The sequence below is a fragment of the Talpa europaea genome (genome assembly GCF_964194135.1).
Source record: "Talpa europaea genome assembly, chromosome: 6".
Classification (NCBI taxonomy): Eukaryota; Metazoa; Chordata; class Mammalia; order Eulipotyphla; family Talpidae; genus Talpa; species Talpa europaea.
In genome coordinates, this window is record NC_140072.1 from 6,608,509 (window position 1) to 6,679,643 (window position 71,135).

Sequence of the window (71,135 nt, forward strand, 5' to 3'; positions counted from 1 at the left end):
CTCCGGAGGTGCTGCTTTGTGTTGACTTAGGGGGGAAATGCTGTTTATCCAACCTTGAAATGAAATTTTTTGGAAAAAAAAATCTTTCTTGTTCTTTGAAGGAGTTTTCCATGAGACACAAAAAGAAGAGAATGAATTTTTTTAAATAAAAAATATATGTGTAAAGAATCACGTTCGCCCCTTCTAATCAATTAGGTATTTGAACTTGAAATTATAAAGAGCTGGTGTTTGGGGTGGGGGGGGGCAGCGAGGGCTGTGGGAGGGAGCCCTCCAGGAAAGTTCACCAGAGACCCTTCTGTTTTTGGAGTCTTGGGTTGGGGGGGCCTGAATGTACCCACAAGACCGGTTCAGCCACATTCTCAAAAACCTCTTATACTAACCATCCATTCCAGCAGGTTCTCCGGGCTTCTGGCTAGTAGCAACAAGAGTTTGTGAACTGGAAAGGGGCTTAGAAATCATCTGAGCCTTCATTTATAAATGAGAACACAAAGGCTCAGAAAAGAGAGGGGAGCGGAGTAGCTGGACTGGACCCTGCGCCCACTCCAGGTGGAGAGCTCTGCCCCGTGTGAAGTGGACTGTGGCTGAGGGGCTGGGAAGGTGTCTGGCCAGTGGCGGGTTCCAGGGTCTCCTACTGGGACAGCGGCTCTGCTTCTCAGCTGTGTGCATGCAGCTTCAGGTCACAGAGAGCCCAGGCACTTGGTGTCCCTGCTGTGAGGAGACAAAGGCTTCTGGGGTGCAGCAGGGGATGCAGCAGGCCAGAGGGACCAGGAGGAGAGAGCCAGGGTGGGCAGGGTTGGGTGGGCCAGGACAAGGTGAAGGCAGAGCAAGGGAGAGCTGGGGGGTGTCAGCGCTTCCTCCTTCACACTTCGAGCTGGGGTTTGGCTTCAGAGGGTGCTGGGGCAAAATGGCCGGTGACTTTCTTCTCCAGACTTCTGTGGGTTCCTGGAGATTCTCTCCTAACTCTGGGGGGCACGATGTCTTAGCACCAGATGCTTTGTGACTTTAGCCTTATCAACCTGCAGATGTCATTAGCCTGATGTCTTCTCTTTAAAAAAACCCCAGTTTCTAGATGGAAAACCTGAGAGCCAGAGAGGAGAAGCAGTTTGCCCAAGACTGATGGCTGGTTGGTGCAGAGTGAGGGCCAGGCCTCCACCTTCTACCCAACTCCGGCGACCTCACTGTCTGGCCTTGAGCACCTTGACCTTGCCTGGGCGGGGGAGCATCAACACCCCGAGCATGTGGTGGGAGAGCGCCCTGTCCACTCAGCTTCCTCACGGTACACGGTTGCTCCACAGGCCTTCTGGACACGAGGACAAGGCTGTGACAGAATCTGCACAGAAGCCAGTGACTGGTCCCGAGGGCCTTTGTGGGCCCAGGTCTGGCTGGTCCTTCTGAGCATTCAAGGCCCCAGGACTCAGAGCGTGATCTTAGACCTCAGGGCCTCCAGTCTAAGGGACCGAGTACATCTTGGCAGGCAGAGGCAATGACAGGAGGGGATTTGGGGGCCTGGGGGAGGTACTTCACTTGGGTGACACTCAGTTCTCCTCTGAGACATGGAGAGGAAGGTCTCCCTGGGACCTGTTGTTGAAAGGTTGTATTAGAATAATGAGTATAAACAGTGCACACAGGCCAGGCACAGGTGAGAAACACCCGTGAGGGGCTCCTCCTGGTGACCCCACTCCCCCACTGCGTGACCCTGGCTTCCCCCCCTCCCCTGACTCAGGTGCCACGTGACCCACGGAGGCCACGGTCCAGCTCAGATGCCCTCCTGATGCTGTCCTCTCTCAGGCCTTCCCCACTGCCAGGCGTCCACGCGGGCAGCTTGTTTGGTGCAAAGGAAATGGCTATCGTTTCGAACGCTGGCTGTTTGATGTAGGAAGTCCGTCGCGGACCACTTCCTCCAACACCTCTGTGCCTCAGTCTCCACATTCATAAATCTGTGCTAAGTACATATTCCTCATCTCTATAATGACAGCAGCAACCACACCCCAAGGCTGTTATGGAAAACAGCAAACAGTCGGCGTGGAGGCCAGTGTCCGGCTTGGGGCGTCAGCTGCGTGAGCTGGGTGGTCAGTGCGTGCAGGCCAGGCCTGGGCTGTGCTCGGCCTCTCTTCGCCTCGTGGCCTTGGCGTGGAGTTAGCGCTCAGCACAGTGAACGGAACTGAGAGCCAACAGAGGCTTGGAGCGAGCCAGGTGCTGAGTCAGCCCAGCGTCAGTGCCCCCCACTCCCCCACCGCGCCATCTCGGGCCACCCAGTCCTCCGCCATCTGTGCAGCCATGAATGGAGATGCTCACGTCAGCTGACCCTACAAGTGAGGCTGGATCCTGTGGTGGGTCCGGGGACGGCCACTGGATGGCGATGGCCAGGGCACTCTGTGAGGCTTCTGCTGGGGGTGATCCTGAGCCCAGGCAGGGGAGGGCAGAGTGGCCCTGACATGGGGGGACAGGTGAGCACCCACGGGGCTCCTGGGCTGGGCTCGGCTCCTTGGGGTTCCTGAACATGTGGCAGGAGGGACACTGAACACTTGTCTGTGCACAGCTGGAAGCAACAATGTCCCATTGTCCTTCCTGCAGCGCCCCTCCCCGCCACCATGTGACAGGTGGCCCCGCACAGCAGCAGGGATGCTGGGGGGCAGAACAAGCCCTGTTTGCCTGGGCTCAGGGCTGGAGAAGGGACAGAAACTAATGGAAGAGAAGGTGACAGGAAAGGTGACCTTTTTCATATCAAAACCCAATGGCTAGGAATTGGGGGTCGCCTGGCAGAGGAACCTGGGCAGATCTGTCTCCCCCTGTGCCACGGTTTTCCCGTCTCTTCGACTTAGGGATTAGTCCGGCTCAAGGCGGAAGGCCTCTCAGTTCCACCATGCTAAGACTTGAAGACAGATGCCTTCCGCACCCGCCAGTTGGCTTATTAAGACCTTGGCCCAGGCTCTTTTGCTAATAGCATTTCAAATGCCCGTGTTCATCTGACCATGTCGCTCCCCATTGTAGCGCCTGTGGCTCCCCCTATGTATGGTGCAACCTCCATGCCCACAGCCTGGCCTTGCCGACCTCCATGCTTCCCACCTGGCTCCCTTCAGCCCGGCCCGCCCTTCCTCTGTGTGCCAGAGCTCCACCTCTGTGCCCGCTCAGGCTCCTGCTGTTCCCGGTACCTAAAATGCCCTTCCATACTGTGTTCTTCGCCAGGCTCAGTTCAGGAGTTGACACCCCAGGACTGTCCAGACATGTCTTTCCCTTCCTAGGGCAGGTGTCCCCCACCCCACCAGGCCCCTGTGATTCCCCAGCCCCTGTATCACACTGACATGAAATGAAGGACTTTAAGGCCCGCCTTTCCTGTTGTCTTGGTGCTTCTCAAGGCCCCTGTCACTAGCACTTCATTGTCACAGAAGCAAGAAGAAAGTGAGAGGACGTGAGAGTCTGAGGGTGGTAGAAGAACGGCTGGGGCATTGCAGGAGGGAGCTGGACACAGCCCAGGGCAAGGATGGAAGAGAGGAGAGAGGCAGGGAAGAGACTGAGAAGGACCCCAGGAGGTTGCTTGTCACTCCCCAGGCCCAGTCACATCTGTAAAATAGGTATCAAGTCCTTCCTGCCTAACAGCTGCATCAGATCAGAGTCACGTGACAGCACTGGGCCACCTGATGATGACGTTGGCCAGAGGGAATGTAGCTGCACGGCCGCCTCCTGTCTGCCCTCGCAGGAGCTCAGTGAGTAGGATTCCGTTCTCGTAATACTTAGTGCTATCGGGTAAACGCACGTCTATTGGGAAAATCTGACTCAGTTTCTCAAATGCTAACGTTTCTGCAGACCTTGGGTGCCTGCCCTGCGTGTGGGCCTGTGGATGCGGCTCAGAGGATGCCACCGCCCCCTCAGGGAGTGTGCCCCCAGCGGAGTCAGAGCCAGGGCTGCAGGGCTGGGGCCCTCAGGTCGGGGGACCCCAGGGTTTCCTTTTCTGGGTGGAGGAAGCTGAGACCCAGCAGCGCAGGGCCGGGGTCGCACCCCCACCTCCAGGGCAGAGCCAGAGTCCGGTGAAGGTCGGTCTGTCCAAACGTGAGGGAAGCAGCAAGGAGCAGCCGTCAGGAGAGGCGGCCGGGCTGACGTCTGCGCATGAGGGACCCATGGGGACGAGCGTCCTGCCCTCATTTCCCCTTTAAGTCGTTTCTCAGCTGCTTTTTGGGATCAGGCACATGATTCCGTTTGGCCCTCACGGTGCTTCGCGTTTGCCGTCAACAATGGAGCGACTTGTGCAAATGAACAGAATGTGACTAAGGTCATAACGAGCTCTAGCACTCGCCTGGAAACCATTCCGTGGCCTAATGCAGCGTCATTACTCATAATAGGTTCAGAATGCACTCCTTGGAACCCCCGCTTGAAATACCCAGAGATCAATTTTCAATAGACTGGCAAATAGACGACATTAAACATTATTCATAGGAGCAGTGTTTATTTAATCTTTAATGCTACCTAATGCATTTCGGTCAAAGTCGTCAGTTCATGTTCAGGCTTTATTGCGTGGAAAATGGATGTGCTATTAATAAGTCAATACAAATACAAATATGGTTTCAATTGGAAATCATTAGGTTGCATTAAATGGCAAATGAAATCCATAGGAAGGATTTGTTTTATTTTGTTTGCAAGGAGGAAAGGAGCCCTTAGAGGCATTTCTTCACTCGGTAATGAGGAGGAATGATTGGTTTCTCCCGAGTGGTGGATTACGGGCGAGGCCTTTTGCTTGTTCTCATTAGGATGGGGCTGGGGCGTGCCTGGCCTGGGAGCAGCTGCTGCTGCCGCGGGCCCAGCTGAAGGTGGCTGCTGACTTCCGGAGGCGGCCAGGGCCTCCGGCCGGAGGAGGGGGAGCTGCTCTGAGTCCCCAGCTTGTCTCCTCTGCGAGCCGAGCCGGCGGTCCTGGTGGGCATCTGCTACCTCTGTGCCGTGGTTTGTAAGGGCACCGGGGAGAGCGGGGAGAGCATGGGGATCTTTATGTGGCTGGATGCTCTGTCTGAGGAAAACCAGCCTGGTGGTCCCAAGGGGGTCCTGATTAAGAAGGTGAATGCAGAGGTGTGTGTCCCCTCTAGATCTTTTCTAGAAATGAGGGTGGAATTTTTTTTTTTTTAAGATTCATTTATTTATGCATACAAGAGCTGGGGTACAGGGCAGAGGTGTGGGGGTGAGAGGATTCCCTGGAGACAGAGTGGGGAGCAGAACAGGTGAATCAACTGAAACACACTGCTGAGGGGAGCAGCGGGGCAGTCAGGAGAGGTCTGCTGCGCCATGTGGGTTGCTCCCTGGCTGGCTGGCTGGGAATCGAACTCGTGCTGCAATGGCTGCGGATTGCTTCACAGGTTGCGTCTTAACCCTTGCGCCACCAGGGAGGCCCTGAGGGTGGAATTTTAAGCTGAGCAATCTAGAGTTGAAATTCTGGGGTCCCTCCATCTATCATCTGTGTGACTTGAGAGAATGATCCAGGGGGTCTGAATCTAGACCCTCAAGGCCACCCCGGCGCCTCCGTGAGATGAGGTGTGCACGCTGCCCTGCCAGGCACCGGCCTCCGCCTTCCCGTCCTGGGAATCGCTGATTCTGTGCTTGAAGTTCTACCCCAGTCTTGTGCTCTGCCCACTCAGGTGCAAGGGGTATAGAGGAGTAAGGAAATGCGTCCAGCTTTATTGCTCACAGAGTGGTTTTTTTTTTTTTTTAAAAAGATTTATTTATTTATTTATACAAGCACTGGGTACAGTCAGAAGCGCGGGAGGGTGAGAGTATTCACCAGAGCCAGAGCGGGGAGCAGAACAGGCAGACAGACTGACGAAGTACACTGCTGAGGGGAGCAGTGGGTGTGGCAGGGAGAGGTCTGCACGCCATGTGGGACCCTCGCCTGTGGCCGGGGATCGAACCGGTGCTGCAGAGGCTGCGGGCAGCTTCACAGCCCAGCACTCAACCACTATGCCACCAGGGAGGCCCACACTGAGTACTTTTTGATGAAAGACTTCATCTACTTTTTCTCTCTCTCTCTGGGGTGGTGATGTTGCCCCTTAACTGGTCTGTCTCTCAGCTTGGCACAAAGCGGGTAAGGTCTTACAGGCCTTCTTGCCACTAGGGGCCTCTTGATTGAGAATGCAGGGGTTGCCTTTTCTCTTCAGTAAGGGGCTCAGTGGGGTCAGCCCCCTCTGCACTGCCTGCCAGTGGCTTGTCTGACGGCCCTTCAGACTTCTAGGACTTCTAGCTGCAGCGAGTTTGGGGCCACAACTTTGCTAAGAGAGTTCCCCCAGTCTGCAGAGCGCCCTTTTGCTGCCATGTCCAGCAGAGATGGCCAAATGGAAGGTCAGCCCTGTGGCTGACAAACTGGGGCCCCTGAACCTCTCTCGCCGCCCTCTCTATCGTCCCTTGCCAGCAGGTTAATCCTCCAGTTAAAAATAAACTGTACTACGCTTGTATAATGCCTACCGCCCCTCGGCCAAGGATCTAAATGCTTTCACTCAGTTCCTTTTACAACTACCTATTTCACAAATGAAAACATTGAGGCACAGAGAGGTTAAGTAACTTACGGAAGGTCACACAGCAGGGAGTGCGGGACCCAGGGTCCAAACACAGTCTTGCTCCAGAGTCTCCTAGAACAGTATTCCTCTTCTGGTGCAAACATTCACTTCTGCTCAGGGAGGTAGTTCACGCCTCATTTCTGGTGGGTTTAGAGGTAGGAACTCTGCAGTGCTGGGCTGTGTGGGTCCTGGTCAAGTCACTTGGCCTCTTTGTGCCAAGTGTGCTCGTTGGAACTACCTCTCGGGACCGAGTGAGGACTGGAAAGCAGGAGTGCTGGGGCCCTGTGTCCACCTCGTCACCCAGCGTATTGCAGACACACAGCCCCTGCCTGGTTGCTATGATGATGACTAAAATGAAAACAGAAAGCATCTGAGTGCTGTGACTCTTGGGTGTGAAGGGTTTCTCAAGGTGAGGGGTCCTTAGCCCTATACTGCTGGAGCCTGTGTTCTGCATCACCATGGATTTCCCACATCCCCCCACATGGGGCCACAGGACCTGCGGAGCCACTCCTCCTACCCCAGAGCTTGGAGTGTGTGGGAGCTGGGTTCTGAGCTGGACCCCCTTCCTTCCGTGCACGGGACCTCAGACCCTGGTGAGCCTCTGCCTCTGCAGCTGGGGAAAGGGGCTTATCACCTGCGCCTTGCTGGGTCCTTGTGAGGACCGAAGGAGCTGCACCCCTGGGCCATCGGTCCTTCCTCCCTGTGGGAGCTCAGTGGCTGCGTTCTCCATCTACCCAGAGAGTGCAGTTCGCGCTGACAGCTTCTCAGTGCCTTCTACCCTCTGCTTGTCCCCTCAGGCCACACAGCCAAAGACCTGTCCCTCTCCCCCAAGATAGGCCTCTGCCAGCAGCGCAGTTCTCATGCCACCCGGAATGTTCTCTTAGCAGAGACGCCCAGGTTGTCAGTGATTTTTCCCTTTGCGAGATTTTGGCCATGGTGCCACGTGGTGGTCCCTCTCGGTGATATTGCCCATTCGGTGCCGATGGCTCCATGGCCACATGTGGACACTTTGAATAATCCAGTTCCCGGGCAGGGAGCTGAGTGTGCCTGTTGCAGGGCGGCCGCTGGAAGCAGGCACAAGATAGAGCTAAATGACAAGAGCTGCTCTGGGTTGACCTCTGGGGAGCCAGAGAGTAATTTAGGGCTTGAAAGGCGGGATGCAAATAAGTACCTGCCTACTCGCTGGCTTCAGGAAAATGGCTTTCATTTTCCGAGGTGATTACAGTAAATTATACCTGGAAGAGAGAACCCAGAATGATGCCTCAAAGTGCCATGAATTAATCGGAGAGTACTCGACGTGCGTACATGTGTCTTGTAAGTGGCGGGGAAAGATGGAGACGAGCAAAGAGAGTATTTAATAGATTAATTAGGAACAGAAAATAGCTGAGTTCCCCCTTTATTGTGACAGCTTCTGAGTGCCTATGTCTTAAGTACAGAATAATATGGATCATCATTAGCACCCGCTTTACCTGGGGTTTTTAGAATGGAATATATTATCCTAATATAATTTTCATAGATACTTAATAGCGGCGACAGCTGCTTCTATGTCTTAGAACAGATCAGGACTAGGAACGCCAAATTAAGCAAAAGAACTGGGTGATCGTCGCTGTTCTCAGAGAGGGTCTGGTTGGTATGCGCCTGACTTTCCAGCTTGAAATGGAGAGATGTTATAAGACCCCGGCTGAGGGGAAGCTTTTTTTTTCATTTTTCATCCAAAAACGAGCCAGGAAACTGATACAAGGCCAGCAACACGGGTCAGAGGAGGAAAGGCTGATGAATGAGGATCAACTAACCCAAAGGAGGCGGCTCAAGGCGACGGGTCCGGGCCTGGAGACATGAATGGGGGTCATTCAGAGAAGGGCTGTGCTTTGTCTTGGAGGGCGGAGGACAGATTAGGCAGGAAAGGAATGAAATGGCAATGCCAGGCACGCAGGTGAGCCGACAGGGAGAAGGTTCCAGGAGCAAGGCTGGTTGGTCACCTGCAACAGGTTATTTAGGGAAGCAGAAAATGGCCTTCGCGAGAATACTTCTCACTTTAGATGGCGTTGACTGGAATCGGGCTGGAAAGTGAATTAGGGGTCTTCGGCCTGCTTCTCGGTGGGATTTTCCTGCCATCCCCTGACAGGGGATGTTTCCTAGCAATCAGATCCAGTGGCATCTGGGGGGCTTCCTCAGGAAGGGGGCCAGTTCCTCTGATGAGGACTGGTAAGCCTAGGTGGGTCAGGCAAGGCTCTGTCCTGGGGTATCCCATATTGGGGGACTTTAGAAGCATCAGGCCGGCCTAGGCGGCTTTAACTTCCAAGCTGGCTCGATGCTGCTCAGCTTCAAGGAGGAGATGGGTCTTTGGATTTAGTCGTCTTAATTTGTTTAATTGAAAATTCACAAAGAAAAGAGAAACTAGCTTTGTAAATGATTTAAAATGACCCAAGGAAGCTTGCTCTTGACAGGAAAGGCCATATGTTTTATATTAATATATACGATATATAAATGTACACACATATAAGCACACAAACATGCATGTATATGTGTGTACTTATATGAGCGCATGCATGCATGTAGATATATTTATATAATTTATTATACACATTCTATATACAGATATAATATACTCATGTTTATATGTGCAACACACATATAGATCATACATGGATATATGTACAGGTACACAAGCAACATGTATATGTATGTCTATGTTACAAACATGTTTGTGCATGTTTGCATGTGTGTAAATCTATAAATGTGGATGGGGTCATAAGTGGATGTATGTTATATACAGGTAGGTGTGTATTTACATATCTGTGCATATGAACATCTCTGTAGAAAGGACTTATTTGCCATAGTTTTGTTCTGAGTCTCAGCAAATGCTGACTCCTCGGTCCTGGGGGAATACACAGTCAGGGTCCTGTGAGCTTCTGATCACATTTTTGTCACTCGACCAACACAAAGCCTGTTCCGTCTGCGCTGCGGTCTAAAGTCGCCTTCGCTGTCTGTTGCTGGTTCAGAGACACTGAGCTCAAGGCCAACAGCACCGTAACTCCTGCCTGCAGGAAGCTTGCTCAGCTGTGTTTTCTCCACGAGCCACAGCGGCACCTTCCTCCACTAGGAACACTAGACAGCATTGCAGCACTGCACGTGGGGCCCACTCTAAACACTAAATCCCCCCCAAAACACACAAATGTGGCACTAAACAGTCCACATAAGGACATTTGTTCACAGCCCCAGAGGTGAGGCCAGAAGGCGGAGCGTGGCTATGTTCACCCTTAGGGGGTCATGCGCCTCGATGGGGTGACCAGCTCGGCCTCTCTGCCCGTGTCCAGGGGTGACCGTGGAAGCACAGTGTGTATTGATTCCAGGGGGACAAATCAAACACTCACAGTGAACAGCGGCATTCACAGACATGGACTCCTGAACCGTGAGGGTTGACTGTTCACACGGCTGTCACTGTGAATGGGGTGGCGACTGCGGCAGGTTGAGAATGGGTGCTCTGGGGAGCCGGGGAGCAGGCAGCTCCAGGGTCCATGTGCGTGGAGGCCAGGCTGATGGTCGGCAAGCTCTGGAGGCGGAGAGGGAGGCACCACTCCATAGCAACATGACTAGCTGTCCACTCTTTGAATCACAGTTCCCTCTGCAGACCCTCCCCTCTAGGCTCTGTCAAGCCACCTCCTGGCACCAGGGAGCTAGAGTGGAAGTTGCCTGCCCACGCCTGCCGTGGGGTCGGTACCTTCCAGGGAGAGCCAGGGCTGCCTGGTGAACAGCAACTTGAGTGGCGTTCGGGAACAGCCTGTCTTCACGCTGACCTGTGACCCTGGGGTACAAAGCCCTTCTTCACCATACCTTGCGACCTAGCGTGGGCTCAGCAAGTTCTTGGTGAGCTAGTGGGGAAACTGAGGCTGGCGGAAGAAAAGCGACTCGTGTTGCATTTGTCCCTGGCATGCTACAGCTCTGGTGGTTTCTGGTTTACCTGTCGGGCTCTCGGAAGAGCACACCTGGTCCGAGGCTCTGCGTGTAGGCTTTCGTTTCCAGATGCCCTCTCTCCTCTCCACGCATCTGGCACATGCCTCCACCACCTTTCAGTTCAGCAGGCGGTGGCACCTCATCACTGATGGAGAAACAGCCACCTGCCATAATGGGTTCCCTGGGGAAGAGAGAAGCTGCTCTGTCAGGTGTTTATAGAAATCAGTCTTTGCTTTTAAAGACTATTCCCTTCCCTGGGGGGTTGGGACATGAATGGGCAGTGCGTTCCTACTGGTGGACATTGAATGGGCACCCAGAGGAAAGATGTTTCTGGCTAGGAATGTGGGGCTGGCTCTAAAGGGCAACGGAGTGAGTCCAGCGTGGGGTCTAAGAGAGGGGCAGGTGGTGGAAGGCCAGGGCTGGTGCTGCGTTCTGAGTTCACCACTCCCCAGTGACGGGGCCTCATGAAAGTGGTATTGGAAACTTGGTCACTTCATGCAAAGAAAGACAGCAGTGCCTACCTACCTCTCAGGGCTGGTGGCACTAAATTAGGTGATGTTCTTGAAGTAATACCTGGGGCTCGTATGTGCTCTAAACTGGTTTCCTTTCCTTTTTCTCTTTCATTCCCTTTTGGTTTTTGGGAAACTGGCCCTCCACATGTGACAGATAGAGCCAACTCTCACAGGGGATGTTGGGAAGAGTTCACAGCTCAGCCATGATTGAGAGATGGGACAGATGACTAAGTCCATGAATCATTTTGCTCTGATTAGATATGTCAATGCCTGCGTGTTCTGCATATACGCCATAGAGACACAGAAACCTGTTGCATGCCACCTCTTGTCTCTTTCTTTTTTCTTTCTTTTTTTAAAAAAATTATTTATTTATATTAGCACTGGGGTACAGGCCAGAGGCGCAGGAGGATGAGAGAATTCACCAGAGGCAGAGCGGGAGCAGAACAGGCAGACAGACCGAAGACACTGCTGAGGGGAGCAGCGGGCGAGACAGGAGAGGTCTGCCGCGCCATGTGGGAATCTCCCTGGCTGGTCTGGAATGGAACCGGCGCCACAGAGGCTGTGGACAGCTTCACAGTGTGTTGCTCAACCCGCTGCACCACTGAGGAGGCCCCAGGTTTATTTTTTCTTGATATGACATTGCATTCTAACATTATATAAGTTTCAGGTGTACATCACTGAGCATCAACATGTGTATATTCTACATAAAGTTCACCATGAAGGGTCCAGTTCTATTCTTCACCATACCATTGTCCTTTTGCCCCTAATTTACCCCCGCCCCTTCCTTTTTCTCTTCTGGAAACCACTAATTAGTTGTAGGGTCCAAAAGTTTATATTTGTTCTTGCTTAGTTCATGTGTTTGTTTCCTCTGTTTACATGTGAATGAAATCTCACAGTGGTTTTTCAGGTCTGACTTTCCTTGGTATAACTCCTTCTAGGTTTTTCCGCATTGTTGCAAATGGCAGGATTTCCTCTCTCTCTCTCTCTCTCTCTCTCTCTCTCTCTCTCTCTCTCTCTGTCTCTCTATATATATACACACATGTAGGTGTGTATTTACATACATATATATATATATATATATATATATATATATATAGCTGATTAGTATTCTGTGGTGTACATGTCACATCTTCCTTGTCCATTCTTCAGTTGATGAGCACGTAGGTTGTCTCCAGCTCTTGGCCATAGTAAATAGTGCTGTAACGAACACCAAGGGGCATGAATCTCTTTGAGTCAGTGTTTTTGTATTTTGGGGGGGCAAATCCCAGAAGTTGGATAACTGCATGATATGGAGTTTCTATTTCAACTTTTTGAGGAAAGTTCCATGCTGCTTTCTACGATGTCTGTACCAACTCACACCCCCACAACAGCGTGACAGGGCCCCTCTGTCCGCATCCTCGCCAGCACTTGTTGTGTCTTGTCTTTTGGCTCATAGCCAGTCTCCCAGGTGTGAGGCGAGATTTCCAGGTTGTTTCAGTGTACATTTACTACTGAATAGAAGGAGATATTTGCACAGTATATGTCTGACAACGATCAGTACCCAAAATACCAAAGAATTCATAAAACTCAACAACAAAAAAACCAAACAACCCCACTAAAAAATGGGCAGAGGATCTGAATAGACGCCGCTCCAAAGACGCACAGATGGCGCTCAGGCACACGCAAAGATGTTCGCCACCTCTCAGTATTAGAGAAATGCAAATCAAAACAACAACGAGCTGTCACCTTTTGTATTTTTAGATGTGGCCCAGAGAAACTGACTTGGCCAAGGCAGCCAGGTTCGCTCCTGGCAGGCCTGACCCAGATCTTCTGGTTCCTGGTACCATTTTCTTCCAGTGCTTTCTGCACACACACACACACACACACACACACTCCTGCTTTCTATTTTTCAAAAACTGACATCTGCGTACCTCGGTCTTTTCCCTCTCCCTCCCGCGTCCTCCCTGCCCTCCAGCTGGGACGTGTTTGCTCTGTCACTCTGGCCTCTGGACTTTCTCAGAAGAAAGGAACAGCGAGTGGGTGGCTGGGCTCTCTGGCGACCGGGAGCAGAGACGTGTCCCGAGCCATCCACAGCCTCTCTCGTCTCCGAGCAACACAGCAGTGCTCTGAAACACACCCTGCCTGTAAGCAAGGGTCAGTTTGCTGGTGAAACCAGGGCCCCCTGGCTTTGGAGGAGGTGAGTGTGGCCTGCTAACATGGCCCACCTGGAGGCTGTTCCCAGGGCCGCTGCTGCCTCCTGTGTGGCCCCAGCTCACCCTGCATCTTCCTGGGGGACAGAAGCTGCCTCTCTTCTTCCTTGATCACAGGGTCTGCCGGCTAAGAAGTGCTTTGGGTGTTTGAGTGCTGACGAGCTCTGTGTTAGGCCCACATTATCTCACGTAATCCTCATAGCCATCCTCACAGGGCGGGAGTTTATCCTGCTTTTCAAGTCAGGAAACTGAGGCTCAGTGAGATTAAGAGATTTGCCCACAGACTTTAAACCCAGGTCCTGTGTCTCTGTGAAAATAACCCTCGTCTCTCGTTAACGCCCGGAATTGCAGCGTCTGGAGGAGTTGGGTGGGCTTCACAGCACATGTGTGTGACTTGAGCGTGTGACATGCGCATGTGACATGTGTCTGTGTGATACGTGTATGTGTGTATGTGTATCTCAGGGGAGTCCTGTGCCAGGAGAGCGACTGGGCCCAGTGATTTCTTTGGTGTCTAAGTTCCAACATTGAGTCAGGGGAATTTTCCAGAGAAAGTTATTTAGAACCAAAACCTAAACCAGAAAGTTGGTATCCACAGAATGAACACAAGGACTCCTCTAGAATAGTGGACAGAATGCCCTTCTCATTTACATTCGCTGTGGCATCCATTAGGGAAACCCAGTCTCGAAGCAGGATGCATCCTCAGGCCCTGGGGACAGTGCGCTGTGGCTTGGCTCAGAGCTGCAGCTCCTCCTTGGTGAGGCAGGAACCCTTTTGGGCCCCCAAAGGATCAGGGCTGTCCCAGAGCACTGCCGTCCCTGGGGTGGACAGAGCAGGAGAGGGGGTTCCTAGGGAGGCGTGAAGCCAGGACACCTAGGACGCCTGCATTTCCTGCCAGGAAACGGTGCCAAGAATCCCAGGGCCTTTTAAGGTCGCTTTGCCCAGGGATCACGCGTGGAGGCGATTCCCTTCCCTCCATGGTTCCTTTGGAGCGCCCCACCTGCTCCTCCCTAGGGAGCCCTGGGGACCCACTGCCCCGCCTCCCTCCCCCTGCAGAGGGGGAAATGCTGTGAGATGAAGTATGTGGACTCCAGCTGACAGTGGATAAAATAAAGTCATCATGAGAATTATGCATTCATCTGTATATATTCCTCTGAAGCCTAGCAGGCCATGTTTGCCCTGAGCCTTTTTGCAGACGCTGTCACTGAAAGAGACCATTGTCAGAGGAGAGGGACAAGGAGGACATAATTGAATGAGTAAGTGGCCGATGAGAAAGCCTGTCTCCACAGCAGCCTAAGAGAGGAAGATATAACTTTATTGCTGGGGGACTAGTAAAGGGAACCCATGAGGGTGGGGATCAGGACCAATGGAGATCCTGGAAGGCTTCTTGGAAGAGGTGGCATTTGAACAAGAGCTGAAGAATGGACTCAGCAACTGCCCATCTATCCCTTGCTCCCCCCTACCAGCCACCACCATCCATTTACCTGTCCACCTTCTATCTTTGCGTTCATCCCTTCACTCATCAGTTAGATATTGAGTTCCTACTATACGCACTGGCTGGCATGTTCACATATGTGTCTTGGTTAATGGCAACAGTTCAGTCAAGTAGGTGACAGCATCCCAAATGCACAGAGGAGCATGCTGGCTCGGGTGACACATCCTCCTTTTACCTCTTTCCAGTCTGCCTCATCTGACCTCAAAGAAGAAGCATCTGCTTATCTTTAAAAAGCCACTTCCCTTTTTTCCACATCCCCCTGCCTCTCCAAGTCTCTCCTCCAGCCCACTCAAGCCTGTGCTGCCAGAATTAACTCAGGCGGAGAGCTGAGCAGGTCGCTCTTCTTGTCCACAGCTCCAGGGGGTTTGCCATGAACCGCTGACCAGGGACCACGCGCCCCTCAGACTTCAAGGGTCTAGATGAAGCAGGGTCTACTTTGACTGACTCAGTCTTGGTGTTTTTTTCTCACTAAATTTTATTTTTGTTCAGTTTGGCAGCTTCCTGCTCCCTGAGCACCTCTGGATTTTTCCCATTTCTGTGTCTTCGTCCACCCCATTGAACATTGCTCATCCCGTTGCAGCTGGCCACCCTGCACAGCACTAATGTGCTATGTCGAAGTCCACTCCCAATGTGACCTAAATCCTCCTTCCTGCAGGAGGCCCTAGAAGGGCAGCTTTCCAAGTCTCCTGGCACCCCCAGGCATCCAGAATCCCAGCATGGGGGGCAGGGAGCTACTTCTGGATGGATTGTTGTGTAGACCAGAATCCTGTGCTGAGGGGTATCCCTGCTCCCCCTAATCTGCTCCCCCTAAGAGTTAAACGTCTGTGCCTGCAACAGCTAGCACACTGGACATCCTGACTCTGTGTGCTAAGATGCACAGATGCAGCTGGATATCAAGAGGGAGCAAGTGCACTGGGACCCCTGCCCCGCCCCGCCCCGCCCCACCCCAGTTTTTACTTCTTGGGCCTCGCTAGTGTTGACGTAGAGCTGCCTGGATGTCCTGCTGTCATTCACCAGCCTGGGGTGTCCTCCGATCTGGGGGGATGGAGCTGCAGGCACCCTAGCTGCTTTCAGGCGGGCACCTGCCTCTGAGCAGCTCTGTCTGTCAGTGTGGCCCCAGCACTCGGCTCCCAGGGGAGAAGATCAAGGCAAACACAACCAAGGCAGGGCTTGGAACCAAGGTACAGATGAGGAATGGAGTGAGGACCAGGGATGGGTGGATGGGTGGGGTGACAGGGCAGGTGAGAGGGGTGAAGAAGGCTCAGGGTGGAGCGACAGCACCAGGTGTATACATTATTTGAAAATAGAAGAGGATTTTTAGTCCCTTTTGAGCTGTTTCCCCTAAATACTCTGGCACTGAAATGGTCATGGAAGCAGCTGCTCCGGCAGGGCCAGAAGACCCAGGCTTGGCTCTGGGCCCCCCAGTTCACCCTAAGATCTGTCTGCACCAAACTAGACTGAATCAGCTTCCTCCTTGTCAAATGGAGGCCATGCCAGGCGCAGAATGGCTGGGGGAATTTGTGGGAAAGGTAAGATTTTGAAACAGTGCACCCTGTACCCCACCCTCCTGGGTCCTGGACTCTGTGCAGTGAGGTCTCGGGGAGAAAACTTGCTCCTGCTCCCCACTCTGGGGGCACATGGACAAGGAAGCAGCCCCCTTCTGTCTTATCTGCAGTTCTCGGTGAAGGCTGCTCTCAACGGTGGCTCAATACAGTACCCACTGGGGTGGGCACCCTCTGGTAGCAACAAGGCAGGCTCCAGGGTGGGCACTCAGATGTCACGGTGGGCAAGAAGAGCAGGAGCCCCAGGGCCAGAGCCAGGGAAAGTTTGCAGGAAAGAGAAAGCCTGGCCTGCAGCCCCCCGGGCCAGTGGTAAATGTGATAAATGTAGCAATTTTGAATGTCAGTAGCTCCTCCCCAGATTCTTTCTTTCCTCCTCTGGAAACACCCACACCGGTCCTTCCTTTGTGGGTTTCCTCCACACCCCATAGTCGAGGGGCACATAGTAGGCACTCAATAAATATTTGCCCAGCAGGGAATGAAGGGTCATCCAGCACTAATCCCCCTGTCAGCTCCCCATCCCCAGCAGAAAGCAAAGATGTCCGTTGGTGGCGCGGCCACATTCAGGCAAACTTCCATATTGCTGCCAAGTCCTGCCATCTGCCACCTCGGAGGTGCAGGTGCTGGGCCGCCCCGGCACCCACAAAGCGGGGCCGCAGGCACAAAGGCGCTGAGCTGAGCGCTGATAATTGCGGCCGCACAGCCTCGGCCCGGGGCGGAGGCCAGTTCCCGGGCTGCGGAGATTTGCATACAGATGGCCAGTCCTCCGGGCCCCGCAGCCCCTGCGGACCGGCCGCAGCCCCTTTAGAAGTGCGGCTTTGACGGCACCCCCCACCCCGCCCCAGAGGCTCATTCTGCCTGCCCTGAATAGTCATTCATTCAAGGGGTGCTTTGAAATTTGAAAAGAGAGAGACTGAGTTTGAGCGACTGAGACAGAGATTGAGAGACAGAGACAGACTGGGGAGACTGAGGGATGGGGAGAGACAGAGATTGGGAGGAAGAGAAACAGAGTCCCAAAGCCAGACGGAGGCTAAGACGTGAACTGAGAAAGAGACAGAGACAGAAAGGGATTGAGCCAGGGAAAGAGACAGAGAGATTGAGAGACTGAAGCAGGAGAGCCACGCACAGAGAGAAAGACAGAGTCACACAGACAGACAGACAGACAGACAGAGTGAGACTGAGTGAAGGCAAAGCCGCTCCGCTGTGGGGGGGCTGTGGGGGTCAGGGGTGTGTGGCGTGAGGCCCCGGCGGGCACGTGGGGAGCTCTCCGAGCTTGGCCTGGGCTAGGGCAGGTGCTCCTGGGCGGTGCCGGCAAGAGCCTTTCAAATCCCAGGGCGCAGAAGGTGCTGGACCCAGGAGGGAGAGCCCCAGGGAAACAGAGGCACGTCCAGCCCTTTGGAAGGTGAAGGGTAGGCGGCAGCTGTTTTGAAACAAACAAAAAACCCCCACACAGAAAAAATCTGAAAAAAAATCACTAATAAAAAATCAAACTCTAAAGCCTAAGCTGGTGCCTTGGCTCGTAGCAAGCCCTTGGATGCCTGGAAACCGCCCCGGGTGCAGGCTCCAGTTTTCCTCCATCTCACTAAGTTGGAAACAGTCGGGCAGGCCGGGTGGTGGTGGGGGGGGGGCGTGGGGGTGCATGCGGGGTTGTGAGCGCGGGGGCAGGTGCGCCCCTGGCCACTTGGCCGCTCTCTGGTGGACCAGCCCGGGCGGCGCTTGCTTCCCGGTGTCGCTGACGCCCCGCCTCGCCCTGGCAGCAGCGCCGCCCCCAGCGGCTGCAGAGAATGACCCGAGGGCCATAGAGAGAAAGGCAGCATTGAACTCCGGTTCCTTCTCTGACCCACACAAAAGGGAACCAGAAAAGCCCCAGAGAGGGCCTGTGTCTCACGTTCCTCTCTGCACCTTCTAAACCTGCTTCTTGCCCCACCAGCCCCCACCCGCAGTGAGCCCTGGCCTGAGCAGTTTGGAAATCAGCCTTGATTCCCCCTCTCACCTCCAGCACCCACGCAGGAACCCAGACCTGGAAGTCTGTCCTTGAAAGCGCTGCCTGCCCCCACCTGCTACTTTGGGGCTCCCTCGATTGCCTCTGCCCTTAGCTGCTCCTCCCCGCCTGCTCCCCCACCCCAGCCCCTCTTCCCCCACCTGACCAGAATTTCTAAACCGCAATTGCAAGGGTGTCTCTCTCTGCAAGCCCTGCCTGCCCACCGTTGCCATCTACAGATGAACAACAGCTGGCCCCTGCGCCAGCGGCTCCCAGTACCTACCTGCCTCTTGCTCTCCAAGCCCATCCCCACCAGCCCCTGCCTGTTGGCTCATCCCACTGGGCTCGTGCTGACTCTCCCGTCCTGTCCCTGGCAGGATGGAGGCGCCTTCCTGCCATCCCCCTGGGCACCCTCTCTTGCTTCTTCCATCTCGCCAACAACCATTGATGCCAACACCGCGGGCGACCTCAGGTGCTGAGGCTAGAGGCGTGGACGCAGGACGTCTGTCTTTCTTTGCCCCTTTCGGCACTGGGCACAGGCCCCTAGAGAGGTGACGCAGGGTCTGCTGGCCTGTCCCGCATGCTCCCTGGCCCTGCTGGAGACGCGCTCTGGCCGGCTGCTCCTAGACGCCCCGTGTCCCTCTCAGACAGGTGCTGACAGAGTCAAGACCCGCCAACCGCTGAACTCAAGAATCTTCCTCAATATCTTTATGCTGCTTTTTACCTCTAAAGCTGTGCCAGAAGCTGGGAAAGTCACTCAAGGAGCATCAAGTCTACCGGAGAGAAATCTCGGACCAAGGTGAGCCAGACACGAAGTCGTCCGGACCCTCTCTTTTTCCTCCCTCCGAGTAAACATTCAGAGCAAAATTCACCTTAGATGCTGCATGTCATTCTCTCAGCGAGTATTCATGTTGAATGAACGAGACCGTGAGGGAGGTATTGCGGTGATTTTTTGGGTGTTTTCATGAAATTATGAAATTATGAAAAATTCCAAAATGTTCATGTTTTCCTGCCCAGGGATGTACCTGCCTTCACCCGCCCCTGCCACCCCCACCCCCACAGGACTCACTGAAGGCCCCTTCCTGATCTTTTCATTCTCTGCAAGTCTTGCACTGGCTCTGGCAGAAAGCAAGCCCCTGGGGTCTAAGGAGAGCTGGAGAGCTGTGCTGTGGCTGAGTGAACATCCCTTCCCGGGAAGGACCCTCAGGCCGCCTGGTTTCTTAGTGGCTGATGCTGCGCGGTGGCTTTGGGCGATGACAGCCCATCTCGGGCTCCCGCCTCCCGCGTAACTTAGCAATAGGCCTGGTTATTTCAGGGGTGGCATGAGGGTGAGGCTGAGCAGAGCGGAATATCAGAACTATGAGAAAGTAACACAAACATTGTCGGCGATTTCAAAAATTCTCATTGACCAATTTGCATCATCATTAGAAAGACATGGTGGTAAAAAACAAGAAGGGAGACAAAGTCAGAAGCAGTGGGAACTAGGGGTATGACTTGGGGCCAGGCCCTTTGACTTGCTAAGCATCATTTTCATAGCTCTAAAGATAGTAACACCGACTTTCTAGACTTTTTGGGAGGATCAAGTGAATAAATGTATATCTAATGCAGTATCTGGCAAATAATAGGTACTAAGAGTCGTTATTATTACTGTTTACATTGATTATTGCTACAAAGGGAATAAAAATGGGGAAATAAACTTGTACTCATTGGCACTTTTTTTTTTAAAGGTTTATTTATTTATACAAGAACTGGGGTACAGGCCAGATGCGTGGGAGGGTGAGAGGATTCACCAGAGACAGAGCGGGGAACAGAACAGGCAGACTGACTGAAATACACTGCTGAGGGGAGCAGTGGGCAAGACAGGTGAGGTTTGCTGTGCCATGTGGGATTCTTGTAGGCCGGCCAGGATCGAACCAGTGCTGCGAGGCTGCAGACAGCTTCACAGTGCAGCGCCCAACTGCCTGCGCCACCAGGGAGGCCCTCCTTTGCACTTTTGTCCACAAGAAACTATAAAGTAGAAGCAAGTGATCGTGGTGCCCCCCTCAGGGGCCCGGTTAATAACTCTGCTTCCTTCTATGACATTTTTCTGCAGCCATTTCAGAAGCATAAAGTTGCACTAAGTTTATGTGGAGCATGTGATGGTGTGTTCCTATTTCCAAGTCACCTCAGGAGGCAATTAGCTACTGACATATAATCTATTATAAAAACATCGCTGAGTTGAATCCAATTTAATTCTATTTAGCAGATGCTTCTAGAACACAGCAGACATTTCTAGAATTGCAAGACACTATGATGTGGGGAAGGTAAAGATGAAGAGCGTAAGTGATGCATTTAAGAGATGTAAACAGATTCCAGAGGAACAGACTGAGAGGTGGACTCCGAACCCTCCCCTGCAACTTTCTGTTGGCCTCAGCAAGTGGTTGAGCTGCTTGAAGCTCCTCTTCCCTCAATTGTATGAGTGGCTGAGACAAGGACACCAGAGACAGGCAGGATGCCTACCACTGGGGGCACCACTGCCAGCTCTATGAAAGTGTGGAAGGATGTGCTAAGTGCCCTAATAATACAGAAAGCCCTGGCCCTGGTGACATCCACTGTCACAGCTGTGGTAAGGAATGGTAGCGGGTTCTCTTCCTAGGAAGCTCCCTGGTGCCTCTTTTCCCTGATCCAGGCCAGAGGCCACCAGAACTTGGGGTGTGACTTTTTTTTTTTAAGATTTATTTATTTATGCATACAAGAGCTGGGGTACAGGCCAGAGATGCAGAGAGTGAGAGGATTCACCAGAGACAGAGCGGGAAACAGAACAGGCAGATTGACTGAAATACACTGCTGAGGGGAGCAGCGGGTGAGTCAGGAGAGGTCTGCTGCGCCATGTGAGTCACTTCCCTGGCCAGGGATCGAACTCGTGCTGCAGTGGCTGCAGACAGCGTCATAGGTTGCGTCTTAACCCCTTGCGCCAGCAGGGAGGCCCATGGCTTTGGTAGACATAGGGTTGAGCCATCACTTCTTGCAGACGTGGCTACTTGGAATATAGTCACCTCGTCCAGCCTCACTCCCCTTGATAAAGAGGAAGGAAATGTCCCCCTTCAACTACTTCACGGGGTGGGTGGGAGAGAAATGAGAAGGGAACAGGGAAAGGCTGGGTAAAAACAGTAAGCTGCTTGCTATGCAAGAGATTTTTAACAGGTTCCTGAAAAGGAAGCCCCAGAGACAAATCCTATTAGTGACACAGCTTCCTGGGTTCCGTGCTAATCTCTTGAGGGGATCTTGTTGTCATGAGTGGGGACAAGAGCCATTCCACTTGCAGTGGAATGGCTGCCCCAAGGGCTGGGTGCAGGCAGGGTGTCAGCATTGCTCTGCTGAGCCTGCTAGAAATGCAGGGCTGAGGGCCCCACCACATTCCCATCAGAACCTACGTTAGCAAAAGACCCCATAGGCACCATCACGATTGGGGAGCATTGGTCTACAGGACTTGATGTTCAAAAGGAAAGAGAGGATTCAGGGACTTCAGGGGGAAATTAACCAGCACTGGACAGAAATGCATCAGCTCAGGGGGAGAAGGCTCGCATGACCTGCTCACACCGTTGGTGTCTGGGCTTATTTGGGCCAAAGCCAGAATTTATTACAAGCAATGAACAGTAAGGGGGGAAGGAGCCAGGGATATCTTCACTCAAGAAAAGCTGCATGGTGTCAGGCAGCTCTAAGTCCTGGGAGTCTGGACACTGAGTCCTCAGTCCCCAAGGCCAAGTCACTTATCGCACGGGCGCTCAGGTGCTCTTTTGAGGGAGGACCCCTGGGTGGGAGCTGGGGGTGGGCAGCTGTCTCAGCAGAGCCTGAGGTCTCTCCCAGGTCCTACTTGGTTCCATCAACGTCAAATGGCTTCTAAGAAGGACCTTACCCCAGGGAGGCCTTATGATGAGTGATCATTAGGTGGGTCTGCGGGTGCTGACGGCCGGGCTAACCTCCACAGAGACATTCTGACGTTTTTACCTTTACGAGCTAGATTGGAGGTGGATCTCATTGTCGGCGCAGCCTTTTTCATGCTCTCGCTCTTCTCAGGGGTGCCTTCTGCTCAGAAAGCTTTCTCTATACCATTTACTGCTTAAATCAGTATTTTTTTCTTTAAGACTTAGCTCTGTTGTCACCTTCTCTGAATGGCCCTGAGCTCAGGGAAACTTGAGTTTGGGGTCGGAGTAGACTTGGAAGCTACGGATCTGAAATGGGAATTTATTCCCTTAACACTCTCGGGGACTCACATCCTGGAAGGACCCCGGGCAACAGTGCGCAGCTGGGAAGGCGTGAACACCCTTCAAGGACACGTCCTTTGCAGGTGGCACGTTCTGGCCATTGGCTTATGTCAACGTCACACGGCCTTCCTTGGTGGATGTCATGCCCGTTTCACACCCAAAGACAACTGAGACTCAGCGGAGCGAGGATGTGCAGGCAGCATTATTTAGTTCCTAAACGCTGTTTCTTTGGTCCTATGCAAGTCAGGGAGGAGGGCGGGGTGGGAGGCCCACAGAGCCTGTCTGTGGTGGGAGCACCTGCCCCAACTCCTGGGGGTACGTCAGGCTCCCAGATAACTCTGGAAATCTGTTTGGGAGGGAACGTGTATGATTATTCAATGCCCACCGCTCCATGGATTTCTTTCGGGTGCAAGTCAGGATCCTATAATTTCAAACATCTGGATGGCTGGGATAGGTCCCTTCCCGCTATCATGCACCGTGATAGCATGAGACAAAAGGAATATGACCTCGCCCATTTTTTCCTCCACTAGATTCTTTCTTTCTTTCTTTCTTTCTTTCTTTCTTTCTTTCTTTCTTTCTTTCTTTCTTTCTTTCTTTCTTTCTTTCTTTCTTTCTTTCTTTCTTTCTTTCTTTCTTTCTTTCTTTCTTTCTTTCTCTCTCTCTCTCTCTCTCTCTCTCTCTCTCTCTCAAAGTGGATGTATTTAGCCATTATAACTGGTTAGGAGCCAGAGATAGTTAGGAGTCTTCTGGTTGGAACAGAAATAGCCCTGTTAGCCGTGGACCGCGTCCAAACTCCTGAACAACCCACGAGAAGATCTCCATATAAATGGCTCCTTCAGGACTCCCCTTTGAATGCTTTCTTGGTCTTGGGGGTCTGAAATGGAGCCAATTTGAGAAAGTTCCAGGCATTTCCCACAGGGCCTCCTTCCCAAAAGCTTTTCAAAGCAATCCCAGAGGTCCAAGCATCCTCTCTAACGAGGGACTCCTGCCATGGGGAGGAGTTTGGGAAGTTTGCCTTTAGGCCCTGACACCTTTGCCCTGACCCTTGGATAGTCACAGACCTGTCTGGTTTCTCCTCCACATTCAAGACAGGGCGCTAGCAGGCGCCCAGGGCTCTGACAGGGATGACAGTCAGCTCCCTGGGAGCCATGTACTCTGAGGTCTTCTGGGGCTGAGGCACGAGCTTGCCCTCCAAACACTGAACACAAAGGTCTCCTTGCGTCACCAGGTACCTGTAGCCCCTTTTGAATAAATGAAATGCACCTGTGCTCTTCAATGTATGAGGACTTCGGTAAACTTGCTGATATCCCAAGGTTCACAGCACGATGTGAGTCCTGGAGGCATATATGTCCCTTAAAATGATCCTAATCAGCACCACGCCACTTTGCCCAGCACAGTAGAGAAAGGTAGAGACCTGGCCCAATGGGGTGAATTCAGGCTTTCCTGCCAGCAGGGTGGCCTCGGGGCAGTCGCTGCAGCTCTTGAAAATCAGCTTCCTGCTCACCACGTTGAAGCTCTTTTTGCAAATGAGGTAAGAAATAAGCAGGTGCTTTGCAGAGAAGAAGCTTAATCATACTTCCATTCATGAAGTCAAATTTTAGAGGCTAGCAAACTGGGCTTTAAAAAAACCAAATTCCATGTGAACACAACGGGAGTTAGTAATATTTTGCTGTGTTCAAAATGCCTATGGAATATGTTGGAGGGAACAGCGGAGACCCAGAGAGGGCTAGTTACCTTCCAAGCTCTCACAGCCTCGGTCTGGCCCTCAGCTTGGCTTTGGGTCTGAAAGTCGAAGTTCTTGTTTCCTCCTGCCCAGGAGCAGCCGTCAGTGTGTGCTGTCTGGCTTTCTTCCCGCTCAGGTCACCAGTGTGCTGTGTGACCTCAGGCAATTCTCTGGATCTCTGCTCCCCATCTGTAAAGTAGGCACTGTGAACCCGAAGAGCTCAAGGTCCCTTTCCTGTCTGAGTTTGAACATTCTAGCTCTCATGCACCAGAAGGCCCTTTTTAGGAAGAGTGTGCTCTGTTTTGAATCTTCATTTTCTTTTCAGATGGAATTGAAATTTGTCTGAGCTGAGTTGGTGAAGAAGTTTCAGTTTTAGCAGGTCGATGTATTGTAGCTTTCTTAGGGGCAGTGACTTTGTCTCACAACTCTTCCTTTGTAGCCTCTGATGACCTTGCCACAGAGCTGCTGGCTCCCACCAAGTGTTCGGGGGGTGTTTGTTGAACTGGAAACCCATAGCCCGTGGGTTAACACCTTGACAGCCAATTCTACCATCGTGAAAATATTCATTAAGAAAACCATAAGGAACTTAAAACATAAAAAAGCTTTTGTACCTCACAAGAAACCATCACAAAAACCAAAAGACAACCTACAGAATGGGAAAAGGTATTTGCCAACTATACACCTGAGAAGGGGTTGATCTCCAAAATTTACAAAGTACTTACACAATCGAACAACAAGGAAACAAATGACCCAATTAAAAAATGGGCGAAAGACCTCAATAGACATTTCTCTAAAGACATTCAGAGGCCTGTGGACTTATGAAAAAAGGCTCAACATCACTTATTATAAGAAATACAAGTTAAAATCACACTGATACCAGCTCACCCCTGTGAGAATGGCCTATATAAAAAGAAAGGAATTAAAAAATCTTGGCAATGTTGTGGTGAAAAAGGAATGCTCACCCACTGTTGGTGGGAATGCAAGCTGGTGCAATCCCTGTGGAAAATGGTATGGTGATGTCTCAAGAGAGTAAAAATGGAAATTCCATTTGACCCAGCTATACCACTATTGGGTGTCTATCCAAATAAAATGAAAAATTTAACACGAAAAGATCTATCTATACCTATTTACATAGCAGCACTGGTTACAGTGCCAAATCATGGCACCAGCCCAAGTGCCTTTCAACAGATGAATGGATAGAGAGACCATGGAGCATGGATTCAATGGAATATTACACAGCTGTAAAGAAAGATGAAGTAGTGGCAGTTGGCATAAAACATATGGACCTCGAGGTGATTATGTGAAATCAACCGAAGAGCAAAAGGAAAAGTGAAAGATTTGAGATGGTTTCACTCATCTGCAGATTTAAGTGTCCCCACAACAATTACATGCAAACAATAGAAGAAATAGAAATTTTATCTTGGCTAAAAAGAATATAATGGTTACCAGAGGGAACAGGGCAAAAGGTGAGGGGGATGGAGGAGGAAGGAAGATAGGGTAGAGGCAAAGGTGGGTCCTAAAAATAAAAAATAATTTAAAAAGAGGAATAGAGCTCTATAAAGCATCAGGAAAAAAGAAAACTATAGAGAATCATGGAAAAATAACAAAGATGTAGGCTTGATGCACACAGCGGCCACTGAGATGGTCTCTATACTCTGATTAAGCTCCAAAATATGTGCACCGGGACAAGGGTGAGGGAGGAGGCGTAGTCACACTGCAGTCACTGGTCTCTACCGAGCTGCCATGCGCCCTCTGGTTTTAGGCCCTTCCAATATGTTGTTTCACTCAATCACGCAAAATCTTCATATGGGCTGTGATGTTACTATCTCCATTTAGCAGATGGGGAAGCTGAGGCCCAGACAGGTCGGAGCCTTGCCTGGGTGGTGCAGTCAGCAGACTCATCTATAGCAGTGTGAGGACAGCCGAGCATCCCCGTGGGCGGATGTGTTGGAGCCCCAAAGCGTTGAGTTCTCTTAGTCGTCACAACAAACTTCTCAGGGAGTTATTTTTATCCCCATCGAACACTTGAAGATACCAGAACTGCAGAGACAGACATTGCTCGCTGTGCAGCCTGTCAGCCCTAGAGGGCTTGATGCCCTGCAAGGCACAGCACCCTCCAGCCCCTCTTCCAATCCCAGTTCTGCCGCTGGAAGCTGCTACTTAATCCTTCTGCGCCTCAGTTTCTCTATCTGTAAAATGAAGGTGATTTCAGGCAGTGACAAGTGTCTTGAAGAGAATACATGGGTGGAATGGACTAGAAGGACAAGCCTTGTTGGGTACATGGAGGACAGCACGGGTCAGGCCCCAGTGTCTGCAGGCTCAGGAAGCCAAGGGGCCGGTGTCTGGAGGGAGGACAGTGGGGAGACTGCACTCTCTAGAGCCTGGCCGCACTGCTGTGCTGTATAATCCAGGGGATTAAAATAACGCGGTTGTGCATAATGTTTGGTTTCTAAACTTGCCCATATGTTATTCAATCAGTCGACAGTTTAGATGGAATTTAAATATGGAATGAAAGAAAAAAGAAAATCAATTTCCGAAACTGGCGCCCTCACGATGGAATCTGAAAGTCATATTTTTCTCACTGCTCATCTCTCATTGTTTTTGTTATTACTATGATGACGGTCCTATTAATGCAATTACAAGTCATCGCTACCATTGATTATCAGTTCACAAAAGCCCTGCAGACTGCAAGGCCCTCATTTGTATATAAAGAAGAAACGTCCATTAATGAGCAGAGAACTGGGTACTGTCAGCGGGTACTTTGATGTGCTAATTGCAAGTCATTCTAATTTTATTATTAAAGAACAACGTCTTCGAGATGGTGAGTCTGACTGTAAATACCATATGTATTTGAAACGAATCTGACTCCATTTAGTTGGAATAGCCTTACAATTTCCACTTCCAGCTGTTTACCAAGCATCTGTGTCCTCGGCCCCGTGGCTGACTTTTGAGGACTCAGAAGAGTAGACGTAGTCTCTGCCCACAGAGCTCTTAGAGCCTGAGGATCCTTGATGCAGGAAATGTTAAGGAGAGGGAGAGGAAACTGGAGCGGTGGCTTGTGACTGCAAAATTGAGGGAATGCTCTAGAGATTACCCCATACCTCCAACTCCTACACATGCACCATGTCCCCCATGATCAAGATCCCCTGATAGAATGGAAGAATTGTTACTTTGACCCAATTGACATTACCCGAAATCCATAGTTTGCTTTGGGGCTCACTCCTGGTGTTGCACATTCATGGACTTGTACCAATGGATGTTTAGACAAGTCTTTATCACATGGGCGTATTCAGAATATTTTCACTGACCTAGAAATCCTCCGTGCTCTGTCTAGTCATCCCTTCTTCCCTCTTCCCCTGGTTACCACAGATCCATAGTCTGGCCTCTTCCAGAAGCCTATCGTAGGTAGGCTCTCCAGATAGGTTTCTTTCACTTCATAACATGCCTTTAAGTTCCTCCAGGTCTTCTCATGACTTGATAGTTCATTTCTTTTTTGGCAATAATATCTCATTGTCTGGATGGACCATAGACTGTTTTCCATTCACCCACTGGAGGGCCTCTTGGTGGCTCTCAGGTTTGGGCAGTTACGAATCAAGCTGCTAAGAACATCTGTGGGTGACTTTGTCAGCAGCAATTTCTCTCTTGAACAGAGAGAGCAGAGGCAAGAGTGCAGAGAGGTGATGCACATGGACACAGATGGGTTCTCAGAGTGGCACTGATACTTCCCAGCCCTTGGACATGCTACTTCACAAAGGGGAGGGACAGCGGTTTTTGCTTCCTGAGGTTGCTTATGGGGATTAAATTAGTTCATAATGTCAGGAGCGTAGGAGAGTGCATGAAAAGTGGTAAACACTAAGGATTGGTGAAGTCAGTGAAATAACTGATGGCTATCTCACAGTATTGTTCTCAACTTAAACTCAAGAGCATACAAAATTACTGAGGCGGGTTGTGCATCTAACAGACCTTCAGCGAATGCTTCCTCTTCCTTTCTCTGACCTTTACCTTCCTCTCAAATAGTGTACCAAGAGTTTTCTGCCTGCTGATCTGAAGAAGGGGAGCCCAGTGATTCCCGAAGGGAACCCTTTGATTCCCAAAGAACCCCTTGGGGAACCTTCAATATCCCCAGGTATGATATCTCCTAGGTGAATTAAATCAGATGAGCTGGACATGGACTCTAGTTATCCATGTTTTTCAAAACTCACCCTGTGATTCCAGCGTGTAGTCAAGAGGGAGAAATTATGTGAAATTCTCCAGCAAAGGTAAATAGACCACTGGGATTGTAGAAGGGTCTGGGAAGTGGCCAGAAGACTTCTAGAAGGAAGTCTTGTTTTTGTTGACTCAGAGCAGCTGTCCTCTCAGCTTTACCGGAAACTGAATTAATACCAGTTGTTATTGGTAACTGAGATGTGCAAGGGATGGAGGGTGTAGCCAGGTCGAAGCTTGTTCCTATGGAGCTTGCCCTAGAAAGTAGAAAGGCACATACCTGAAAAAGAAAAAACTGTAGTGCTAAGAATGCCCAGGAAGGGCCAGACAAGAGAAAACAGCAGTGGCATCGAGTCTCCCAGAGGGCTGCTGGGGAAGTCCATCTTAAGTGGCCTCCAGGGGGATGAGCTGGTGCCCGCTGGCATTCCAGGTGGAGGTCACAACTTCATGTGGTCCAGAGAAGGGGGCTCAGGAGGGCTGTGGGGAAGAAAGAGCCTGGACTCTAGGCCCTTCTGAAGGAGATAAAGGTTTTTTTTTTTTTAATGAAATACAGTAGGAAGCCTGGAGGCTTGAACCAGGGAAGTGGCATGACCTGGTCAGATGATTGTTGAAAGATGGTCCCTGTTGGGTGGAGCATGAGGATTAATGGGGGGCAGTGAAAGTGGGAGGATGGCTGGGAGGCTACTGGGTGGGGCTGCTGAGCTGGAGGGTGTGGTTGGGACTAGGGTGATGACATGGTCAGATTTCGGAAGAGCTATTGAAGAAGAGCCCACAGGCCCCCTAATGGGGGGACACACAGCATACAGGAGGGAGCAGGGTCGACATGACTCCCAGATCAGGGAACTGAGTGGATGGTGCTGGTTCTGGATGGGGAGAATGAGAGGAAACCAGCAACTCTCTAGACAAGCCAGGTGCCATTTAGTTAACCAAGAGGACGTGGAGGTCAGTTGAGACTTCGGTGTTGGTGGCAGCCATGTATATAGGACACGTAAACCATGGCCCTGGGTGAGACCAGCACTGAGGCTTTACTGCCTGCCTGGTGAGCCTTGTGTCCTGTTCCTTGGCCCTCAGCTCTGCAGACCCTGACCCAGCTGTGTGCTGGGTCCTGATGATGCTCTTCTCTCTGTGTGGTCTGGGTATCTGGCATTGGCATTCAAGACCAGGCTGGGGCTGAGGGTGGGGATTTACAATCTGTGACTCCTGGACGTGCTGGGCCCATTTAGAAACAATGATGTGGCCCTCTGGCCCAGGAGCATTTGGGAGAAGAGCTGATCCCATCTGGAAACAGGCATGAATGTTCCAGAAATGACATTCCAAGTGCTGTACAGGTTAGCACCTGGGAGCAGGTATCATCCAGAGTGGCTTAAACTCTTCATTTTTCTCTGCTTCTCCAGAAGCAGAACTGAGCTCAGCTGCTTCGGCAAACCCACCTAAGTGATCTGGAAGCTGAGCTTTGAATTCTTTGGCTGCCCCTTGCTGGAGGCAGCACAGTGGAAAGGGGCCTTGGCTGAGACCGGCTTTGTGATCTTGGGCAAGTCACTTAACCTTTGGGAACTCCAGCTCCTTTATCCGCAAATGAGGGGGTCAGGTGGGGTGATTGCTCTGGCCCCTTTTAGTGCTAATGATCCAGTTCTTGAAGCAGCTTCCTTCCTCGGCTTCCATTAGAGACGAGAGGTGGTGAGAGTGGAGGGAATTGCCGCCTGGATCAAAGTGTGGTGGCCCAGCACCCCGGCCTTCTGCCTGTGGGACTTTCTCGTCCTGACTTTTTGGAAAGGGGAGGGTAGAGGAATGTGGTATTGGAAGGATGTTTGCGGATTCTGGGATGGGAATTGATCAAAACTTATTGTGCACCTAATAGTTGTCTGAGCCTGAGCTGGTTGCTGGCCTGCTAGAGATCATCAAAAGTAGGAGGAAAGGAATTCAAGCAGATGATTCATTTCCTGCTCTCAATAAACTCATATTCTAATTGCCCGGTAACACGTCGCATCATGGAGCCCTTTCTCTTGTGCTACCAAATTAATGTGAGAAAAATGTCCTATATCGCTTAATTCTCCTTTAAAATGCTAGATTCTTCCTTTTCATGAAAATCAATTTCCAGCATGGTTTTGTGCCCAAACAACAGCTAAAGTAAACAATGAGTTTTTAAAAATGATTACACAATCGTGCCCTTTTGTATATTTCGCATCGCAATCCTTTTGGTTGTTTTTCTGCTCAAGTTGTGCCATTTGTAATCAGGAGCCATCTTCCTGTCTGACCCTGCATTCTTTTGCTCGAACTCCAGTATTGGGCCTCCCCTGGTGGCTCAGGTGGTTGAGCACAGCGCTGTGAAGCTGTCCGCAGCCTCTGCAGCACAAGTTCGATTCGAGCCAGCCAGGGAGATTCCCACATGGCGAGGCAGACCTTTCCTGTCTCGCCTGCTGCTCCCCTCAGCAGTGTATTTCTTCAGTCTGCCTGTTCTGTTCTCCGCTCGGTCTCTGGTGAATCCTCTCACCCTCCCGCACATCTGGCCTGTACCCTGGCTCTTGTATAAATAAAATAAATCTTAAAAAGAAAGAACTCCAGTATTCTTTGAGAGCTTCTGGTAAGCCATTATTTCATCCCACACCATCCCAAAGAGATAGATGCTGTTATTATAGACATTTTGCAGATGATGAACCTGAGATTGGCTCAAGGTCACAAGGTCAGTGAGGGTGAAGCTGGGACTTGATCTTCACCTCTCAACTCCAAGCTATTAACCACTACACCACACAGTCTATTTGAAGAGATGAGAGTAACATAAAAGAAATAATTAGTAAATAGCAGAGTGTGTTAAATTAATTTAACACGGAGGCCATTAGACTGAGGTGGCTTTTAATGACTTTGTGACCTGGCAGGCAAGCCAACACCCAGGTCTGTATTGCTTTAAGGTTAGGAAACCAAAACCCAAGGACAGCCAATCACAGTCAGTGGGGCTTCTCCCCTTAAGCTGCAGCCAATCAAATCATTTCCTTGCTTTGCTTCTGCTCTTCTCTATCAAAGTCTTTCTAGTCACTTCTGTCCCTGGAGCGCTGCTAAGCACTTCTGTTTTGCTGCTGCTGATTAGAAGTGATGTTTACTCACATAAGCTCTAAGACATTTCCATAAACCTCAGTTTATCTTTCTCACAAGTGGCCTATGTCTTTTGCTTCATTCATTGACGACTTATTGAGTTCCATTCATGCCATTTTCTGTGATAAGACGGGGCTCCCAGCCTCCAGGAGCTGACGCTTCATTAAGGGCTGACCTCTGTGTCATGGCTGTGGGTATGGAAGGAATCCAGAGTGGGCTCGAGCCTTGGGGTGTTCTGAGATGGGACTGGATCTGGCCCTTGCAACCTGATTAGGAGCTTTTCTGGGAAGAGATAGTGCAGGGGTGGCATGAGCAAAAACCTAGAGGCAGGGACCTCCCTAGCAGAGGGGCTCTGAAATGACTCATCTTCCACGGGCTTGACTCCAAGAAAAGGTCGAATTGTAGATCATGCCTGCTTTGTCAATGACCCTTAAATGGGATGAGAGCTTTCCAGTTCTGTGTTGGGAGAAGGCCATGGGTTATGGGACGATTTCCCTTCCAATCCTCTCCAGTGTTGCAGTGTTTTCTTTTTTTTTTTTTTTTTAAAGATTTATTTATTTATGCATACAAGAGCTGGGGTACAGGCCAGAGGTGTGGGGGGTGAGAGGACTCACCAGAGACAGAGTGGGGAACAGAACAGGCAGATCCACTGAAATGCACTGCTGAGGGGAGCAGCGGGCAAGACTAGAGAGGTCTGCTGTGCCATGTGAGTTGCTCCCTGGGGATCAAACGTGCTGCAGAGGCTGCAGATTGCTTCATAGTGCGGTGCTTATCCCCTTGTGCCACCAGGGAGGCCCTGCAGAGTGTTTTTATTAAACCATCCCTCTACAAGATGGTTCCAGTGCGTGGGGATTACAATGGTGCAGGACCATATGACCCAGGGGGCGCAAAGCACATGCTATAGGTCCTGTGTCCTCCGTGATCACCTATGGCAGGGGGGTTATTAATCATTTTTAGAAATTAAAGTAAACTTTCTTCCAAAACATTCATACCCTTTGATTGAATAATTCCATGCATGTTCCTTGAGAATATCACCAAGAAACAATCAGGGATGTGGACCCAACTTTAGTGCCAAGGATGTTCTCCATAGAAGTGATTGTATCAGTAAGACATACCCAACAAGGACCTGAGATGCAGGCTTAGCGGCCTCTGCTTCAACGTACGCTCTTCTAGCTAGGACTGCTTTGGAACCTGATGCACATCTTGCCCACTACACGGATGGAGAGCTTCTAGCACATTGTTAATACAACACATCCGGAGTGTGAAGTGGCAAACACAAAATGACCTGATCTGTGTTAAAGCAAATGTAGAGAAAGCATCTTGCCAAGATCCATGCCATGGCTGATGGCAAAACTTCTCTCTGGATGGTTATTTTCTCCTCTCTGCTTTCCTCTATTTTCTCAAATGGGGGTGCCTTACTTTTATAATAGACAAAACAAAAGCCCTATAAAGATGGTCACAGCACTTTGTCACCTACTGACTCAACATTTTAACAAGTTAAAAGGCAAGGGTTATTTTTGCTACCTACAACAGAACAGGGAAGTCAGAGGGGTGATGGATGCCTTGGGGAGGGTGGGTGGGTGGAGGGTGGTCCCAGAAGAACAATCTGGGAAGGGAGCTGAGGTTACCATGAGTTGGCGAGAGGATGTGCTGGGGGGTCCCCACCTTGGTGGCTCCCACCCTGTGCTTTGGCCACCTCAAGAGATAGCTGGGCTATGCTGGTGGAAACTCCAATTTTACAGTCATTACGGGCACCGTGGGCTGGGCTGTCCGTGAGGCTTTGATCTGGTTAACCTCGCTGGGGGTCAGGGGGTTCTGACCTCCGCGCTGTTCTCACTCTAAAGCTGCAGCCGGGTCAGCGCTCCCATTGTGTCCAGGGCCTGCATTAACTCCCGGGCCAAAGAACAGGGCCCGCTCCCCACTGCCCTGCCTCCCGTCCAAGTGGGTCCCCTTTGTTCCTTCCCCATTGTGCCTACTGAGAGGGAAAAAGCCGGCCTTCATTTCCTTACTCTAAAGCCTCCATCCTCTTCCAGCCCATAAGTGTTTTGTCCCAGTGACCCCAAAGGTTACTCGGGCTGTTTGATCTTGTCCACCTAGAGCTGGCGCCTCAGCTGCCAACTTGGGCCTGAGCCCCACGCAGAGGGTGGGTCCCTCACAGGATTGGTCCTGAGCTTGGAGGAACTGATCTGACCTCGCTGGGGACCTAGCGGAGTGGCGCTACTGGGGGGCATTTCTGTCTTCCTACCAGAGCCTCTGTCCTCAAAAGGTACAAGCCAGAGGGGTGGGGGCTTCTTCCCTGGAAGGGGAGGAGAGGACTTTTCCTGATGCCCCCTCCCACAGCAGTCCTGCCCTCACTGCCTGGTGCTCTGCTTGTCCCACTTGTGGCCCCGGCACATTTCCCAGGGTCCTGCCCACTTGCTTGCTGTCCCCCGGAGTGCTCTGCCCTCCTTCATCTCCACGAACTTCCCACCGACCCCATGCTAAGGTAACTCTTCCTACCTGTAGCAGGAGACTTGTGGCTCTGCACAGTCCCTCCTGAGCAAGGCTGGCAGCACCTGGGTGGGCCCAGATTGGAGCTCCTTGAAGGCAGGCACCCTGTTCTCCCGCTCCTGGGCTCCCTCCCCCACAAGCCTCCACAGAGCCTGGAACGCTGAGAGCACAGGTGCTCAGTTGTGTCTCTCCAGGGGTAGGTTCATTTCTGATGTTTTCAAAAGGAACTTTCTAGAAGAGACAGTGATGACCATGGCCTGTGGGCCCAACTTCCAGTTGGGGTTGAAAGGGTTGAAGCGTAGAGGGGTTGGGAAGGGTTTTGGTGTGTTTTCCTTTGCTCACTTATTTACACTAGTAGGAACGGAGCCCCTTCCCTGAGGGTTATTTAATTGCTCTTGGTGCTGGGAACACGGAGGAGAAAGTCTGCCAGTCCTTGCCCTTGGAAGGTCTCAGCCTGGAGGTGTGACAGCCACACTGGCAGGTCAGGGAGACCCAGAAGGAGAGGGTGGCTGCTGGGTGCTGCTGGGGGGAGGAGCTAGAACTTAAAGGAAAAGTAAAATCTCTTGAGACGGATGTAAAATGTCCACAATAACAAACTTATTAGGCCACATGGCATAGCCTGGGAGATTCATCTATTTCCTCCAAAGTGAATAATTGCAATTCAAATTCAATTAATGGCTTCGAGGAAACGAAACTGAAGCATCCAACAGCCGGTTAAATACAGCCTTTCGGTCTGTCTCTAGACAGCCGGATGCACTTTACTGACATTTGTCTCCCTGCCTCCTCAGGAAATGTGGGCTCGCCCATCAGCAGCCAGCCGGAACTGCCTCTGCCCTGTGCCAACCTTTCAGGGGTTACCTGGAGTCCCCGTGGGCGGAGGCTGCTGTGAGGCTGGTAGCGGCTGCTTTCTGACCCAGATTGAGCACCGTCCAAAAGGTGGACTTAGATTCTTCCCTCGCGCACTCTCGGGCACGTTCTCTGCCAATCAATAACTCTTCCCTGTCAGTCAAACAATTTTCATTGACTCCTTTCACACCTGTTTTGCTGAGTGTTGGGAACTGTGGCGGGTCCAGGAGATGACAGTGAACACGCGGTGGTCTCTGGCAATATTTAGCGAGGGTCCCTGTCTGTGTCACGGGAAGCGTCACGATGAGGGAAATACAACCTATTGGGGGCAAGTGTCCCCTGCATGGGGACACTCAAGGGTAGAAGAAGCTCTGCTAGACAAGGTTGTACTTGAGTGATTCTTGAAGGGTAGGGAGTCAGCCAGGTGAGGAAGAGGGTTTGAGGCCATAGGAAGCTGGGTTAATAGGGAAGCCCCTAGAAACCACCCAGAGCAGCCTTCTGAGGGCCAGTCTGTGAGTGTGGTCCCTCTGCCCGGCCCTCCCGGCTGTGTTGGCTGATGGACCTGACTCTGCAGAAGCCAGAGCCTCCCAGGGGCAAGCCACTTCCAAACAGGACCTACCTCTGTGCTCTGACAGACACCCCGGCTGCACACAAAGCCTCACCACTCTCCAAAAACGTTGCATTGTCTGTGCAGAGAATTGTTGAGAACGTTTACTGGCTTCAAACAGTTCTGTATTCAGTTGGGCGCCATCCTATCCCGCCAGCCCCCCGGATATGCAGATAGATGGCTCTGAACGTGCTGTCTGGAGCTGAGGCAGAAAGATAATTATTTGCCTTTCTCATAAGGAAAAGCTAATTACTAGAAGGAATCCCAGCATAATTACACAGTTAAGCTTAGTGTCTTTGTACACTGCTTCCTGACAAAGGCATCCCACTTAGCCTGTAGCCACTTGGAGGAGACGGGACTGTGCTTCTTTCTAGCTTGTCCTCTCTTATGCCTGGCCTGGGTGAGAGTCCCTGGAGGCAGGTAAAGTGAGTCAGGTGCTTGGGTACCTGGAAAGGGAGAGCAGAGTCATGTAGAGGATGTGCCTCGTGATGACGCTGGTAAGGGTTGAGTGCAGGTGCTCAGGAGCCAGCTCGCCTGTCCAGGTCTCTGCCTCTGAGAGTTAGGGCTGGAACTTGAATCTGGGACTCTGGCTGGAGAACTTGGCGTTTTCTCAGCAGCAGCCACCTTGTGTGCTGTCACACCTGGCGGTGGGAGTGCCCCATGCAGAGGGGCACGGTGGCCATGGAGGGCATGAAGAGCTGCTCCTTGGGGAATGAGGCCTGCTGGCCGCATCCTGGAGCTCAGGGCTGGGCTGGGCCAGGACAAGAAGACATTTCAACATCTAGAACACTTAAGGTATGCTCCTGTGGGGCTGTACCCCTTGGCAGAGAGGGTGGGGTCAGATGTGTGGGCCTCAGGGCGAGAGGTCTCACTGGGAACCGTCCTGTCCCTGCAGACTCTTTGCTCCTCCAGCCCAGATGATGAGCAGATGACAGGGTGGAAGCGTCCACAACGCAGGCCACAGCCCTGAGGTCTGTGTGGTTTTTCCACCAGGCAAAGTCATCAGGAGGCAACGTGAGGCTCTTCCAGGCAGAGGGAAGAGCAAAAACTGGAGCAGAAGGCAAAGGCTCACTGTTTCTGGAAGGAGTGAAGTGCAGGGTGGGGGCTGCTGCCTCGAGGGTGCTGACCGCGGGCCATGACCTCATGGGGCCGTGGGGTTTCCCTCCTCTGGAAGCGGAAGAGGTTGAACAAGGTGCTTTTAAAGCTTCCTTCCTCTTTGACACTGTGAGTCAATGTTTAAAATAGACTTAAATATTTATAATGCTGTTAGACACATCTATCGAGGACCTTCAACCGTGCATACTCTTTGACCTAGTACCTCCCCTTCACGGAGCCTTTCTGAAGGAAATCTCTGAGCAAGTATGTTCACTACAGCATTGTTTACAATAGAGGAAAAGTCGGAATAACCTAGAGATCCAACAATAGGGGATTCACTATGTAAACTCTGTTCCATGCTCACAATAGGGTTTTATGCAGCAAATGACAGGATGTTTATGAAGACTTTATAAAAACAGAGGGAAATGGTTATGTCATCACATTAAGTGGGAGCAGCAGGATAGAAAAACTGTGCTGTGAATCCCCGTTCGGAAAACCTATAACTTCACAGAGTGGCAGAAACACCTACGCTGAGCAAAAACCTAGAAAGATGCTCATGGCCGTCTTCGATTCGTGGAGGGATATGGGATTTAGAATCAATTTTGTTTTTCTCATAGAAGGATAAACTTTACTCACAAGTTTCAGAATGGAACTGCAAAGCCGAGACTACAAAAACATCAGGACCTCGAATGCAAGGACCAGTTCTTTCTCCTTTTGGGGAGAGAGGAGATGATGCTGGGTCCTCGTTTGAAGGAAGACCCTGGCTCACCTCCTAGAAGAGTGGAACTTGGGGTCAGAGCTGCTACGCAGGGGTTCCCTTGAGATGGTGGACCCCAGACGCCAGCACGGGTCTCCTGGTGATAGCAACATCTCAAAGGCTGAGGCTACTATTGACCCCCAAGCTCTGTCAGGACCTGGAGTTCCCAGCACTGACATGAAGAAAGGTAGACGTCGGCCTGCCCAGGGTTTTGTGAGAGGTTTAACCGCAGCAGCCTAACTTCAGTCTCTCAACGGGCCTGGCAGACAGTGGCGGCTGGGAAGTTTCATGGCGGCATCCAGACTTTGGGCCAGAGATGTTTTCCTCTTATCCTTTTGGGGCCTTGGGTTTCATCCATCAGAGGAAATCGCCACACAGACCCCAAAAAGCAGGCACGGAGCTCTCCGCGAGGGCCTGTCCCTGTGTGCCTGACCCGGAGGCAGGCCTCAGCCCCAGGTGCTCAGCTTTGTAGGGCTCCTCTCGGCTGACGTGTGTTCTGGCGGCCCCCCTGCCGCCCGAGTGGGTGAGACTTGTGGCCCTGGCTGTGCGCGCTGTGGGGACCAGCCCAGTGTAAAACGGGCCTTTTGGTTAATGGCGCAGCCTAGCAGGCTGACCTCCTGCTGCGAGCAGGCACTAAATGAGTTCCACAAAGGAAATTGCTTTACTGCTGTTCTGTCCTGATACCAGCGAGGAGGTCCCCTTCCCCCCAGACAAAGACGACGGCAATTACTTCTCTCTGCCTTGAAGGTTCCCAAGATCTGGGACCTGAAGGCCATATGGGTCCTGGCTCCCGCTGGTGGGAGCGCCAGCCCAAACCTTCTGCTCTGTTCTTCTACCCGCCTTCTGCCCACCCAGAAGTGGGTCTGAGCCCCTGGATATAAGCAAAGCCTCCACTGAGGGGCCAGTGGGGACATCATAAAAGCCAACAACACATGTTTTCTGATCAGGTGCTTTTGGGACACCTTGGGTGCCTCAAGAGGACCCAGTGATCTGGAGGTTTAGATGGCTAGGATTTGCAGGGTTACTATGGAGACAACTGTGTCTAGAAAGACCAGCCTGATGACAGCCTGCCCAGCCACCAAGCAGCCCCACCCTGCAGCCTGGAAAGCCGCACTCTGACGGCCCCTTCCTTGAAGGTTCTGTCTTACCTTGGCCTGCTAGTAGCTGTGATTAGGTCAGGGTGAGGGGGAGAAGCCAAGAGAGGTGCTGGCTGTACTCTGAGACACAGGGCCAGGCCAGAGTGAAACCAGACAGGGGAATAGAAGTGGGGATACCCCTGAGCAGCCCCCCTGATCGCCTGTGTTTTAAATTTAGTGTAGAGTAAGCCAAAGCCAGCTACCACGGCAGGTTGGAGAGACTCTCAGAAGACTTCTCAAATGAGGACCGGGCTGGGTAGGGCAAGAGCCAGTTCTGAAGCCCTAGTGCTGGATGCAGAGTGGGGGGCGCTGGGGTGACTCACCGAGACTTGCTCAAGCACACAGTTTGCCTTTTATTCCTAGAGTCTGATACCCGAGGGGCGCCAGAGGAGACCTCAGCAGCCTTGCAGCTGGGGTCCAGGTCCTGAGCCTTCTGCCCTGACATTGAGGGAAAGCAGCCTCCACCCACACCCTGGGAGAGCACCCCTGAGGGGCTGGTCTCTTGTGCGGACACCAAAGCATCACAGAGCCAGGACTGACTGAAGAAAGAGAATTGGGAACTGCTGAAAGTCAAATTCATTACCACCGGCTGGTCATAGAGTGTCAGCAGTGCTGCTCTGGGCAGGCTTCCCATATCTCTGCCCCACCCGGGCCTGGAAACCATAGACTAGGGCCCTGGCATATGGGAGCCACAGTGCTGTCAATGGGGAAACTGAGGCCCCAAGGGAGAAGCCACTTACCCGCTTCGAGTTAACAGAAAGCATTCGGACGAGCCCCAGAGCCCCTGTTTCCTTGACCTCCGGATCCCCCTGGCTTCTCCCTGGGCCACCAGCCTCTGCTCACGGCCCCAGGCAGAGCTCCTGGGTGCTTCCCGCCTCCTGTGCACAATTGGGAGGATTTATTGTAGCGGGGATTTTGTTTCAAGCCTTTAATATGATTAGCAAACATCAAATATCAAAAGCGTATCTAGTAAACACCTCCCGTCCATGCCATGCATGTCACGGTCAGCTTGAGTGAAGCCGAGTCACATTTCAAAACAGATGCAATTTCAAGAGGCCAGAGCGAGGCCGCCCACATCGGCCGGCTGTGATCTTTCACGTGCAGTAAATGGCATTGTTGGAGCGCTCGACTGGAAAACGTCGGCCTGGTCAGCAGGACCTGCTCACAATGCCTGCAGCTTTCCGGGGGATTTAAAAAGTGCAGCCGAGCACTCTGAGTCCGGTGGACAGTCTGCCAGGCCTGGGATGTGCCGTCCATTTGGGACCCAACTGTTCTGATCAAATATTTATGATCTTTGACCAAAATACAAGCGAGGGGCGCAGGGCTTCCAGGACGGGGTGTGGCAGGAATGGAGAGAGATGGTGGGTATCTGCAAAGTAAGACAAAGCTGGCCCCCCAGTCTCTCTAGGGATCCCACAGAAAGCACTTTTGTGTCCTTGCTCTGGACACGATAAAAAAATTCTCTGTCTCACTTGTGCCTAAAGGCGAGGCGTGAGCCTAATGTGTGCTCTGTGCCCCTGGCCTGCAGATGGACGGCGTGGTTAGAATCAGTGTCCCAGGGCCTCCCCTGGTGGCGCAGCGGTTGAGCGCTGGGTTGCGAGGCTGCCCGCAGCCTCTGCAGCGCCAGTTCGATCCCCGGCCATCGGTGAGGGTCCCACAAAAAAAAAAAAAAAAAAAAATCAGTGTCCCAACTTGGTCCTACCAGGGCCAGAGTTGAGCTCTGCCCGAGTCCACTGGGCACTCGGTGCCGCCCGGCGTCCGGGGAGTGTGTGCTGGTGTGGGCTCCTGTGCGGAGTGTTGGATCGCTGGCTCTTCCCAGGGCCTCCAATCACTGCAAACCGCCCACCCGCATCCAGGAGCAGCTTCCTCTTCCCACCGCTCGCTTGAGAAGAGGGAGACACTCTATCTGGGGGGCTAATGTTTCTTCGGGCGCCACAGTCCGTGGATTTGAGTGACCCATTCCAGCTGTTTCTGGCGGCAGCTCCGAAGCTGGCTGTGGCCCGGCGGGTGGCAGGGGGGTTGACACCGTGGAAAATGCGTCCCTAATGGGGCAGCAGCTGCCACCGGTGAGAGCAGGAGGGGTTGGTGTAATGAGAGAAATTGTTCTGTGCTGCTGGGTCTGGCAGATTTCACCCATAAATGAAGATTTGCTGCTTCTAACAGGGGAGGCATATATTTGTTTAGACTCCTAGAAGCTGATGAGGAGGTGGGGCTGAGCCAGCCAGGACTCCAGCAAGGAGCAGTGGGAAGGTCTCCACCGGCGCTGGGCCAGGCGAGCCTGCGGGCTGCACTGTTGCTGGAGAGGCAGGTCGCTGGGAAGGCGTTTTCACAGCTGCCGACCATCCTCAGATTCTGCCATGGCCGGTGGCTCAGGGGGTTGGCATCTTTAATTGGAGTATTTATCAAGCTCACGTAGGATTTCATTTTTTCTGAATTTAGGTTGTTTTTTCTTTTTTAAGATTTATTTTTATTTATTTATTTATACAAGCACTGGGTACTGTCAGAAGCGTGGGAGGGTGAGAGAATTCACCAGAGCCAGAGCGGGGAGCAGAGCAGGCAGAAGGACCGAAGTACACTGCTGAGGGGAGCAGCGGGCGGCAGGAGAGGTCTGCGCGCCATGCGGGACCCTCCTTCGGTGGCCGGGGAGCAGCTGGGGATCGAACTGGCGCTGCAGAGGCTGCGGGCAGCTTCACAACCCAGCGCTCAACCGCTGCGCCACTGGGGAGGCCCTGAATTTAGGTTTTAATTGTTTTTTTAGTCAAAGTTACAAATGCATTTTGTCTGAGCAATTCCACACGAGGTTTCTATAAAAGCACGTTTCCTCCAGCCCCCGTGTCTCCACTTCCTTTGCCCAGAAGCAAGGACTCAGTGGTTTTACTTGACATTTTTCCTTTTCGTCCACATCTTTGGGATCAAGTGTTGCTTAACGTGACAGTTTGAGGAATAATCTATGAACATCCGACTTCAGAAGATGAAAATTTAGCTTCTTTAGGGGACAGTCCCCAACTCTCCCCACGACACCTGATAGCAACATTGCATTTCTTCCTTAGTGCACATCTTGGGGTTGTGCTGACTTTGGGTTGGTTTGCCGGCTCTGCACAAGTCAGCAGGTTACAGATCATCAATAAGTAAGAAAATATTTCATGAGACATCCAGACATAATAAATTGAACCCGCTGTGATAACCACCCTGGGTATCTGCAAAGTAAGTCTACCTACACCTGGGAGGCAAGTGGGCTCCATCAGTCTCCTTTCTGGAATTTTCTGCTGCACGAGACTACTGACTGTCTCCTTGAAATCTATTCTCTCATCAACAGAAATTGCCCCTCTATCTCTGGTCGCCCTCAGGTTTCTCACCTATCAAATCTCCATGCTCAAGCCTGAACCCTTGGCCCACACCTCTCTCCTCTCTCCTGGCAATGGCGTCCCTGTCCAGACAAATAACCGAGTCAGGAATCTGGGAATCTGGGAATCTGGTAGGTTCTTGATGTCTTTCCCTCTACCCACCTCCTCCTGCCCTTGCCTCCGTCCCCCAGCCGACTGCTGACTGAGGTCCATTCTTGCACCAAGATGGCGCCTGCATGGCCCCTCTCTCTCAGCTCCCAGCTGCTGTCCTGCCTGTTCACCTCCACATCGCTTGTGTCTACCCATCCTTGATACGTCCCTTGTACATTTCACATGATCACAGAGGGAGAGGACAGCATCTTCTCCGTCACTGATGTTTATTCTGCTCTCGTCAGCCAGCTCAGGGATCACTCTGTCTGGGAAGCCCTTCTTGATCCCTAATCTGAGCCGATCCCCGTCCATCTCCCAGAGCTCCCTACATGCTTACCCTTCACAGCAAGTCCCTGCGTCCCTGATCTGCTTCTTGGCTTGTCTCCCACAGACTTTTATGAATTTATACTCTGCTGACTTCAAAAGCAGAGCGAGCATACCATACATACATTTCTTTTTGCATTTATTTGTATTTTTGTTCATGTGAAATGTACATTGTTTGAACAACAAAAATCCCCTGCTCTCCCCTGTCTTTGTTCTTTAAAGGCAGCCAGCTTAGCACTTGAAGTTGGTGTTTACATGCTTTGTTTCCATTGTCTGCCTGCTTATCTTGCTATTTTTTTTAACTTATTAAGGTGAGGCATGAGCCATATTGACTGTCAGTGCCGCTGGGGTTGATGACCACACATTGCTGGCCCTTGATGGAGCACACCCGAGTGGGATGTTACAGAATCCCCCTATGTAATTATTTCATAATTCGCAGTTAAAGCAATAGTATTTACATTTTCACTATGAAAATATTGTCCTCTAAAGAGCCACAGACTATTAAAAAGAGTTTCCTTCTTTTTAACATAATTTCTGGTTTCTCTGGAAGCCAAATTTCATGCTTAAGATTATATACATGTTCTTAACTTTTTTTTAACCTCTCAGGTTTATCCACAATTCACTGGTGCGTGGGCCAAGCAGACCGTCTATCAGCTGGGGGACGCCTTCCCAGGTTCTGTGTTCTCCGAACTGGACTGCATTTAAAGCCTGCTCCGCAGCTGTCATCTGGGCTGTGTTTGATGGCAGGTTACGGCGTCTTCACTGTCCCTTCCTGGATGGATTCTGAGTCCCATTGATGTCAGGCTCAGTCCTGTAACTTGCTTTGGCCAGTGAGATGTGTGTGGCGGCGCTGTGCGGGAATCTCTTCTGAGGAGCAATGGAGAGGCTTGGTGTGGTTTGCCATGATCTTTTTCATCCTCTGTGCAGACAGAGGATGCTCTTCAGTCAGATCTGGAGTAAAAATGAGGTGGAGCAGAGCCATAGCCAGCCTCAGTGGGCACGTAGCAAGAAAGAAAACTTTATAGCTGTATGCCCCAGCACCCTAGCCTCTCCTGTCCCAGCATGTGACTTGTCACTGCTGCTTTTCCACCAGACCGTTCTCCTCCTAGTTGGCCTGTTTGAGCTGCCCCCCACCTCCCTTCCTATCTATCCATTCACCTCTCTCCATTGCTTAATATCTTGTTTCGATGAAGTAAAATGCCCATGAACTTCCTAAAAAATGGTGTAAAATGTTTGAGTTCTTGCATAGCTAAAAACTTCTTTGTTCTGTTCTAGCTTCACATTATTTAACGAGTCTGTCTGGGTCTATCTATTTGGGTGTAGAGATCGATACTGAAAATCACTTTCAGAATTTGAATTTGAAGCTACTCCTTTGTTTTCTAATGTTGTTTTGCTATTGAAAAGTTTGATGCCATTCAGATCTCTAATCCTTTGGATAGAGTTTTTATTTTCTTCCCTGGAAGTGTTTAAGAGCTTTCCTTTTTCTAATGTTTTGCAGCTTTACCTTGATACAACTTTCTGTGTCATTTTCATATTTTCCCTATTTGGGGAGGGGGCAGGTGGAGGGGTTCTTTCAGTCCTGAACCTCCTATCTTTCCCTTCTAGGAATTTTTTTTAAGTCATTATGTCTTTAATAATTGCCTCCCTCTATTTTCTCTTTCTATAAGTGGTATTGGTGAAATGTGGACTCTCCTGCATGATCCTAACATTTCATTTTTTCTATCCTATTTTCCACTTCTTTGCTATTAAAAAAATTGGAAACATCCTTAACTTTACTTCCTGATCCTTCTGTTGAACTCTTCATTTTAGCCATATTGTTTAATTTAAAGGAATACTTTATAGGACTATAGAGAGGAGATAAGTTTGGGGATCTGTATTTGCGGTGTTTAGCTTTAAAATTTGTATGAACCTTGAGGTCATGGCGTGTAGTGTCTTCCCCCTAAATACCACCCCAGCTTGACAGCTGAAGATGATGATGTCCAGAAAGGAAAAGGACACGTCTTAGGTGTGTGGCTGTCCTACTTTCAGGCCTCCTGCCTTTCTACCACCATTTTATGCCATTTCACCTAATCCTGGTTACAACTTATTTTCAATTCTAATGGAGGGAACTTTTGAAATGAGCTTCTAAATGGAAGTAAACAGTGAAGATGGGCTGGGGTGCTCTTAAAAAAAAGTGGGTCTAGGAAGTGAGAGCCATTCAGAATTAAGAGCCTGGATATGCAGTGCCTCATCTGCCTCTGACTCACCCTCTGCTGGACCATCTCATCTTTTTAGACCTTGGTGTCCTCAGCTACACATCGAGGAGGTTGGAGGAGGTCATCCTTCAGAGAACTTGATGTTCCCTGGGCAGTGTAGGCCTTGATGGCTTGGGAAGGAGGCTGAAATTGGAACCTGGAAGTAGATTCTGATCTTCGTCCTGCCTGGAGTGTTCCATTGGATCTGCTCTATGTATTTGATTCTCATATCAGTTTTTATTGCCAGCACAAAGTTCTGTGGCTACATGTTTGAGAATCACTGGACCATAGGTCTATGGGTTTTCTTTTGGCAATGTGATTTGCTGCTCTTCTGTTGAAGGATCTTCCTGCAGGGACTCTCTTAGACAGGCTCAAATTTATGTGCTGTTGAGCTCTCTGTAGTTCCCATAAATTATGATGCACATCGCGATAATCACCATTCTGGAATTCTAAGCACTTAAATACAAGTCAATCCTTATGACCCCCTTTTAAACCAATTGTCTCACTGCAGACATGGTCGCTCAATACATATTATTGAATGCCAATAGAACAGGAAACTCGAGCCTGCTGTTTTCCTGATTAGATAGTAGGGGTGGGTTAAAGTCAGAATCTCAGCTCCTTCTATTGGCCAATGCTGCTTCTCTCTGCAGAGAGTTCATTTCTAGCTGTCAGGCCAGGCACTAGGCCTCCCCTTGCCTTGGCTTTGGAGGGACAGATAGGCTTTCTGCTCCTTGCCTTTGGGAGGGAAATTGGCTTTCTAACCATTCGACTTCGTTTACTCATCACTAAAGGAAACAATAGATCTAGGTCAATCAAAGGGGAGTGAGGTAGGGAATTGGCAGGTTCCAGAGCCTGGGACTCAGGAAGCTGAGGTCATACCTTGGGCACACCTACCCTGTAGAGCAGTCTGGCAGCCTGGGAGGGGGGAGGCCAGAGGCAGAGAGGGGTTTTAGGATTCCTAACAGTCAGAATGACCTTCCTCTAAAAGCCCTTAGAGATTGTGTAATGAAATCTTGTCCTTGGATACACAAAATCCCAATGCCCAGGGAAGGGACGCCCCTCATCTGGGGTGACCATAAGTCAGTGTCTCATTTTTTTCTGTTTGCATGGGGTTGCTGTCAGGCATCTCTCAGGGACTGGACACTGACAGCAGGTAATTGACAAGGAAAAGTTCCTTGCAGAGTGACTGACGGTGAAGGAGGAAGAGGAGGGGTGTTTCTTGGGCAGAAACCAAGGCTCCTCAGCCAGACCTGCCCGCAGCTAGCATACCGTCCCTCTCAACTCCTCACCAGACTCGGGACTTAGGAAAGTACCCAGTGATTGCAGGGACCCCTGTTGCCTCCCTAGCTTGAACACCACACCAGTGGGCTCCTGTTGCTCGCTTATATTGAGCTACCAACACCACCAGACACCCAAACACTCAACCCCGGGCCACCTCTGTCCTGCAGTGCTGACATCCTGCCCTTTCTCAGGTTCACATTCACTGGCTCTTCTGATAGGAACAGGGAACACACACGTATCACTTACTGCCTTAAAAAGCCATCCAGTTAATGAGTATCCACCGAGAGAAGGCGGCTCATTTCCAGCCTCCCGGGCCAGGGGCTTTGGTTTCCGGAAAATGGAGATTGGGCAGCAGATGAAATAAAGCCATCACCAGCCCACAGGATCGCCTCAAGAGAGGTGGCTGTCCTTGTCCTCTACAATTGTTGCAGGAGAGCCATTTGTCCTTGAATCCTCCTTACTGTCCCTAAATTGACAATTTCATTTCCCTCCAGCCCCGCCCCCTGCCCCAAAGATCTGCTGAAACCACGGATTCAAAGGCGGCAGGATAATAGGTGAGTCCCATCCATCCATCAGGGATAATGGGCCCGATGCTGGCGATGCCTTTTGTGTGCTGGTTTCCCCGAGGACGCAGGCCAGGGACCTGGGGTATTTACACTGCCTTTGTGCGTGTGTGTGTGCTTTTCAAATCAGTCCTCTTGTTTACTTTCCTGCCTTCACCCTGGCTGTTTACTACCTTTGGAGGGGCCGGGCCACTAAGTCAACATGCATTAAGACCCAACATCAAAATGTCATAATGCGAATGAGCGGAATTCGGAAAGGCCAGGGACATGCGCTGCTCGGCTGGATCCTGTTTAGTCTGAGGGTAATGAAGGGCCCACAGATGACCTGATTTCATTAAACTAGGTCAGATGCAGCTGAAAAGCGGCTGTAACTCTCACCCAGTTAACCAGGAGCCAGCCCGCCCGCCCGCCCGCCACCCTGCCCCCACCTCACTTGCAGGCTTTCTGGGGATGAACGCTGACTGCTGTCAATACAGTAGCTACATCTCCATGGAACCACTGGACCGTGTCCTTTGGCTTCTGCTTGTGCAGTGGTGAGGCCAGGCCTGGGAGAGAAGGTGTGTGGAGGAACGGGGACTTCTGAAGTCGCCTTTCGGAGGATGTTCATGTTTAGCTTCCACTGGAGAAGATTGCTCTTGAGCCAAACATTCTGAGTTCCAGCATCTCATCTGAGGTTGCACTCAGCAGCAGCCATGCCAACTCAGAGGGTCACCACCCAGTCCAGGCTTTAATGTGGTGGTCACCCCTGGGGCAGAGTCTGTAATCTTGCTGTGGGGAGCAGGAAAGGCGCCTGCCTGAAGGTGGAGGTGGAAGCAGTGGTGTTCAAAGGACTTTGGGGAGCAGAGGGGCTGTCCTCTGGCCTCTAGGGAGACAGACATTCCAGGCAGGCCGAGTTCAGCTCACGCACAGAGAAGAAAGCATTTCTCACAATTCAAGCTCAACGAAGGTGGCCTGGGCGGTCAGGGGAGGTCATTAAGATCTTAGATTTTATTAAGCACCTCCTATGTCTCAGACTCGAAGCTGGGCTCATTATCTACCTGTTCTCTGAGTTTGGCAACATCTAAGCTGTTGGTTTGAGATGAGGACACAGAGGTTTAAAACAGTTAAGGGACATACTTAGGGTATCAGTGGGAAACGCGCATCCTGCAGAATGAGGGTTGAACCCAGATCATTCCATGCTCCTGATATTTCCCCACTGCCCACACACTTGCTCACGAGCAGATGTGGCCTGCTGCGGTTTTGCAGTGGGGGTTCACATGTCAGATGGAGGCTGGAGTAGGGGATTTCTTCAGCAAAATAGCTCAAGAATTCTGAGACTTGAAGAATGGAAGTTCAGATTTCTTGTTCCCAAAGAATCTGAGAAGATGCTCAAAAGATAATTGGGGAGTACCGTCTCTTCCCCTTCTGTTTTCCTTAATCTTTCTCAACCTTTTGGCTCCATTGCCTCTGGGCAGCTTCTCTGCCTTGCGGGCCTGAGGAGCCTTGTCTGGGCTCCCCAGTGTTGACTCGGCACATTTTTCACTAGGCATCAAGCTCACAGGTCACTGTGCACCCTGCTTTGTGGCCAAGGCTCTTGTCTCCCCGAGGGCTGGTCCGAGTCCCGGACTTCCAGGACTTCTGCTCCAGAGCAGGTAAGGGCTGTGAACACACACACATTTTGTGGAGCAGTAGGAAGCGATGTCTCCCGGAGTCTGGCACTGGGAGGCAGGACTGTTCTAGTTCTAGTTCCAGTCGGAGTCCTGGTTCCAGTTTCACCTGCTTCTGCCTTTAAGCCTTGACCACGTCACTTTCTCAAACCCCCATTTCTTTTCTCTACAGGGTTATTATAACGTCCACCTGACTGGGTTCTAGGAGGTCGTGCATGTGTAGAGGCTCGCCGGACAGCACAGGGCTGGGTCATTGTGAAAAATACCCTTTGGCCGCAGAAACCAACTAAGTATTTGAAGGGGCGACTTGCAGGTTGCTCTCTCGTGCTCCAGGAAGGCCTGGAACCCAGACATGCGTGTCCTTCAGAAACCCAGTCCGTGGGCGCTCTATCCTTCACCTCTGCTCTTCCTATGCATCTGCTTTTGTCTCTCTGATTGCCATGGAGTGTGGAAGATGGTGGCGGAAGCTCCTGATGGTCACAGCACAGCATCCAGCTCTCTCTGCCCTTCTCTTGCAATCCCAAGTTCCGGAGACGGGGCTCCAATTGACCCACTGTGGCTAGGTTATTACTTCTTGTCCAGTCATCTCTGGCCGGTGGGATGGACTTACCTTGTACAAGCAAACTGGGGGCATTCTCCCTGTGTTTGTGGGTGGGGGTGGGTGCAGGTGGGGGCAGTGGGGAAACTGCTGGTGGTTGCTGGGCTGGATAGACATTCCTAATGTGACACAAACCTAGAAAGCTGACTTCATCTCCAGCGCAACCTGGTTGAGCTCAGAACTTTATATACAGGGCCTCAGGAAGGCCTTTCTGTCACCCTTCATTTCTTTATTTTTATTTTTATTTATTTTTATTTATTTATTTATTTGTTTGTTTTGTTTATACATGCACTGGGTACAGTCAGAAGCGCGGGAGGGTGAGAGAATTCACCAGAGCCAGAGCAGGGAGCAGAGCAGGCAGAGGGACCGAAGTACACTGCTGAGGGGAGCAGCGGGCGGCAGGAGAGGTCTGGGCACCATGTGGGACCCTCCTCCAGTGGGCGGGGAGCAGCCGGGGATCGAACCTGCGCCGCGGAGGCTGCGGGCAGCTTCGCAACCCAGCGCTCAACCGCTGCGCCACTGGGGAGGCCCAGTTTCTTTATTTTTATTTTTTAAAAGATTTATTTATTTATGCATACAGAGCTGGGGTACAGGCCAGAGATGCGGGGGGGTGGGTGGGCAGTAAGAGGATTCACCAGAGACAGAGTGGGGAACAGAACAGGCAGACTGACGAAATACACTGCTGAGGGGAGCAGTGGGCGAGTCAGGAGAGGTCTGCTGTGCCATGTGGGTTGCTCCCTGGTGGGCCGGGGATCGAACTCATGCTGCAGAGGCTGCAGATTGCTTCACAGTACGATGCTTAACCCCTTGCGCCACCAGGGAGGCCCACACGCTTCATTTACTTAACACACAAGTAGTGACAAGTCATCATTTTCCACACAGGTTTCTTCACAAATTTCAAATGAAAGAGAAAATGTACCTGTGACTGGAGAGTTCTTTACCTTCCTGAAGTGGAAAATATGGCCCACTTTTCCACTTTCTCCTCTCTCTGTCTCTCTCTGTCTCTCTCTCTCGTAATTCTCAGTCAAGACAATAGGAGTCATGTGATGTGACCAGAAATTGGGCCAGTTAAAAATAGAAGGTGTGTTCCTCCAACTTCATTAGAAAGTTGAGCGTTCATTGTTGATTGCCGTTCATTTATCCTGCCTGCCACTCGCAGGAGGGGCAGGCACTGGACAAGCGTGGATGCTGAGCTTGGGGCCGCCCAGGCCCGCCCTTCCTCGGCTCTGTCTCTCTTGGGGAGTCCCAGCATCCCTGAGCCCAGCTCCCCTGGGTCCTGGCTCTGCCCTCTCCCGACCCCGGGGAGCCCCGTCCTCCGGGACAGCTTTCGCAGTGACAGAGCTCTGCTTGTCTCTCTTCTCTCCCAACAGGGCTGCCACACCAGCCTGCAGAAGGGGAGGTGAAGGTGAAGGCCTCAGAGAGTCCATGTATCACCTGTGCCTGGCACTTGCTGAATTCCAAGCTGTCTCAGCAAGCCTTGCCCTCGTCGCTGGACGGGGTAAGTGGCCACGGGGTAAGAGACCAGCTAGTCTGATAAGGAACCAGGTCCTCTCTAACTCCCCGCCCAGAGGTGTGCCAGCACCCACAGTGTGTCAGGCACAGCATGGGCCCAAGTTTTAGGCTGACTCCTTTTCTGCAGACCTCGGGTGAAAGCAGGACCCTCCCCCAGAGAAGGAGCAAAGGCTGGAGATCTGGCCTCTGCCCCGTGGTGGCCCCATGGAGCTGGTCCTCAGCGTGCTCAGTGTGGTGAGCATGGGCCTGGCCCTCACAGCCAGGTGAGCGCAGGTGGCAGCAGGTGAGTGCTGGCAGAGAGCAGCTGGCCCCACCTGCCCTCCAGGTGGACCTCAAACCCCAGCTAACCCCAGGCTGCGGGCTGAGTGTCAGGGAGGCACACCCACTCCACCCGCACCTGGCGTTCTTCTGGAAGACTTCTCTGAGGGCAGCTGGGGAGCTTCCTCAGAGAGGCTGGGGAGGGAACGGAGTCACTGGCTTGTGAACCTTTGGGGTATTACATCTGCCGCCAGCTCCCTCCACAGCCTGGAGACTGAGCTGAACCAACTCACCGTCAGAACCCAGGAAGGGATGTTTTACCCACTGGAGGAGAGAACAGCGTCCCAGGTGTATCCTCAGCAGGCCCTGGTAGCTTCTGTTTCTCCTTTCGCTGCTCTTTCTCAGTTCTTCTTTCTCTTCCGCTTCTAAAGTGTGGGGGTTCTGCCGCCAACAGGCTCCTCCTGTAACAGGCAGCTCCATCCCCGGCCCTGTCCTGCTTCTTTCCCACAGGCTTCAGGTCAGCATGACCTGGGCCCTCCGGGGGACAACATACCACCTCTTTCTCAGGGGAGCTGAATGGGGGGCTACTTCATAGGTGGAGCATTAGAGCTAATGGCTCCTTCTTTGCCTCCTTCTTTCAAGACCACTCTGCATTTTTAGGGTGCTTCCATGAAAGTTGCATGGACACCCCAACTTCTTTTAAGAAGTTCATCTCTGTCTTCTCCCAGTGATTCGCTGGATCCTTCCAGGCCCTGGTCTCTGCAGACACAGCGTAGGCTCCCGGAACCCCACGCTGGGGGAGGCATGGCCTTCCTTTGGGAGAGACAGACATAACAAGCCTGTGTTTTCAGGACAGCGCGCTGGGGATATTGCAGGGAAAAGGGGAGACTGTGCCTACTTGGGGGAGTTCCATCAAAGACATCTTCAGAGAAGGAAAAACACTTAGCTTGGGTTTTGCAAGATCAGGGTGTGGGAGTGCCCAGGGCAGGAGAGCAGCAAGGGACATTCCTGCAGGAGGGATGCTGTCCCGGCTGCCCCTCCCGACGTCACCACAGGTGGAGGACACAACAGATGGGACCCAGGACTGACAGGCCAACCGGTTCGCCTCTGAATTTGCAAGCTGCCGTGACCTGTGCTTCAGGGCTCACCCCCACCTCTGAGTCTCCTCCTAGCCATTCCTGCCTGAGGGTTAATGCCGTGGCAGGGAGCCCTCCCTGGCCAAGGAGAGGCCAGTCAAGGTGACCCCTGCTTTTTCACGGTGCAGAGCAAATGGAGCCAATGTCACTTCCATCCCCCCCCCTCTTTATAAATGTCAACAAAGGGGCCGCATCCCTCCACCCCCACCCCCAGCTCTGGCCCATTCAAATCAAAAGAGTTCAAAAACCCTACCTTGAAAAGCTTCTGGAACCCAATCGCCGCTGCCCTGCTTGCATCCTCGCGGTCCTTCCCACAGCACAGTCGCGTCAGGTGTGGGTTTCAGCTTACCTGGGATCAGGTATTGAAGGCTGAGTGCCTGCCAATTACCCCTCTAAAGGCAGGCCCGGGACCAGAGAATAGAAACAGCCCTCACGTCAGGCGTGTGTGATTACAGGAGAAAGGAGAAATTCAGGTGGGAGAATTGGAGGGAGGGGAAGAGAAAGCAGACCCCAGGGATTGTGTGTCCCTGTGGGCTTTGCAGGAGGCTGGCTGATCTGGTGACTGCAGGGGCCGTCTGCCAGCCTCAGCACACAGCAGCGCTGCAGCCTGGTGCAGTGGAAACAGAGGGCGCTGGGGTCATGGCCCCTGAGCTGGAAGGTTGGTCTGGCCTCAGCCAGCTATGACTCTGCAGACAGCGCTTCTTTAAGACCCTGTGGCCTTGAAACATCAATTCCAAAGAGCACCTGCACCCCTATGTTTATAGCAGCACTATTTACAATAGCTAAGCTTTGGAAACAGCCCAAATGCCCAAAAATAGATGACTGGATCAAGAAGATGTGGTACATATACACCATGGAATATTACTCAGCAATCAAAAAAGATAAACACATGCAATTTGCAGCAACATGGATGGCGCTGGAAGGGATCATGCTCAGCGAAATAAGCCAAAAAGAAAAAGAAAAATACCGGATGGTGTCACTCATAGCAGGAATCTAGAAAACTTAAATAAGGGACCAGGAAAATGAATATAAGAAAGTGAAAATCAAAATCAACAAAAAACTATGAACCAGAGACACTTTTTGGGGGGTGGAGGGAGGGGAGGAATTGGGGTCAGAATGGGGGGTTGCAATTGTATGGGGAATATAAAAATAAAATTTATTATTTAAAAAAAAAAAAAGACCCTGTGGCCTTACTAGTACAATGGGGCTGAGTTGTTGACTCGGAGAGTAGTGCGGGTTAAACACTGCATGAAAGTAGAGATGATCCAGGCTTGGTGTTAGCTACAGGCATCAGCAGGTGGTAAGATGTCAAACAGGCACCTATGGTCACTTCCTAGGAGCCTTCCACGTTGCACAGAAGGTCCCTGGCCATCACACCCATCCTTTTTTTTTGAAAGATTTATTTATTTATTTATACAAGCACTGGGTACAGTCAGAAGCACGGGAGGGTGAGAGAATTCACCAGAGCCAGAGCAGGGAGCAGAGCAGGCAGAAGGACCGAAGTACACTGCTGAGGGGAGCAGCGGGCGGCAGGAGAGGTCTGCGCGCCATGTGGGACCCTCCTCCAGTGGCCGGGGAGCAGCCGGGGATGGAACCAGCACTGCAGAGGCTGCGGGCAGCCCTGCAACCCAGCGCTCAACTGCTGCGCCACCGGGGAGGCCCCACACCCATCCTTATATCATTCATTCACTCAACAAACATTTATTGAGATCAATTAACTTTAACCCTGAGCTTTGTTCTGGGGAGGCTGGTGAGAACAGGACAGGTAAGTGTTGTCATGGCACTTACACACAAGCTCACTTTGCAGCTTTGAGAAAGGCTGGGATGTTGGAAGCGCCCTACACTAAGGGTCTGGCAGGAAGAGGTGGTTAAGTAGCTGAAGTTTCCCTATACCGAGGAACGTAACTGAGTGATGACCGACACGCTCAGGGTGAGGACCAGCTGAAGCAAGCAGGAAAAGACACTGTGTGGACAGTGGGTCCTGGTATTCCTGGTACCTGTGTTCTGTGAAGTCATCACAAACACCATTAGGGGCCATGAGCTGTGGCTTCTAGGAGAAACACAGGGTCAGGCTCCCTGAGCCTCTGGTTGCAGCATTTCTGTCACCTGCTGCGTTCTCTTGTTTTGTGCCTGATCTTTAGAGATACTGATTGGTCACTGATTCACTGACAGTGAGCTCAGGCCACAGCTCTGCATATCTGGCCTGAAGGAGGCTCCTGGCGGGTGTGTTTTCTCCCCAAGGGGCTTCTGGTCTTCTTGCACTTAGGACCCTGCACAGTGCCGTCCCCGGGGTCAATTCAAACAGTGAAATCTTCAATCAAAAGTACGAAACTGGGGAAAGCCTGGCACTAAGCAGACTGTGGGAGACATTGAAGATGGTCTGAGAACTGAGAGCTGGGCTCCCGCCAGGCTGGCAGCACCAGTGAGGGTTGATGGACATTTTTCATTCTTTACTGCAAAATCGCTGCAAGTGTTGGCTTTGGGGTTATAACACAGTTTAGCGAGTGGGCAGGTCTGCAAATGAGGAATTTACCAATAACGAGTCTGCATGTGTGGATGAAGCCTGGAGATAAGTAGAACAAAAATCACAGTCACAGGATTGCTAGTGATGATTTTGTTTTAAAATATTTGTCAACGTAATTGAGGTGTTTTTTATTCTGTTTCTTTGTTTTCTTCTTCAATTTAAAATAAGCGTACTTCAGGAAAAATGAAGGCGAACCCTGCCTATGGCTTCCTACACCTTTCCCCGCCTTCTTGCTTCCATGGCTTGGTCACTGATAGGGGGGCAGGGGAAAAGGCTTAAGGGCCAGTGGTTCCCAGCCTGGCAACCCCATCCCAACAGAAGTTTCTGGAATAGCAGTGGCAGGAGCTGGAACACTTGAACCTGCTGTCCTGGGAGGGGGGGGGGGTTGCCAGCACGCCCTGACTCTCACCTCTCTCTGGCACCCACAGCGATCTCTGCCTATGAATCCTCTCTGGGGGCCAGCAACCCCGGCCCCAGCACCTCTGATACTCAGCCTCCTGTGCTTTGAAGCTACCACTAGGAAAAAACATTAATTAAAATAGTGTAGTTTGTTCCATAGGAAGAATCTTCCCCAAACCTGGGCTTTTTGGAGGAATGATGACTAGTGAAGGAAGGAATAAGGGTTGTATGTGCTATAAAAGGTGTCCTTTTTTTCCCTTTTTTTAAAAAGTTTTGGGTAAAAAGTCAGCTCACCCATGGGTGGGAGCTAGGATGCTCCACTGGGTTATTCCTGGGGGGCTATTTGAATAGGAGATCCAGAAACTTCTCCGTCAATACTTGCAGAGGCTAGGAGGGGTATTGTCCAAATTCCTGACCGTGGGGACAGGAAATTCCAGGCCACAAAGGTTGCTAACATTTTTACCTGATTTGCCTCCGATTTGAAGTTATGTGAATGGCTTGTTTGTTTAACTCAGCTCTGCTCAAATCAATCTTTCATGGCTCTCCCGACCCCCCACCCCCACCCCACAGTAAAGATCACCTTGGGTCAGAGGTCAGAGGTCATCATGGTTCTCAAATACCTACCCACTTTGTAAGAGTTCCAAAGTGGACAATTACCCAGAAATTAGTGAGGCACAAAAGCAAGTATTTCCACAGGCTAATTGGGAAAAATGAGAACAGCGTGTGCGGCGATGTTTCAAGCGCTGTGCCTATGGCGCTCCCGATTAATTTCCAGCTTTTCCTCCAGCCTGACTTGTCATAACACCGAGTATGATCGCAGCACCTGCCGCTGAGGTGCGTTGCTGTGCCGGTGCTGGCTCTGCCCTCCATCCTGCGGGGGCCTGTGCGTGTTCCCATCTGACACCTTCTTAAACACATGTGGGCCCCAGACACGCACCATGGCCGTGCAAAAAGATTTCCAAGAAGTAAGGAAATGAGGGCAATTGCTGAGAAAAACCCTTCGAAGGACTTTCCAGAAATACCGTCAGTTTGCAGCACCTCCTGGCTCCTTGGGGTGCACGGACACAGGTTGTGATTTGAGAAAAAGCGTGGCCATAGAAGCCAGCCAGAAAGCAAGAGAGGGTTGTGGGGGTGTGGTGGGAAGGTAGAAACTGTGAGGAGAGCAGGGGCCGTCCAAGACAAAGCGGTGAAGGCAGCAGGGGTGGTGGGGACAGACAGAGCAAGTGGCTTGGATACGGACGCTGGTAAGTGTGGGTGCTGGGTGTGCACCCCGCTCGCAGCCTTTGCCTCCTGGGGAGCCAGGGAGCTGCTTCTGGGTAAAGGATGGCATTTTTCACATGGGGACGGAGAGGCTTTCAGATGTGTGTCTTTGAGGTGTAACTTCAACAGGCTACATCTTTACTTTCCTTCATGTTGTGCTTTGAATCAATTTTTGGCAATTTTCAACATTTCTGTAGTGAATTTTAGAGTCAGGGTTAAAACAAAATCTATCTGTCATATTTATTTCTTTTGTCCTTTGTTAGCTGAAGCGTCTTCGGAACGCCCCAATTTAAAGTGACACTTTCCCTCCATCTTGGTGGGGTGGCGCTGGCCATTTAGACCTTCTCCCTAGGGGACAGGCCACTCTAGAAGGGGAAGGAACTTGGAGGCCCTGTCCAGTGGCCCTGTTCCTTCTCTGTTCAGGAGAATAACTTCCCAAAGGACAGATGTGGCTCCCAGGTGCTAACTGTGCTCGCTCTAAACCCCAGTTTACTCCCTTTGTGCTGAGGGACAGTGTCTGCTGTGCTCCAGACACCGTGCCAGACGCCTGGCGGGCTCTTGTAGGCTTGGTAATGAGGCTGCAAAGTGGATCATACAAACATCTTCTTTGCCGGAGCTGGCACAGAGAGGTCAAGTAACTAATCTGGGATCATCCTGCAAAACGACGGAGCTGGGATTCAAACCAGATGTTTCTGTTCTTGTGGCTTCTGTGGGGTCACCGTCGCAGAGATGCTGCCATCACCATGCAGGGCAGGTGGCGTCCCGTCCCTGAGAGCCCACCGAGGGGGCTGGGGTGCGTAGGCGCACTGGGCCAGGCTGGGGAGGAGGTGGGGTGAAGGAGCAGCCAGACGCTCCAGCCATCTCAGGTCAAACGAAGCCTGATCCTCTCTCAGCTTGGTTTGACCTAGAACTGGAAAGCAGATGGGCCCACACGGCCTGGGGGGCTCGGAGAGGCTGAGCAGACAAATGGGGCCCAGCTGTAGTGGGATGTGTTCTGGGGACTGGCACTGGGGCTGCTTGAGGAACTCACCCAGGCTCAGCTAGGAATCAGCAGAGGGGCTTCGAGTCTACAGGGCTCATCCTTTCTGAGGTCAGCAGAGCCAGGGTGACCCAGGGCGATTGGGAGCTAAGGCAGATGTCAACAGACACATCTGGAACAACGGGGCTGGTTGCCGGAAGAGACAGCTGAGAAGATAAACAAGGGCCGAGGAAAGGTGCCTAATGGGCTTAATGCTCATTCACCAGCAAACACTCAGCCCTTTGCAGCGCTGGGCAGAGACTGTGCAGAGAGATGTGTGTGTTTAGCAATACCCTGCATTGGATCAGCAGGAGCCGGCTCACAGATTTTTACTATGTCCATGCTGAATGAGTGAATGAGTGAATGAGTGAAAACGTAGGCATTTATTCATTTCTGACTCACTGATGGAGGAATTATCCATCCTGGTTGGCCTAGGACTGAGGGGCTCCTTGGGACACGGGACTTTTGGGGCCAAATCAGGACTGTCCTACCCACTCTAAGCTAATTGCTCCCCTACTTATGGAGAACCCCTAATGGGCCAGTCTCTGTGGCCCCACCTGGCATCAAGCTAAATCAGACTCAATCCCTGCTCTCAAGGAGTCCAGGTATGATCGAGGCGGATGAAGGGGTCTGATGGTAAAGGCCAGGCGCGGGAGCAAGGCGGTGTAGGCGGAAGCGCAGAAGGCTTGTACAGGGAAGAGCAAACACTGGAGATGCATGTTGAGGAGGAAGGAACTCCCCAACTGCAAGAAGCATGGAGCTCCGGGAGAGCTGGGATTAGAACCTAGGGGCTTACGCAATATGGTTTGACTCAAGAAACAACAGGCAGCAATTGTGTGCTGATGAGTGTATGCTTGTCTGTGTGCTCGTGTGTGTGTGTCTGTGTGTGTGCACTTGTATGTCTCTGTGTGTGTCTGTTGTGCACAAATGTATATGTGTGTGCCTATGTTAGTGCATGCTTGTGTGCTCTGTGTGTGTGCTTTCATGTGTGTGTGTGTGTGTGTGTGTGTTGGGAAGAAAGGGGAAATGCAGGGGAGAAAAGGGGGAATTTTTGTGAGGTTGGAGAGGGACTTAGGGACCATGAGACAAGTTGTAGTTCGTGTTAGAATAATGAAGTTCATCGCACAGGCAGTAGGGAGCTATTGGAGTTTCTTGGCAGGGAGAGACAGAATCAGCTATTTCAAAAATTTTCATTCATTCGACAGATGTTGACCAAGCACCTACTATGTGTCAGGCATGGTGCCAAATGAGTGAGTACTTGAATGCCTGACTGTCTACCAAAAGGTTTCTTTAATTTTTGAATTGAGGTGGGAGTCTCTGAAATTCAGGGTTCAGCTGACGTGACATTCATGCCCGCAGTGAGCAAGTCTAAGGTGAAGATCTCACTGGCTCCAGCACCACCCCCTTTATCTATTTCTCTTTTCCCAAAAGAACTTGAGGACTGACTGTAGTGGATCCCACTACAAACAGTCACACGATTCCCTCCCCCGCCCTACCAAAGCAAGTCTCCACCTTAGGGATGAATAAGCCCTTTCTTTCCTGGAGAGCTAGCCGATGGAGGCCCAGGTTGGGTTCTGCAGGCAGGGCAGCATGGGGAACAGCCAGCCTCGGTCTAATTTGGGGGTGACTGTTTGTTTTTTCATTAAACAAAGTTTGCCAGGCAGGGTCTGTGGCGGCTGCCCATCCCCAACCCTTGCTTCCAAAGCACCCGTTTTTCTGGGGCCGTGGGTCCCATAAATGGTGCCTTTGAGGAGCTGCCTGGTGACAGCGGGATGTTCCCTGCGGCACCCACTGGGCCACTGGACTCTGAAAGTTGATTGTCCCTCCCCAAGCCCTGCCCTCCTGCGACATTCCTTGCGCTGACCATTGTTTGCAGAAAGAGGCCATTGTCTGGGCGGACAGATCTGCGAGGGAGCACATGAAACGCAGTCTGGGGGAGAAAGAAGCCACCCCAACAACAAAACCTGAGCCTCGCCTAAGGGCAGGGCTCAGACTGGGTTTGTTGAATTTCCTGCTTTGCTGGGGCTCTTCCCAAGAGGAAATGCCCCCCATTATGGGGGGATCTGGTTTATCTCCGGGCGGGATTGACACCATTTGTGCCTTTGGGTCAGCAACACCGAGAGGCCGGGTTTAGAGTTATGTGGCCGGCCCTGGGCAGGGCTTGTTTGGAAAGAAAAAAAGAAAACCCGATCAATGTTTACCCTGCCAGCAGGCACCGCCACCCTCTGCCCTGGGATGTCAGTCGGCTCCCCAGACCTCCGGCTACTCCTTGGCCTTGAGGGCAGCCGGCTGGCAGACAGCTGGCAGGGACAGGTAGGCCTTGCCAGCTCTCAAGATGTGGTAAACAGTCAAGTTCCCACCCCAGTGACCTTGAAGGCCCAGCTCTTCCCCAGCACCCTCCTAGTCTAGACCCAGGTGACTGCCTGGGAGGGCAGAATCCTCACCCCCAGGCCAAGGCTGGTGAATTGCATTGGGGATTCAGCCTCAGAGACTGGCTACTCAAAGTGTGGTCCCAGGACAAGCAACCTGGCGATTGTCAGGAGCTGGTTAAAAATGCAGACCCTTAGGGCACACCCACATGTGCTACATCTGAAACTGCATTTTGATAAGATCCGTTGGGTGGATTTGCATTTCATTGGAGAAGCATTGGTCTAAACCAGGGGTTCTCAAACATGGCTATAAGTTGGATTTATGGGGGACTTTTCATAGTTCCAATTGCTGGAAGAGTCTGTATTTCTAGATGATGCTGGTGCTGTCACCTCTATGACAGGTGGCTCTGCTGCATGGTGACCCCGAGGACGCTAGCCTGGAGAGGGAAGGGAGGAGCCTCAGGGGCCTGTATGGCTGCTGAGCAGTTGGTGGGCGGCTCGGGCAGAGGCCTGGCTGGTCACAGCCGAAGTCAGGGCCTGGGGCCGAGGCCTCCCTGGGCAGAGGCAGGACAGGCTGCCCCTGCACGTGCTCCCTCATGGCCAGGAGCCTGGAGAATGGGCAGAGATGGGGGAAGTGAGGTATATGGGTGCAAAGGGGCCCAAGCAGGGCAGAAGTCAGGGGTCAGAGTGCCCAGGGGTCTGAGAAAATGGCCCGAAAACAGAAACAGGCAGGGAGGATGATGTCTGGGTGGGCCCCTGGTGAAGTGTGAGTCTTGTGAGTTTTAAACCCTCCTGCTGACATGGCAAGGAGGGCTTGGGAGGGGAGCAAGGGCCGTGTGGGCAGCCGCAGGAGGAGCTGGGGGCAGAGCTCTCAGCTGGCAGTTGGGCTGGAGTTTTCCCCAGAGCATCCTCTGCAGGTTTCTCCAGAGCGCAGTAGAGACAATTCTAGAAGCACACTGTAGCTTGCAGCTGTCGGATTCTCTGAGGACCCAGGACATTTGGGAAGGGGGTTTCTGGCCTCTGCCCCTAGTCCCTTCCTTAAATATATGGAGTGCCTGTTGCTGTGGCCCATGTGCTTAAAAACCGCTGCTAATGTTCACAACCACCCTGCAAAGGTGGCCCCATCAGCCCCGTCTATAGTTGAAGAAATGGAGCCTGGAGATGCTGGGTCTGTCTGGACCCCTCAGAGGTGGGGAGCTGGTCTCAGTTCCAGCTTGGCTTTGTGGTGGGAGCCCAATCCCGTGCTCATCCCAAGATACCCTGAGGGACGCCAGCCCTCCCTACCCCGCCCTCCCTCCCCCACCTCCCGCTCCCCTCCCTGCCTCCCCCCCCCCCCCGCCCCCTCCTTATGCTCCCCAACCCTGCCTCTGCAGTCAGGTCTCTGCCGCTCGTCTGTCTGAGTCACCTTGTCCTGGGTGCTTCTCAGGCCCTGCCAGCCTCCTCCTTCCCTTTGCTCCTGAAGCAGCCCGAGGCTCCAGGCAGCTCACCCGCTGGGAGTCTGCGATCTTGACGCCCAGCCTCAGCGACACCTCTTCTGAGTTTGGGTGACGCTGGACAAGGTTTCAGTCCATCAGTACCTGGGACAAAACAGAGTTACCTCGGTGGGGGTGGGGAGGGCAGAGGAGGCCAAGTCAGCTGCAAGGGGCCTGATGCTCACAAAGCCGTTATTCCTAAGCCTCCCGGGTCCGCCAGCCTCCAGGGGCTCCTCGGACAGCGTCCCCAGAGGGGCAGCAGGCCAGCACCAGCCCCGGCACCAGCCCCGGCACCAGCCCCGGCACCAGCCCCGGCTCTCCTGCTTCCCCAGCAGCTGGCTGGGCTCTGGATCTGTCTGCTCCTCCAGGCGGAGGCAACCCAGGCCTGGGCCGTCCCCAGCACTTATTTACTGTGGCTCCCTGGGTCCTGAAATGAGGCATTTTACAGCGAGTGGAGGTGAGCAAAGGAAGTTTATTTTCATCCCTCTGAAATTCAGGCTGCAGTATTCAAGGAGACTGCGGCTCATGCGGCAGGGTGGGGTGGGTGCCCGGCCCCTCTGTGGTGGTGGTCATCGTGCAAGGAGACATGGCCCTCTCCCCCCACCCCCGGCTGCCCCAGGAGGAGCAGATCCTGCTGGATCTGGAGCTGAACCGCAGGTAGTCGGGACGAGGCCCAGGATGGGGTGGGGGCCGGCTCCCAGACGGGGGCCTCTGGTGCGTTCCGGTGCCGGATGCTGGTGTCAGCTGGACAGACTCTGCTTCTGGCTTCAACTGGCCAAAGACAGAGCAAGGAAGGTTCCTTTGTGTCTGGGCCCTGCTGGTGAGCACGGATGGAAAACTCAATTATCAGTGAGGTTGGGGCAGGGTGAGAGGTCAGGGCCAACTGCCCGCTCTTCCTCTGAGCGCTGTCTCCTCGCGGCTGCTCCGGGAGGAGGGTGCATTGATCAGGGTCAAAGGTCGTGTGTCTTCAAAGGCGGTCCAGGAATAAAGGGAGCCCTTCCCAAGGATTCTAGAATGGCCATGGAAACCCAAGGCGATGCAGTCCCTCAGGACGCTCAGATGTGCGTGTCCGCGAGAATCCTAGAAATTCCTCTCACAAAGCCGACGGGAAAATTTTGCATTATCCCGGGAGAGCCTTCAGAGGCCTAGGACTCCAAGGGGGAAGGGTTGGGAGCTTTTTCCTTCCTCCCTCCTCAGCCGAGAATTCGGGGCCCTCTGGGGGAGAGACTACACATGTCTTCTTTTTCTGAGGAAAAACAATTCATTAAAAAGTTCTTTGTATGAGTCCGGACATCTCAAAGATAGGACCCTCACCACGCTCGCCCCACACTTTATCTTTTCCCATGGGAATATTTCCTTCCTAGACGGGGGTGGGGAAAAAGCAACCAAGCACAGTAGCTTGAAAGTCGGAATTAAATTGGAACAATAACGTGGCCAATGGATTGCGGGGAAAAACCACAAAGACAGAGAAAGGAAAGTCGACCGAGAGACAGACAGAAGTGATAAGACAGACAGCTGGAAGGAAAGGGAGAGAGATGGAGAGAAAGTTTGTGCTAAAACCAGAAGGGAAAAGAGCGTCCGGGGCAGGCGCTGCCCTGCCAGTCGCAGGCTGGCACTTGCGGCTGAAGCAGGACAACGTGCCCGCACGCAGGCTCCCGGACTAGAGGGGAGCAGGGTGTCTCCCAGCCGAGGGACCTATACGTTTCCATGAATCATTTCTTGTTCTTTAGGTGGAAAATGAACAAAAGGCCCGTTTGCGCATGTGCTTAACTTCCCAGTTGTCGAAGCAAGTTGAGTGCAGAGGGGAGAGGACAGAGCTGCGGACACATGAGAACAGGTTTGCATTTCGAGAGCAGGTCTGAGACGGCTGCGGCGTGGCGCTGAGGAGCATCCCTTCAGCCAGCAAGTGTGAGGGCAGGGCAAGGGCGAAGGCCCCAGCAGAGGCGCCAGAACGTATTCCTGGACGGCTCCCTGCAGCTGGCAGATGCAGACCTACCTATAAAACTGTGCAGGTGTTACCAGGAGTCTAAGGCTGAGGAAGAAATCTGGACCAGTTACGTGAAGAAGGCAGAGACTGGGTGAGCGTCCGGCCATGCCATCACTGCCAGCCTCACTCCACTCTTATTTTATTCTTTTCCTGCCCTTTGCTCCTTCCTCCTGGTTTGTCGAGGTCATCCTGGAAGACCAGCGCTGGAGGCGACAGTCTTCGGTGTTGGGTTCCGTGAGGCTCCAGCGGGAGCAGCACCACAGCCGGGACTCACCGCCTGCTGGTCTCGTGATGGTGACACCCCATGGAGATAGGCTGACAGGGAAGACCTGACTCAGGCAGTTTCCACTGTCCCTCCCTGTGCGGGTGACACCTTGCCCAGCCTGATGTCCACGGTGCTTTTGTGCCCATTGCTCCTCTTGGCAGGAGTGAGTGCTCTTGGGGCGCACTCTGCGCATAGAGGACACTGTCATTCCCCTGGCCGCCCAGGCTCACGGTCCCCGAGGAGAGCTGTGACAGGGCCCAGGAGCAGTTGCTGGTCTCCTTCGGGCCACCATGAGGCAGCGCTAAGAGGGTGAATGCAGCAGTTGTCCCAAGAAAGGGACAAAAGGGCCTGCCGGTGACAGCAGGCAGCCCCAGCACAGGGAGGAGAGACAGACAGAAGGCCTGTGGGTCACTTCTCAGTCAAGTTGTCCGGGGGTAAGAGGACTAAATGGAGTTTCCGCAGAGAAAGGAGTCCAATGCAGTCCTGTGTCGCTTCACGCGGCTTTTCCACCAGAGACAGGCTGCGCCAGAGTCTGGGGTTCAGGGGGCTGTGACATCTCGGTGTGTAATTACATGATGATCTTGCCGGGGCAAACTCACTCAGCATGCACCCCATTGGGAGGTACACGGCTGTAGGGCGGGGCCCCCTGAAATGCAGCTCTTCCTTGGGGTCTTCAAAGGGCCTGCAAGAAGCCATTGGGGAGTTGCAGAGAAGAAGCTCCTACCCACCTGGACTCACGGGGCCTCCCAGGGCTGTCACCAGGCAGACCTGGCCCAGGGGATGCAGCGGATCAGTGCCCTCTACCCCCATCTCTCCCGGCCACACAAAAGCCTGTTGTTTGGTGGAGCTCGGACTGTCCTCTCTTCTCTGTCATTAACGTAATCTATCTGATGTTGAGGGGGGTTTTGTTTCATTCTCTCAAGGGGTGTGGGGGTGTAAGGGGGCTCTGCTGACTCTGAAGAACAGCATGAGGTTAATCACAAAGATTAGGCCGAGGAGGGACACCCATCTTGGGTTCTCATTTTCCTTTTCAGAAGAGAATTAATGTCTGTAGAAGACGCACCTTTTCTTTGGCATGAATGTGTTTTTGCAAAAATTCTTGATAATAACGTGTTTATGTTTATTTATATACACCTTGTCACTTTCTCAGAAGAATTTTACCATACCCAAAAATGGCTTTATAATGAATAAAGAATCATGGCTAAGAGAAAATATCACAAAAATTAGATAACAGAAAAAAAGGATAAGAAGACAACATTTCCCCTCTGAGTGTCTGGGCAGTAGCTGGGTGTGGACCAAGACTCAATTCTGAGCTTCCTACTAGCCAGGGCAATGAGGGAAACACTCCCGCCCTTGGCTTACAGCATCAAAAGAAACAAGACTTCTCTGTTAATCATTTCACAGTAGATATAAATCAGACCTCATGCTGCATGTCTTAAATGTACATAGTGATGTGTGGCAAATTATTTCCCAATCAACCTGGGGGTTAGGGGATAAGAAGAGAAAGAAACTAAGCTGTCCTAGTAAAAGAAGGCATTGCATGATGTATTAAAAATCAATAAGATCTCCCCTAAGATGTAGATGTTAGGAAAGATGGGTCTTGGGGAACACCCAAATTTATGAAAAACCTTTAGAGCAGCATTGCTCAAATTGTGTTCTGTGAAACGCTGGTTTGGGGGGGTGTCTAGATGTGTCCCTCTAAAACAGGCACCAGGACCAGATAGGCTGGCTGGCGCCCACAGAAGGGTAGGTGTGGGTTGGGGTGAAGAAGGGTGGAGGGAGGCAATGGCCCTGCCACATGTATACCAGGCAACTACTGTGCAAAGTGAAAACACGAGGCATACCTCTGGGCTCGTGGTGAGGACAGGAGGCTGGCACTCCCGGTAGGCTTCCTGGGGGAGGTGACTGACAGAGATAAAAAGGGTTGGCAGGAGTTCTATGGAGAGGAGGCATGGGATCCCATTTGGGGGCTGGCTGGGCCAAATGGTCAGAATTAGCTTTTCCTGGAACAAATGGTGTGGGGTGGGGGCAGCTGGCGAGGAGCAGAGATAGAAGTCCTGGCTAACAGGTTTGGACTCTCTCCATCAGAGATTGCAACGGAGGTGTGGATGACCCTTGGGGGGGACAGCAGGACTTCCCTGCCAGAGCCTCCTGGGGATGATGGGATGTGGGCTGATGGGGGACATGCAGGGTGGCAGGCTGGGCCCATGATGCCAGCCACCCACCCAGGACCACGGCTGCAGGAAAGGGCAGAACCCTGGTCCTCCATTCCAGAGGAGAAGAGATCTCTCTGCCCCCCGAGCTGGTCGTCAGGACAAATCAAGGGCATGTGTCTGACCAGCCCCTCCTGGTCAGTGGCACAGGCTGGCTGGCAGGGGAGATAGGGCCCGGTACTACCTTCGGTCTTCGTCCCTGGTCTTGGAGGGGAGTGCTCTGTGTGCCTGCTGGGTGAGCAGGACCAGGGGCCCCAGGGACGAAGGCACCAGAGCAGCCTCTTAAGGGCCAGTGGAGCCGGTGCTCACCTGTGTGCATGGAAGGCTCCATTGCATCAGAGTCATGGCTGGTTTGCAGCGGTAGCTGGAGGAGGTGGAGGTGAGGGCAGGTGACACTCCTTGATTCCATTTCTACTACATGCGCTTACAAAGGGGGCTCATCTGATTTCCGGCGTAGTCCTTCCCTGGGCTCAGGATGCTGTCTTCTCACGGTGGGTGCGGGGAGGGAGCTCTCTCTGGTCTCCTTCATAAGGACACTAATCCTGTGGCTGATGGCTTCGCCCTCATGACTTAATTACTTCCCACCTCACTGGGAGTTAGGATTTTGTGGGGACAAAGACATGCCATCTCCAGCACACCTCACAATATCTTGTGACCCAGGGGTTACTTACTCCATTTTGCAGATGAGGAAGCTAAGAGATGTCTAGGGGCTTCCGTGGGTGTGATTCCCGCTGCGGTGCTCTCTCCTTCCTCCAGTAGGTGTGGGGGTGTCTGGAGCTTGACAGAGCCCTTGGTGGAGCTGGTGGAGAGAGTCGCCTTCCCCAACCGTCGCCTCTGAGTCTTGATGCTGGGGGTGGGGATGACCCCCTAAGGTAGGACACCTTGGATACTTCCTGGGCTAGTTCTGGGGTATGAGGACTGGAGGGCTGGGGGTAATGGGGAGACCCTGGTCCTGTTTCTTCACCCAGCGTTTGGGAGCTGTCCCTGCACGACCACCAGAAAGGGTGTAAGCGGTGAAAGTCTTCTGGGTTCTTGGGTAAAGCCTGGATCCACGCTGTTCCCTTCTCTCCTCTCCCTGCACCATGGTGCTCCCCATTCACAGCCAGACCCCCATTATGGGGCAGCCCCCTTGACTCCCCACATCTGGGCCAGGGGTTCCCTCTCACAGCCCTTAGGTCACATTTAGATCCTTGTGTTTGTATTTATTTATTTATTTATTTATTTATTTATTTATAGAGGCATGTTTTATTTATTTGTTTCTTTGTTTGTTTGGTTGGTTATACATGCACTGGGTACAGTCAGAAGCGCGGGAGGGTGAGAGAATTCACCAGAGCCAGAGCGGGGAGCAGAGCAGGCAGAAGGACCGAAGTACACTGCTGAGGGGAGCAGCGGCGGCAGGAGAGGTCTGCGCGCCATGTGGGACCCTCCTCCGGTGGCCGGGGAGCGGCCGGGGATCAAACCGGCGCCGCAGAGGCCGCGGGCAGCTTCGCAACCCAGCGCTCAACCGCTGCGCCACCGTGGAGGCCCTTGTGTTTGTATTTTTGAGCCCATGAAGACCTCACGTCAGCTCAGTCGTGGCCCAGCACCTAGTCCTGCACCTGGCACAGGTGGGCTTCATTTATGTTTGATGAGTGAATGAATGAGGGAATAAAATATTTCACTGTCTGGTGGTTAAAAACCAAACCAAACCAAACCACAGACTCTTGGGTCTCAGGAAAGCTCAGCCAGGGCAGCTGAGCAGGTGGCTCTAACTCTAAGTGAACTGAGCCCTGGATCTGCTCAGCTTGACCTGGTTCTACCATCTGACCCCAGCTTGTCAGGATTCTGGGGCCAGCGCTTGTTTTGTTGAATTATACAAAGTGTTGGTGACTGGAATTCCAGGTAGATCTTAGCCAAAGTGTAATGATGCTTTGAAAGCGTGGGGATACAAGTAGAATGTAAAAACAATAACTTATTTTTATTCTTAAAAAGCAAAATACACTTGCTAGGGACATTTTATGGATGCAGATAAGCCAAAAAATAAAATAAATAGATGAATAAAGCGATGATCCCACACTTACTGAGCTTAGTGTGAGCAGCTGGGGCCTTGCTGTTTTCTTGGGCTCTCTCCACCACGGCTTTGGGGAGCCTGACCATTTGTTTCTATGGCAGCGCAGGGAGAGAGCCATGTCCCAGGGAGAGAGCCAGTGAACTCTTTATCATCTCTTGTGACCTCACCTTGGAAGTCCTCCATTGCTGGAGGCAGTCACCAAGTGCCCCCCAGATTTGATTGGAGGGAACATGGATCCCAGCTTTCAATGGTGGGGGTCATCATCCCCTGACGAGAGGAGCATGTGATGGGGAAATGCATGCTTGTGGCCACCTTTGGAAAATACGACTTGTCACCATGACATCTCAGTACTTACTGTCAAAATGTAAAATGTAGTTACAGTTATTTTTTTTCAGTTGAGGGTCCTTTGTTATTACACTAAAGTAAAGAAAGAAATCTTGGTTCAGTGATGCATAATCAGCCCATGTGGTGCTGGTACTTGATATGGAAGAACATGGAGGGAAGTACAGAGGCTTGGAAAGAGGCCACCCAGCCTTGTTTAAGGTAGTGGAGCCAACATGGCGCGCAGACCTCTCCTGCCGCCCGCTGCTCCCCTCAGCAGTGTACTTTGTCAGTCTGCCTGCTCTGCTCTCTGCTTTGACTCTGGTGAATTCTCTCACCCTCCTGCGCTTCTGACTGTACCCAGTGCTTGCCTAAATAAATAAATAAATCTTAAAAATAAGTAAATAAAAAAATAAAGTAGTGGAGCCAGATGGATCTTCGAGAACCCATTTCTTCTCATGCTCAGTTTCCGGAGAGGGATCATCTCCGCCACTTGATAGCCAAGAAACCGAAATCTAGAGGGGAGAGAAAGAATGTCTCTGGTATCACTTGTAGTCAGAATCCACCGGAGTCACATTCCACTGCAGGAAATTGTATGCTGACCAGGAGGCAAGACTTCCTTTGTACTATTTGAACTTTAGTGTGGCCTTCAGCCTTGACAGCGCTTTGTACTGAGTGAAGATTAACCCAGGGCTGAGGGGCCGTTGTTTTAGCAGCTGGAGGAAGGCTCAGGAGAATGGGCTGGTGAAAAGCAGCACTTGCAGACAGCCCCCAGTTCTTGGGAGAGCAAATACGGGACGCCCTTGCTGCTTGCTGGGCACCCTGGGGGGTGGTGGGGTGAATTCTTCTTGTCGCAAAAAACAGGATGCGTCAGGCAACTGTCTGGACTCTCACAAGACCTCTGTAGGCCCTGGATCTCTCATTGTTTGGGGAGACCCTGCCCAGCATCCAATCAGACACGCTCCAGCACGCCTACCTGCGTGTGTGTTACAGAACTTCTGTTTTTTCTTTTGCTACAAAAAAATCTCAAAAGAACTTCTGTAATCTTGCCTTTGAAATGATTCAGCTATGGGTAACTTAACTAATTTACAGTAAATACTTTTTTCCCCTCCATCTATTTATTTGGAAATTCACACAAAGTAAGAAAATATAACGTACCTATGGTTTTCCACTCATGGAAATTTCACACTCATGAAATTTTCATGCATGATAAATTGAGCAGTTAAAGAAGTGGCATTTGACTTGACCTTACATGAATTATTTTGTATGACCCAAAAAAGCTCGTAGCCAGGTAACTTGGTGGCCATGAGGCTGGATGTCCCTAACCCCCAGTCCCTATGGTGGTGTCTTCCAAGTGGAAGCCACAGAGAAAAATCACCTTATTCTGAGTCATTCATGGTTGGGAATGTTGAGGTCACGTGGGCACCTCCCCGTGGCTCCCACGACAGGGAAGTACAGGTGAGAACCTGCGGCTTAGTCCATCGACCCTGCTGGACCAGGACTAGCGACATCATCTGCAGGCCCTGAATTCTCCGTCATTGATTCAGATGCGTCGATTCCGATCATCAATTCAGCAGGATCTGAAACATCAGTGGGACCTAAACCCCATGATGAAATACTCATACGGAGAAGGAAATAGAAAGCAAAACTAGGCCACGGGAGGGACTTGTCTGGTCTTATCGTGGAAGGGAGGAGCCCAGGGAGCGAAACTCACATTGTTAGAAAGCTGGGAGTGGCGGAGGCTCTGCTGAACTACATCTGGGTCTCTGCGGTCTTTTCAAGGTGACTAATAGCTCCATGGCACAGAGCAGACCAGTGGGGCCCAGGTAGGCCCTTATTTGCCCAAGATGACCAGGGGCCAGGAACGCAGGTCACTTCATTCCAAGGCTCTGCTTGTTCCGGCCAGAGGGACTAGTAGAGGCGCTTGTGGTTTTGAGAGGAAGTGAGAATAGTGTGTGCGTTGTGCTTGGAATACCAGCGGGATTAAGAGAATTGCAGGAGCAATATCTTTTAGGATTGTTTGCGGAAGCCACAATCCTATAACAAACACTTAATATGAAAGAACTGGAGAGAAGTAAATTAAGGGCTTAGAAAGAGGCAATCTAGCCTTTGTCTAAGTGGTGGAGCCACAAACCCAGTTGGTTAAGTGAACAATTACTCACGGAACACCTAGTCTATGCAACATTGCCCCCGGAGGTGATAACCCCTTGGTCTCTGTCCTCCAGTACAGACTGGGAAAGATCTGTGATGGGGAGCCTGCTTGGGATTTGCAAACGTCTCCTCCACTTCCTGGCTGTGTGGACTTGGGCAAATGAATACATCTCTCTGAGCTTCTGTTAAATATTTTGCGAGATAGAGCTGGTAATTCTTGCTCAACCCACCTCCCAGCCCTGTCATAGTCCCAAGATTCATGGTAGACTAATGTGTGTGGGGAATCCCTCCAAGGCCCCCCTAAAGGAGGTCTACTTTGAGGGCAGGAGGGGTGTTTTCTTTCTCTGTTCTTAGCCCAGGGCCAGGACAGAGCAAGCAGGCCTCTGTGGGCACAGGTTGAATCTGACACGCATATCTTTTTTTTTTTTAAAGATTTATTTATGCATATAAGAACCGGGGTATAGACCAGAGGTGCGGTGAGTGGGGGTGGTGGGGGGAGGTAAGAAGATTCACCAGATAGAGTGGGGAGCAGAACAGGCAGATCTACTGAAATACACTGCTGAGGGGCACAGAAGGCGAGACAGGAGAGGTCTGCTGGGCCATGTGGGTTGCTCCCCGTCTGGCTGGGGATCAAACTTGTGCTGCAGTGGCTGGTGATAGCTTGGATGGTGCTGTCTTTAATCCCTGCACCACTAGGGAGGCCCTGGCATCCGTATCTTACGTCTTAGGGGAAACACCACCTTTATGATTGTATGTGAAACTTAACCGGGATCTTCCTGTCCTAGTGATCCTTTAAACAATAGAGATGGTTTCTTTTCAGGATCCAACTCCTATTGTACCAACCAGGAGTGTCTTCTTTGATAGAGAAGATGCTTCGATAAGGTCAACTTTGCAAAAACAACTTTATGGCTCTTTCTGTTAAAAGCTGAATGAATCCTGTGAAAAGGAAATGTCTCCTTTCTCCTTCCTAGCTGACTTTTCACCAATAAATGTTCTCATTTAATCCGCACCAGCAAATAGGTCAGGATCCTGGCTACTCCCAGAAATACAGCATCCTGATTGTCAGCTCTGCAAAGGAGGGCCCCTGGTTGGGGGTTATATATTCTTACTCTTCTCTTTGAGAGAAGAGTTAGCAGCAGAGGAAGTTGCTGGAAGAAACTTGCTCAAGGTCATGGGTGAGAGCCAATCTTGGCACTGTCTTCAACTCCGTGGAAGTGACTCCCTTCCAGAACGACGAAGTCAGTGCTGTTCTCTGGACGAAGTCAGCGCTGCTCTCTGGAGAGCCTGGGTCACGGAGCTGGGCTCCTAAGGGTGCGGACCAAGTCTGCTTGGTTCCCTGTTCTGCGTTTTGGGTGGGACACCGTGCACGGCCCTGGAGAGGGGGCCGCAGGGGAGGGCTGTCTTGGTAGCCCAGCTCGTGGGGCGGTTGGGGGCTGGCATGGCCTTGGGAGCGCTGCAGTGCATGATGGATTTCCCTCCCACCTCCAGCCAGACACTTGCAGGGCCGCGGGAGAGAATGGGGCCTTGAGGTTGGACCTGAGAACAGTGGCTGATTGATGGCATCTCGGGCAGGGTGCTGGCCCGCGCAGGACCTGATGGGGAACACGCAGGGGTTACTGGCTGCAGCCGCAGATTAGTCAAATTCCCAGCTGGCG